Below are 72,089 nucleotides of genomic sequence, written 5' to 3'. Positions count from 1 at the left end.
TTGAAAGAAAAAGAAAAAAGAAAAAAAGATGTTGAAGTTATTGCGGAATGCTTTTTGGTTGAATGTCGAAGTTACGGAAGCCAAAATTCAAGTCAAGTACCTATAGTTGAGGTTCAATGGGTGAAGCCCAAAAGCGTAAGTAATGACCTCTTTACCCTCTAAGTCCTTCCTGAGACAGTTACAAGGGGACAGTCAGGAATTTTGAGAATCATTCCGCTTGTCTTTGTTACACCTGACCTTTAGGATCCGGACATGGAAATTTGAACCCACATCGATTCCCAACCCATTTTGTACTCGGGTTTCATCAAACCTGAGACACCATTTCCAACCACGTTATAAGCCATAGCCCTTGGCCTTAACACCACAAAACGAACCTTCAGAATGATGGTTTACCTTGCGAACCTATTTTCACCAAGCTCCACATCCCAAAGAACTACAACCTTTCGTACCAACCCTAGACACGGGATTTAACGGTACTTTACAGGCTAGAATGGGATATGACATGATACCTTAGTTGAAACCTTCGAGTGTGTACACACAATCAAAATGCCATGTTTATGCACCATGATCGAACTACGTCGGATTTGATTTCGCTCCACGCGAATACGTAGGCAGTCCTTCAGAATAAGGGATTCAATCCACTCCTCAACCAAGTTGTCATCTTGTTGGTTTCTTACGGGTCTTAACCAAGTCCAAATGAAGCCACCTTTGTTTGAGTCGGTCTTAGCACTCGATGTAGGCTAGGATGAGGATATAGGTTTGGATGAATAGTATCGAGTCTCAGAATGAGCTTTATCTAATGGTTTAGTCAAAGATGCTGAGTCACATAGATGTGGGTTTGTGTTGGGAACAGAAAATATGAAAAACCCGCTGAAAAGAAAGAAGGCGTGGAAGAAAAATTAGTAAAAGCCCGCTGAAAAGAAAGAAGGCGGTGGCAAGAAATGATGAAAACTCGCTGAAAAGAAAGGAGGCGAGGAGAAGAGTGACAGAATGTTCCCAACAAGAATGATGTGTGATGTCCATCTGTTCTCATAAAATCAGTCTGTGTTTAGTGTCTAGGCGAAGCTAACGTTGTTGCTCCGAGAGTTTAATCCACCTTGTCAATGCCAAGTGATCTTGATTCCCATGTGCCCTCGGGAGCACGCCCATGACATACGATATCTTCGTCCCAAGTTCAACGACCTTGTGATTCCCATTTGCCATCTTTTGGCGCCAGAATGGCCAATTTACATTTCTACCCCCAACAAGTCAATAATTGAATTAAAACCCGTGCACACTTAGGGTTTTATTTTCCTTTTTGTTTTACGGTAGCGGGCTACGCCCACGTGGTTTACGAGTCATACAGAGTGTCTGAGTCGTATTTCATGCTCACCCATCAAGGTTCGATTTCAAAAAATAATTTCAAGAGTTCAAGATTCCGAAATTTCAAACACTTTTTTTGCAAATTGTGGATAGATGATCCAAGTAGTAGAATCTTTCCGGGTCGATGATCCAATCTTTCAAAATTCAAAAACCTCAAATTCAATTTTTTTGGGTCGATGGCCCAACATACCAAAAATTTTCAAATTCAAAAATTCGGGTCGATGACCCAATCATTCAAAAACTTCAAATTCAATTTTCGGGTCGATGACCCAGTATTTCAAATGATCCAATTTCAAGATCGATGATCCAAATGTGCCTATGTGATGATTATTGCAAGTGCGTTTCTATGTTTCAAATGTTGCAGGATATGCTTCAACTGGGGGCTCTAAAGTCTTCGACTTTAGAGCCATTGCAAACTGGGGGCTCTGAAGCCGTTGGCTTCAGAGACCGTTATCAAGATGAAAAGGATGACATCCACCGAGAATTCAATTCAATACAAGAGTATGAAATGGAAGAATTCCGTAGCTGAAAGCAAATGATGAAAGCGGCGGCAACCTCCTCGGAAAGTCCCGTCCCATTCGGACAAGCGCCAGCAGATGATAAATTTTGGGCCAATGTCAGCAGATGATGAATTTTGGACATATGCCAGCAGATGATAAACTTTGGGCATGTGTCGGCAGTTGCCGAACTACGACGCGGGTTTGATTCCGTCAGAAACGGATACGTAGGCGCCTAAGGATAAGGCTCAATCCACCATATATGCAATTTTAGCTAGAGTCAATCCCCAACGAAGTTTCAGGTATGATCTCTTCTTATGGCTGGCGAGCTTATATACGCAAGTCTAATGGAATATAAACGACCCGAAGAATCCTCAGGTCGAGAGGGACCTGGGGTATACTTTGACTTTCGCCTTGTCCAAGCCTCAGTCAAAGTGGGGGCTCTGTAGATACCCGTATCCGTCGATATTGGAATTTATAGAGAACCCGACAAACACCCGATGATGATAGGACACATGTTTTTCTTTAGTTGTCACTGTCATTTATTTGGGTTCGTTTTACGATGTAGAATGAGCGTTGTCGACGGAGTATTTTAATTTAAATGATATTTAAATTAAAGTTTTTTTTTAGGTGATTTCAATTTATTTTATTTTATTTTGAATTTATTTTCTTAAGTTTATTTTATTGAAAATAAAATAAATATTTGATTTGAAAAATCATTTTATGAATATATTTGATTTGAAAAGTCATTTATTTTAATGGATTAATTGATTTGAAAAATCGATTTTAAAAGCGAAGAAAACTCGTTTCAACCATGTGTTTTTGAGCTCGATTTTAGCTCGGTTTTTGAGCCCGTTTCCTTTACGAATTGGCACGAATCTCGAGTACATTAACCAACCCAAGCCTCTACCCATCCACCCTTGTTCGAACCCCCTAACCACGGCCCAAATTCTCGTCCAAAACAGGCCCCAAACAGCCCGCACTAAACCAATGCAGCCCCCTGTTTTGGCAGCTCAATCTCGAGCCCAAAACCCGCTCCAAACACTACCAAGACCCGTACCCATTAACCCTAACCCATACCCTAGTATCCTACCCATATTATCCTAGCTTAATCACCAAGAAAACCCCCCTCAAACCCTCACAAAAGCTGCTGGACAGCAGCCATACGGGATGAAGCCCGATTGCCCCTCCCTCTCTTTTAACCTACTTTAACTCCTTATAAATACCACCCCTTCACCATACATTCATTCCTCTAAGTTCTTCATACATCCAACCATCACTCACAAGCTTTAAACCTCAGAAACAAACCCTAAACATCCTCCAAAAACCCTAAACAAAACCGACACACAAACTGAAACTGTTTGTGTGTCTCCTTCGAAAACCCTTTCGTTCCTCCATCAAATCACCATAAAAATTCGAGTTTCTTGTTCCTAATTAACCACATAACATCCATCTACACATTAGACAAAGAATTACGAGCCAAATTGCCCTTGAGAGTACACGAAATCCCTCGAAAAACAGAGTGAAATAACACTCTGTTTTCGCGGTTTCTTCTTGTCTGTCCAGTTCTGTTTGTGCTCGTTTTTCGTGCCCAATAACCCAAATCGAGCAGGGGTTGCTTTAAGATCCTTGTTCTACTCTCTTTCTAGTTTCCAAAACATCTTTTAGATCGAATTTTCGTCGTGAAACGAGGGAGATATCACTGTTTTAAAATCGCTGTCCAGAAACTTTCCAAAACGCGTGTTTGCTTTATTCTTCGTCGACGACGGCCTCTCGAGATAAAATCTACCATCGATTACGACCCAAGACGGTGTCAACGATACATGTAGGTTGAGGGTGCATCAAATCCCCTTCTCTTTCCTCTTTTTATTTCGTTTTCTTATGCCTTTTTTTTAGTTTGTTTTTTGGTTTGTTTTCGTTTTGTTTATCGATTGTTTTTAAATTAACTATGAAACTAGTTAGTCCGAGTATGAGTTAAAGTACCACCATGAACACCCGCGTTGACTTGAGATGGGAAAAGAAACCGCTCCTTCTGTCGGTCGTACACCCCCGTCTCATTTACATATCCTCGTGTTCAAGGTAGGGCATAAATAAAACAATTGTCTAACTTCGTTCTTCGCTTTCGACCCCCTTTTGTTTCGGCCAAATCGATATACCCTAGGACCCGTTGTATGTTAGTTTAACCTCTGATTGTTAACCTATGACGTATTTAGATGACTTTAAATTAATTTAATAACCTAATTAGACACATTAGGGTACATCGACATAGCTTTAAAAATCAACTAGCAACTCTGTAAATAATTGAACGCATCTTTCTTATCACTTGATTTCTCGCTAGCATAGGAGTGCGTGATTAGCACCTCCCTATTGACACTCGACGAGTAAGCATTAATCTTATGATATCTGACCTAATTGGACTCCTTAGGCCGTGTAGAATAACACACCCGCGCGTTTCTTCTCAATCGATCAACTTGTTTTCTAACTCGTTTTCTAATCCATTTCGCAATCATTCGATCTAACTAATGAACCTAACTTAGGGACTAGGTTGGCCTTGTCTTGGCCGTGAGGGTGGCCGTTGGTTTGGGCCGTGAGGTGGCCGTTTTCTTTACCTTTCTCGTTTTGTTTTTATACCGTTTGTTTTCTCGTTGTTTCATTGTTTGTAATTTATCGTTTGTTTATCGAGTTGTAATTTTCGAGTTGGTTTTCTTTTATTGAGTCAAAACCTTTTCAAAAAACCTTAGTCTTGTTTGGTTAGACGGTTGTTCCCCAATGCTTGTAGGAGCGTAGTAAACCGCATGTTGTCTAAAGCAACATGGCCCGGTTTATGCTAATGCTTGCTTGGGTGCATAGCCCTATGTCTAATTCGATGAGATTAAGTGAAAGCATGCATTACGAGGAGTGACCCAAGGCCGTGTGTCATGTAGGCCGTGAGTCACCCCCTTTGTGCACGGTTTTCTAGGCCAAGTGGCCGTGTTTTGTGTCGTTTATAGTTACGTATGTAGCAATTGTATTTAGATCGAGTTGTATCTTTAATTTATTGTTGTGTCGGCATGAAATGCCTGGTTTGTAATAGGTAGATCCCAACGGCTCCCCCATTCCCCCTTTAAGCCTTGTTTGCTTTGTATGTTGCTAGATCAATCAACGCACATGCTAAATTACAACTTTGACAAAGTTAGTTTAGTTGCATCTAAAACGACATAGAAATTGTTGTCACATGATAGGGTTAAAACAACGTTTGCATATCATACATCGCAGTAGCTATGACCTTGTTTGAAATCCGACACTTGACTTAGTAGAGGCCGTTATTGACGGGCGGGGTTGGGTGTCCTTATGGGCTTCCCAACACGTACCCTCACCCCTTACTCAAGATCTATGGTTTGTGGATCCGTCTAAATACCATTGGATTACGAGAGTCATTCAAATCGAGTGATATAGGGTACAAGTCTTTATCTTTAATCACTCGTAGTCGATTGGCTTTATGCTTTTCGATGAAAGGTGTAAAGTTGACTTGAACGGTTCCAAGTTCCCAAAAAACTTGGTGGCGACTCTAATTGGTCTTAATTCGATTCGAAAGAACCTCGAGTCGATTATGCTGGGTGTGGATCCCTCGGACGCAGTTCCCGAGGGCCTTGTCCACAGGATCCGACCTTTACTTACCTCTTTACTAATAGTAGAATAGTTTGTGAAGTTATAAATATTGTTTTGGTCTAGGTACTCCTAACGACAAGTAACCGAAAACTATAGTCCGACCAATTGCTTAGTCATGTCTACATGTTATGTCGTGAGCCTTTGTGTTAGTGTAACTAACGTGTGTTGGTTGTGTGTAACTGCCGCCTGCATTAATTGGGGTAGCCTGTGATAAATTATATGATATTTACGGTCATAGGGGAGCAGTTTGAGTACAGATTTGGTTTTGGTATCTAGCGGGAGACAAGACGAGCTACGAATACTTGGAGTCGAGTTGCTTAATTGGTAGATGACATATACTTTAGTTGAGTTGTAAAATGTATAATTCATACTTGTTATTCATTTATTCATTATGTGATTCATTAAACATGTTATTTATATAAACTGTTACTTAATTGTAGTTCCGATTCATTGCCTCGGGAAACCGAGATGGTGACATCTCCCGATTACCTTGGCCGGGTAAGAAGAGGGTGTTACAAAGCGGTATCAGAGCGACAATTTTGGAACCAAACCAATGAACCAAGATTAACATAGGAGTGTCTAATAAAATGAACCCGACTAAAGTTGTAACACCCCCACATACCAAGGTGCCTTACCAAGACAACCTTAGCATAACGAGATGCTGCCATCTCGGTTGCCCGAGGTAAAGTATATCAAATAGACTATCAAAGAACGTTTATTAAAAGATAGAACTGTTTAAACAAGATACAACTGAAGTTAACCAAAACTGTTTACAACCAAAACTATCAAAGGTACTGATGTATAAACTGTCAGCGGAAGACTAAAGACTCAACAACTGATGACTCCATCCCAGCTAGATCCTGCGAGCTATCAACAGAAGTACCTCCTAATCAACTTCTCACCATCCCTGAATAGATCACCATAATTTTGTAAAACAACAACGGGGTCAGTTTACTGAATAATCAAGATAAGCAATGTACAATAAACAACCACGACAACAACTATACAACCATTCTCCAATTCCAATCATGCCTCATATCTGACTACACACTCAAGTGTGTAGTCCTGCCAGATTACTGCCGCGACAGATAATCCACACCGCCAATGCGGGACCGCAGCCTTGTCCACCTAAGCCCCGCTCATCACAACGAGCAACAACCCATGTTCATTAATGTGCATATCCCCCTTGTGACTGGTTCCACAAGGGGCGAATTAAGGGCGTGAAGCCACTCTCGCAAGTGACTTCACTCAGATGAGGACGCACCTCACCAACATAGCCAATCCACCACAACTCCAACAAACAAGAAAGACAAGCCAACAACAATACTGATCATGCCAATACAATCATAATCACCACATCTTAAATTAAGTATACAATCAACTGAGTAGGGAAACCCTATCTTTTCGCAATCCAAGCACACACAAGCAATCAATAGGAATTCTCCATGACACCGTCACCTACACGAATAATCACATACCATCACTATAAACAATTCTCCCAAAATAACCCAAATCAATAATTAGGGCAAAACCCTAAAAGACAACCTATTAACTGATTATAAGGCACTAGAGACTTACTAACGAAATCGGGACAAAAGACGGAAGTGTAGACTTGCGATCGATCAATTAGCCTTGAGAGTGATTAGGGTGATTAGGGGAGTGAAGAACGTAGTTTAGGTTTTGATAGAATAAATAGTAACTGTTAAACGAAGTTTATATATAATCTTTAATCACCTTAATCAAACCGCGGAAATTAACCCCGTCAGACCGGATACTCGGTCGAGTACGTGGAGTACTCGGCCGAGTACCCCTTACTCGGCCGAGTATTACACTACTCGTCCAAGTGTTCCTGGACAGTAGCCTGACCATAAAACATACGACCCTCTACTCGGCCCAGTTAGCCCGATTCGGCCGAGTAACAAGACCCAGAATACCTTGGTATTACATAAGTACAATAGGAGGTCGTCTTTGGATGAGTAGGCGCTCTCATTTCAAATCTTGATCATATTGTCTTTACCGGTGCACATTAGGGTGGCTATATCTATGGGTGAACGCTATGTGAAATCTGAAATGATTACATGTGTGTTTTAACAAGTTCATAAGTTTCTTGCATGATGTCGTCATTTATGATTTGGTGTATCATAACATGTGAAGTCGGATGGAGGGATTGATGCGCATAACATATCTTTGAAAGTGGTTATTACGTGTTAGCGTGTGTGGGACATTGGTCCCGTTCTTTGGCATTTAATACCGTGAAGGAGTATAGAATTCACTAGTGCTATTGTTAAAGTGTGATTAGTAATGGTTGTTAGTAGAGTAGTTACGAGTATAAGAGTAGTATTCCGGGGACGGTAAGTATGTTGACTTGTAAGCTAACTCGGGACGTGTCACCAATAGCCGGTGGACTTCCGAACCTTCCTCTTTTATTGCAGGGACTACGCCTTTCGATCTTAGTCGGAAATTGTAAATAATAGAGAAGCATTGAACCGAGTGTGAGCTAGTACTTGGCCTAGTACCAGACACTTGACCGAGTAGGCCCTGACACGCGACCGAGTGGACTATTTTCCAGAATCAGGTAAACTTCTATAAAATGAGACACTCGACCGAGTGCGAATTCTGGGCAGCTAATTTTGGCGTGAATATGTGTTCTTACCTGCTGACCACTGACCGTAGAGCCGTTGACGACCCCCGGAGCACCGTCTGACCGGCGTTGATGAATGAGCACACGACTTGACCGTGTGTTATAAGTATTGTATGGGATTTATTCTCGGGTAGATTTACATTTAATTAGAATAATTAATAGATTAAATTGTGATTATATATAATTATTGTCTTAATTAGCTGAATGATTTTTGAAGGAGCACTTTTAATTGCCTAACTGCTTAATTAGTTGGAGTATTTGCAAAAAGGTAGGTTAACTACTCAATCTTGCTTAATTGTGATTGTCTGTGGTTCCCGAGGTGCGCTCGAGGTGTGATTGTCTATGGTTCCTGAGGTGCGCTCTCGGCTGAGTGAAGTCACTTGCGGGAGTGGCTTCACGCCCTTGATTCGCCCCTTGTGGTTCCTGTGATAAGGGGGATGTGCATATTAATGGACATGGGTTATTCAATATATGATGTTGAGTGAGGCTTAGGTGGTAAGGCTGCGGTCCCCAATGGCGGTGTGGATTACTGGTTGCGATAAGTAATCCAGCAGGAGTTTATGTAACACCCCCATATCTAGAGGAGCCTTAACTAGGCCTTCCTTAGCATATAAGGGCATTACCATCTCGGTTACCCGAGGTCAGTAATAATCAAATGTCGATAAAAGAACGATTATGTTATATTACAAGTGATTTAAAACCAACTGACGATATAAAAGATACAACTCAAAGACTACTCTCTATTATTATCAAATCTCGTGAAGACTCATCCCTGCCCGAACTCCAGCTGTCAACGACATCAACACCTGCTAAGACAGACTGCTCACCATAAGGGATCACGGCAGACACATAAAACAACAAGACAACCACACAAGATCAGTACTGAGATAAGATACGACAATAACGACCACATCTATCAATACAACACAACACAATCAGTCACACACACAATTACACCCACTCCAATCAATCTCCGTCACCGACTGTCCACTGGACCAGCCCTACCAGTGGGGGACCGCAGCCGTTCCCACCTAAGCCCCGCTCATCATACCGAGCGATAACCCTGTTCCATTAATGTGCACATCCCCTTCCGTGGCGGGTTACACGAAGGGCGAAACTAGGGCGTGAAGCCACTCCCGCAAGTGACTCCACTCAGCCGAGAACGCATCTCGAGAACCAGAGACAAAAAATCACAAATCACTGCAATACAACAACAACCAACAACCGTATACACACTTCCACACAAACACAACCATAATACAACAACAACGACACCACAATCGACACACAAGACTATCCACAGAAACTGAGTAGGCGAACCTACCTTTAAGCAACTGCAACCAATCCATGCCAACATACGACATATCCAGCAATCAAGCAAAGCCTATAACCACAACACAATCATCTATTACTATCAAGCAAACCCTAACTGCAAAGACAAGGATACGGATCATGATGACGACATACCTACAAGGAGAAACCCGGCAAAAGACCGCTACCCGACTCAAGTTACGCTCTCCTAAGGCACAAGAACCTTTAAATGCTTCCATGGAGGTTTTATGGTGAAGGGAAGGGAAAGAGGCGACTAAAGGATTGAAGAAATGAGGCGGAAATGATTTGCGGATTTAACAAAACGCGATTAAAAACCCTCGCTAAAAACCCGATACTCGATCGAGTGTCCCACATACTCGATCGAGTGACCCCCTACTCGTTCGAGTAATCACGCTACTCGATCGAGTAGCCTCTACTCTATCGAGTACCACACATAACTCGCAACCCAAGATGGCTTTAGCACGCAATTCTAAGGACTATTACCGCTCCCCAAGGGCAGTCAACGCTGGTCAAAGGGTCCCTAAAAGGGCGGGTATTACAGTCTTCCCCCCTTAAAAAGAACTTCGTCCCCGAAGTTCAACTCTCCTAACTTAAAGCACAAGACACGGGAACACAACGACATCACTACTCTTTCGACATAGGTCACTATTCCCCTAAAATGCCATTCCCCACGTCATCATCATCACCGTCTAACACTCTATATATAGGTCGACTCTTACAAGGTATCATAAAAACACCAAACTCACAATACGAAACATCACAAACAACGATCACCCATCATATATGAGATTACCCCACTCACTAGCAACAACTATCAACACGAAACATATCTCATATCAACATGCCGCATGGCTATACCACCATGTTACCCAACAACGCGATTCTATTACGACACATGGCACCACAACTATCTCTTTATGACCGTCTTTTAAAACATACTATCAACTTTCACTTCGACGCATGAATTACTCAACGAACTAAAGTAACCAATTACAACTTCATACCAGCAATGTGATCAAAGTAACAGAAAACTTTGTAAATAAACAACAAAACATTTTAAACGAACAACAACATAATCTCAAAGTCAGCCTTTTTATTTTGCGACATTACTCTTCCCCTCTAAAAGGAACTTCGTCCCCGAAGTTCACCACCAAATTACCACACATATTACCTACTACTTGCATCGTAACATAAATTGAAACCATATTATTTATTATGGACATTACTCACTAATCATATACTCATTAAATTAGAAAACATACACAACCCACCCGAATAACTAGCCGCCGTCGAGAAAGCATGTTAAGCATATCATTTGAGTTTGTATATATAGGATTCGGTGAAATATAGCTTGTAGACAAACGGATGTAAAACGAATGCAATAAGAATAATTACAACTCCACTATTTGCTGTAAATACGCCTTTAAAATCAAGCACGACTTCCAACATATGAAATTAACGGTTCACAGGTGTTACGAAGTATCAATAACCATGCTAAACATCAAACATGCAATTATGTAACCTTTAAACAAATTTAATTTTCGAAAAGTTCCTGTAACAGTGCTACTCGATCGAGTATGTAGTGGTACTCGATCGAGTGCCCGCTACTCGATCGAGTGTCTTGGCTACTCGATCGAGTAGCCCTGAGATCAGAATGCCTCAATTCTGTCATACCTGCAGCTACTCGACCGAGTATGGGGTACTCTGTCGAGTACCTACAGGTCAAATATCTTGGAAAACCTGTCATAACCCACATGTATATATACATAATCGTCACATAACTTGAGTCGGGGTGACTTCCCGACTCACAAAATCCTACAATCAAGCCAAGCTAGCAAATCCGGCCTTATGGCCAACCATACAAATCCGAAAATAAAAGTTCTAACTACCAACAACTACTAACATCCAACATCAACGATCATAAACAAGGATAAAGAAATAGGAGTATCACTCCTGCGGCTGCTGCTGCTCCTCCTCCTCCATCACCTTATCACCACCACCATCGCCTCCCGACGTGCCCGCTCCCGATGACCCAACACCCGCAACAACCCCCGCTCCAGCTCCAGGAGTCACGTACCATGGGGTCAAGCCGCCAAAGGCAAAGGACTGAGGCGTCCCCCAAGCTGACTGATCCACCCCGTAAGAGTGGAAAACCCCACTATAGTCCCCAACTCCACTCCACCATACCGGATGCGGTCCCTCTATCCCAATCCCCTCAGTGTACGCCATCTCGTGCATATTCCTGAGTGTCAAAGTAGATGACACTCTCTCTGCCAAGTAACTCGATCGCGTCTCCGCGGTGTCAAGGTAGGGTAGCACGGAAAAGGGTGCTGCTGTGGTAGTGCTACCGGCCGTGGTCTAGTCTCAGCGGTCCTCTCTCTCACTTGACGGGGTCCTCTCCCCAACCTGGGCCTCTCCTCCACTACCGCCGCGTTCTCCCCCTTCTTCGGCTCGGGCATCACCTGGAGAATCGTGTCATTAATGAGGTACGTCCTCAACTGTCGAGGTCCATCATCACCCTCCTCCTCCTCGTCGGAGTCCACAGCTATAACCACCGGGTTTAACGGCTCTGTCGGTGGGAGGTGCTCAGGAGCCGGAATCTTCATCCAGCTCATGCCCCACACCCTCCAAGCAAGGCTGCCATCAGCTAAAGTTCTCAACCATTTCAGGTCGAGGTAGTAGTCACGGTCCATAATAGGCACCGTTGTAGCCAAAGGGACATACTCGGAAGAAGCCTCAAAGGAGGTTAGCTTTTCAGCTAACCGAGTGGCGATAGCGCCACAGCTCAAGTACCGGGAAGTGGCAGTAGCCACCAAAGCAAGGCTAGCGCAGACGATGGCAGGAGCATTAAAAACCACCCTCTCGGTCCGCTCCCGGTTGAGGTAAGACATCAGAAGCAACACCTCATGATTATTCAGTTTACTGATATCCGGTCTATCATAAAGGAGGTTCAAAGAGAACGAAGAAAGATCCTCAAGGTAACATGCTGAACATCATTAATCAGCATGTTGCTTGAGGTGGGAGCTGGCTTCCCCGTAAGACAAGGCATTAGGCGGCAGACACCGCACTCAACATGAATATCAGTGATAGAGTCCTTGGGAGGCTTGGCCAACCCAAGGTGAGAAGCGAAAAGGTCCATGGTAAGCAAGAAACTTGTGTTCATCAACCGAAACTCAACGGTCTGGGCAGCTGGGTCATAACTAAAGGAGCTCATAAACTCCAAAGTAAGGAAAGGGTAGGAATGTTTCCTCAGCCGATACAACCCCGTAAAGCCCAAGGTCTCAAATATGTGACGGACATCCGTCTCTATTCCCAAATCAGTCAGAAGTGTGGTATCCACACACCGAGTTGGCCTCATCTTGCGTTTTTGCAAAACCACAAAACGCTCTCTCTGTTTAAAATCTACAAACACTACCGAAGGGTACTCCGGTACCGCGGGTACCACGGGTCCACTCCCTTCCCTAGTCTCAGGCTGTGAAGCCCTCCCCCTTTTGCTTTGTCGGGTCCCTATGTTCAGTCTCGGCATCTGTTTCAGCATATAACTTAAACCAAACTTGTATAGACATGTAAAGCACATAATTCATACAATTGGACTTTGAATACGAAGCTAGGTACACACATCACCAACAAGTTCCCAATTTTGATATGCAAATTCAGTTTGTAGCAACTCATATCCAATAGTTGTGAAAAGTTTAGCATGGTGAGCACAACTTACCCAACCAATTCTAACATTCTAGCATGATTCAAATGCTACTCTATACACACACCTAATAACATGTGAGGTATTTGTACATGTTCATAGAAAAGTAATTTAAAACATATCATCATTAACCTTCAATAGTAGAAACAAAACAACTCAATTAGACTTGTCAGACGGTCTCTACAACTGTAACTATTTGGACACATTCACCATCAGTTAACATCACCATTATCATATTAAAGCTTGATTCTTGCATATATATTCATATCCAACATTAAATTTCAATTATAGAAAACGAATTTCAATTTGGGGCACTTTTAAGACGGAGTTTTAAGGCAACTTTTAAGACGAAAATCACCAAAATCCAACTTTCAACAAGGTATATACAACATGTAGTACTCAATTTCATCATCCAACATGTAGAAAACAATCAAACAAAATTATGATTTTGTAACCCTAGAAAATTTCGGCTCCCAAATCGGCAATTTCTAGCCTATTTTACAGCAATTAATCACCAACATTCATGAAAGGGAAGCATGTGAATCATATTACAACAATTAAAAGCAATAATTTGCCCATATGAATCAAAATTTCAATCCTACCATTCTAACAAGTTCAAAGTGATAAAAACATGTAAATAGGGAATAAATCATACCTTGATTAACTAGGAAAGTAAAACAATGCAAACAAATAAGAAGAAACAACCCAAAGAATCACGACCAACACAAAATGAGGAAAGGTTTTGAGGGTTATGAGAGAGTAGGGGTTCGAAATAAGAAGGAAGAATGAGAGGAATAAGAGGAAATAAGGGTTTTAAGAAACCCGCAGAATCACTGTACAGTAACCTACTCGATCGAGTGTCTAGGGTACTCGATCGAGTGCCCTCTACTCGATCGAGTAGGCGCTATTTCGTCGAGTATCTGCAGAAAATTTTCCACATCCCGACGTCATAGCTTCCTAACGAGATCGAGTGAGGTCTACTCGGTCTAGTAAGCACTCGCACTCGGTCAAGTAAAGTTAGGTATACGGTCAGGAATACGAAGTAAATTGAAGATTCCTGCAAAAACAATATCGCGTGTCGATTCCAAACTAAGTTCGGATTCGTCACTAGTTATCATGCTCGTTCACGCATTACCATTATTACTCAAGCATACCATATCGTCTCAACAAATAAGGTTTATGTCATATTACGCTACAACAATTTACCCAACTCGGTTTACCTGCTACCGAGTCATTCATACGCATAATCACGTCATCCGACCATACTTAAACTTATCTTACCACATTACTACCAAACTCGTGCTCACATCAACATGAAACATATAATTAACGATAATTCATTCTTTCATATGTCATATAAATGCATACTCTACATAGCAAGTTAAGGCCGATCATGTTCCAAGTTCAATCATAAGCAAATCATTCTACATAAATCGATCGTCACGCAGCGGAAAGTTTCAACCAATAAGCAAGGCATATACGCATTACTATATGCTATGTCTCATATTATAACTCGACACTTCTTTAACTATCATCTTTATAGCTACAGTAGGAATTATAAACTCATATATGATTACTTTTATTAACAACCTGAAGCAAACACTAACATGATCACCTTCACATCACGGCATACACTTCCACATTTTCACGCATTTCTATCAAATAAACTCTTGTCACGTTTCTCATAATCATCGTACAAGCTCACTAATCATGCCAAAACTTCACTATACACCATCCAAACGCAACTACTATACCCATCTCTACGTTAGCAAGGACTCAACCACAAATAACTCCGACACAATTATCATATACATCACATATATACACACGGACTCCACATTCCCATACCCTGTGACTGGCTTAAGTACCATGGGGCCAGGATTTTGAAATGAGGGCGCCTACTCACCTTAAATCTAGCATCAGCGGGGCTCCCATTATACATACACCAGGTTCATTTTATTAGACTCACTACGTTCATTATTTTCATTGGTTTCAGGTTCCAAAATCGTCGCTCTGATACCACTTTGTAACACCCCCATATCCAGAGGAGCCTTAACTAGGCCTTCCTTAGCATATAAGGCCATTACCATCTCGGTTGCCCGAGGTCAGTAATAATCAAATGTCGATAAAAGAACGATTATGTTATATTACAAGTGATTTAAAACCAACTGACGATATAAAAGATACAACTCAAAGACTACTCTCTATTATTATCAAATCTCGTGAAGACTCATCCCTGCCCGGACTCCAGCTGTCAACGACATCAACACATGCTAAGACAGACTGCTCACCATAAGGGATCACGGCAGACACATAAAACAACAAGACAACCACACAAGGTCAGTACTGAGATAAGACACGACAATAACGACCACATCTATCAATACAACACAACACAATCAGTCACACACACAATCACACCCACTCCAATCAATCTCCGTCACCGACTGTCCACTGGACCAGCCCTGCCAGTGGGGGACCGCAGCCGTTCCCACCTAAGCCTCGCTCATCATACCGAGCGATAACCCTGTCCCATTAATGTGCACATCCCCTTCCGTGGCGGGTTCCACGAAGGGCGAAACTAGGGCGTGAAGCCACTCCCGCAAGTGACTCAACTCAGCCGAGAACGCATCTCGAGAACTAGAGACAAACAATCACAAATCACTGTAATAGAATAACAACCAACAACCGTATACACGCTGCCACACAAACACAACCACAATACAACAACAACAACACCACAATCGAGACACTAGACTATCCACAGAAACTGAGTAGGCGAACCTACCTTTAAGCAACTGCAACCAATCCATGCCAACATACGACATATCCAGCAATCAAGCAAAGCCTATAACCACAACACAATCATCTATTACTATCAAGAAAACCCTAACTACAAAGACAAGGATACGGATGATGATGACGACATACCTACAAGGAGAAACCTGGCAAAAGACCGCTACCCGACTCAAGTTACGCTCTACTAAGGCACAAGAACCTTCAAAGGCTTCCATGGAGGTTTTATGGTGAAGGGAAGGGAAAGAGGCGACTAAAGGATTTAAGAAATGAGGCGGAAATGATTTGCGGATTTAACAAAACGCGATTAAAAACCCTCGCTGAAAACCCGATACTCGATCGAGTGTCCCACATACTCGATCGAGTGACCCCCTACTCGATCGAGTAACCACGCTACTTGATCGAGTAGCCTCTACTCTATCGAGTACCACACATAACTCGCAACCCAAGACGGCTTTAGCACGCACTTCTAAGGACTATTACCGCTCCCCAAGGACAGTCAACGCTGGTCAAAGGGTCCCTAAAAGGGCGGGTATTACACTTTACCTTCGGGTTAGTCAGGTGTTTGATGGAGTTGGAGATTAGTGTGTGTGTGTATGTGTATATGTGTGTGTGTGTGTGTGTGTGTGTGTGTGTGTGTGTGTGTGTGTGTGTGTGTGTGTGTGTGTGTGTGTGTGTGTGTGTGTGTGTGTGTGTGTGTGTGTGTGTGTGTGTGTGTGTGTGTGTGTGTGTGTGTGTGTGTGTGCGTGTGTGTTGTACCTGGTGTTGTTTGTGGTTCTTCAGTTACTGACCTTGTGTGGTTTTTTTTGTCTTTCTTTCTTGTTATTTGTCTGCCGTGATCCATTATGGTGAGCAGATAGTCTTAGCAGGTGTTGATATGTGGAGCTTATCCGGGTGTGTTAGAGGGACGAGTCTTTCACCGAGTCTTGGCATGGAGTAGTCTCACCATAGTTGATAGTTGTTTGTTAATCAGTTGTATCTTTCTTTTGTTGGGTTAAAACTTGTAATAAACTTTAAATAGTTCTTTTATTGACATTATGATATACTATTCCTCGGGCGACCGAGATGGTAGTGCCGTATCTGCTAGAGAAGGTCTTGTTACGGCTTCTTGGTATAGGGGGTGTTACAAAGTGGTATCAGAGCGACGATTTTGGAACTTGTAACCAATGAACCTAATGAACGTAGTGAGTCAAATAAAATGAACCTGGTGTATGTGTGTTGGGCGCCCTCATTCCAAAATCCTGGCCCCAATATACTTAAGCCAGCCACTTCGAATGGGGATATTGAGTCGGGAATTGTATGAGCATATGTTTGTAATGTGAAAGATATATGTAGTAAGGTAATGTCATGTGTGTAGATAATAGTACATGTGATGCGTAATTGCTTGTATAGTTATGTATGCGTGAGTATGCGAATGGAGAAGTATGAGGTATTAGAAGCATGTGTATGGATATTGTGACACCCTCATTTATTGCGGAAAAATAAACACGTAATTCTAGAATAAAACTGCATGGATATGTTTGTAATAGGTTCATTATAGTAAAAACCTGTAATTTTTAAAACCTGAACCTGTTATAAAGATATCCAAATGGGAAGGTGTCAAACATGCAAGGTCCAAAATAAATCTCATGAATGAAACATCGCTAAAGTCGCGAAACAAAGTTATACAAACCAAATATGAGAAAGGGAGACATATGTCCCTAAAAAGTATGTGACATAAAAATATTTAAGGGTCACAATATAATAAAGTCAATCTAGGTCCCAAGGTTACTTTGCTCGCTAGCTCGTCCATGTACCCCATATATGCATCACCTACCTGTCAATCGCATTTTATACAAATACGAAAGCCACAGTCAGTGGGGAGTAACTCCGAGTTCTCCCAGCCACGAAATGTCATAATTAATATAACATGTAAACATAAGAATATGAATATGAATAACACATAGCCTTAGCATATAGATGCTGGACAATCGTGCTTATCATGTGAACAACAATATAACAACACATAGTCCTAGCATGTGAATACTAGACCGACTCATACTACACTATCATGTGAATCACATAACATCCAGGAATCCAAACTCTATCAACCATAGCCGACTTGCATCTCACCTTCTATGATTCATAGAATCATCAAACAAGAAAGGGCAATATATCAAAGAAAGGCATAAGTTCTTAGTACGGTCAATAGTCACTCAGAACTCGAGTCTATACCACGAGGTAGGGAAGGTAATCGAACCGGTATCTTGGCTCGAGGTTCTATCAAAACATGGCCAAGACACAACACAACCCTAGCCTAAAATCTGCAGAGACCTAGACATGCGGATACACACCACCGCACCCAAGACCCACAATTTTATAAAACCATGTGAGTACCTTAAGGAGTCCACCAAAGGGTTGGCTAGTACTTAAGCTGACCACTTACTCTCAAAATAAGTAACGAGGTCATGCCCCAACTTGGATATGAACCCACCAAGTCAGGAACACAGAGGCTATTAAGCAGTGAACATACACTCGTCAAAGACTATAATGACCTATCTATGATGAAGGCCGAAATACTCACCTAGGACCTAGTCCCGACTAGTCCCACTTGAATACTTTAGCCCACACCACACAAGACAAGTAGGATACCCAATTCAGCTGACAATCCAACAATATCTCCATTATCAATAATAATCCAAATTCCAGCTAACCGTTAATCTCATAATTCATGAGAACAAGCTAAAATGGCAACAAGGCAAGAAGACTGAAGTATAAGGCAACCAATTCATCCAACAACCAACATGTGAAATGATAGTCACAAATATTAAGGCATCAACGTAAAACATCCAAAAACAACCAATCTCACCTCAAAGACAAACCCTCGACCCGAGTCCCGCGACGGGTCATCGGTCAAATCGAGGCTGACTGGTTTAAACCTAGTTTGACCAAACTCGTTCGGTCAATCTGGCCCAACTCAGAGTCTTGGCCTAATTTGGCCCAAATCACAAATTTTATCGCAATATTATTCTCATGCTATTTCCAATTTCTATCATTTGAAAAACGAAAGTAACAAATTATCAATCACCTAAACACTTAACAAACAACAGACACAACATCAGCTACTAATGTGACATTAATTCGTCGAGTAACTCGGAATAGTTACCTTACGCTAGCAAAGAGACAACTAATAACTTGAGAAAGCTTCTAAAACCCAAAATTACTCTTCATCTTCAACCACATATGAGCCACCTAAAATAATTATGTGAAAGGACGATATTAACGAATTATCTTTATATAAAATATGAGACGAAAATTAATTTAATTATATTTTAAATAAACCAAACTAGCGTCAAAACAATTTATGGACACGGCTCAAAAGTTATTATGACAACCTCAAACTCGGCCTAACCACCAATTACACATGGCCTCAAACTCGTGACTTAGCTAGGCCACGGCCGGGCACACGGCTAGGCTACGACCAGGCATCGCTGCCAGGCCATCGACTCGCCTAAAAGCAAGCCACAAAGAGTCCGACACGACCACCACCCGACTACCCATAGCCACCCTTCACCCTACTTCATAACTCCGACCCAAAAATCAGTCCAAAACAGAACCCAAAAGATGCCTAAGTTCGACCCCAACTCCAGTCCTCAAATGCAAAGTGAAAACCCACGATGACGGCTCTCGTCCCCGCCCAAAAGCAGTACCAATCGTCCCCTTAAGACTCCATTCTCGCACCTAAAAACAGTCCTAGCTGAGCCAACTAAGTCAGCATTTAAAACGGTTTTAGAGCGGAAATCCACAAGTATAAAGCAACTCAAAAACAGTCCCTAAAGACTACAAAAATCGCCCCAACACAGAGTCCAAATTAGTCCAAAACAATCCCTACATGTCAGTATACACCGTCTCAACTATAAAACACACCAATTATCACCCAAAACAATCCATACATGTCAAAGATACACCGTCTTAAATATACCACTTACTAGCTAGCATCCCAAATGATCCCTAGAGGTCAGTATACACCGTCTCAATCATCTCCACATATCAGTATACACCGTCTCAACTATACAACCGACTAATTAACATCCATAAGGATCCCTATATATAATTATACACCGTCTCAATTATAAAACAGACTAACCAGCATTCGAAATAAACATATTTTACAAGTAATATCGAGTAATCCGTTATCGTTACCTTTTTAATCTTCTACCAGACCGTCAATTTTAGTACATACAACCTTCTTATAATAAATAAAGCTGAAAATATAAATGGGTTTGTAAAAAAACATGACGAAAATGAATTTTACTTACAACGGATTGACGAGAACGACGAAAGGAGTGCTATGGAACAAAAATAGTTGAAAACGGATGACAAACGGAGCATCAGTATCAATTTTGAAGATCAAAATTAAAACGAAGGAAAAGAAGAACAAAGAAGGGAAGAAGAAGACGTGAAGGGATGAAGAAATGAGGCAGCAGCCTGTCAGCCTGCTATTTATTATACGTACGTTTCTTCGTCGTTAAGAAACTTCTATCGTTATTAAAAGCGTTTCGAGTTAAATTTAACCGATTTAAGTAAAAGTTTCAGTAATAAAACGGAATCAATAATAAATAAATTTAATGAGTGAAAATAAAATAAACTCAGCTAGTTAACGTAAATAATACAATATCAGCTTGAATCGGAATTATTAGCGATTTTTTTACAAAACTAACGGATATTAATAAAAATTGCTAATTTAGTGAAATAAGCTCAAAATAGCTAATTGGACGGTTTTGTTCCCAAAATCCATCTCGGGTTTACTTAAAACAACTTTCATAAGGACTCGTAAAGAAACGGAAATTATTAAATAAATAAACTCGAACTAATTTCAATAAACTCGAACTAACTTTAAATAAACTTATTAATGATTATTAAAATTAACGTATCGAATTATGATGAAATTAATTAATTAGCTAAGCATAAATATATAAATTGTTAAATGATGTAATTAAATTCAAAATAGCAATTAAAAGAATTTTATCCAACTTAATAAAATACGGGGTGTTACAATCACCCCATCTTTTAAAAAGTTTCGTCCTCGAAACTTGAAAGTATAAATGAAAGGTTATAAAAAAATAAAACTGAAATTGGAATCGGTAACCAAAACATTTAAAAGGTCACTTATCGTAAGAATCAAAATTCTTTCAAAAGTTTCAAATAAATTTTTCCGACATAACCAGATTCTCATCAGAGGAACGGAAGTGTTCTCGTTGCGCATTCAAGAACATCACATTCCAAATCAAAGATAAGGTCAAAAAGCAAATTATTTGTATAAATCGAAAATCAAAATACTTTCAGAAACATTAATGAAAAGTTTTCAAAAGTATAAGTCTCATTCATGGAACGAAATTGCTCTTGTTGTGCACACAAGAACGCTAACCTTCCAAGTTAAAGACAAATTTAAAACCGAAAATCACTCGTCGACAAGAGTAGAACAAGTTATTAAACGTTTCTAATAACGAGTTCTAACATCCGATCAACGTTAAAATAAAAAAAAAAGGTAATTTACCCAAATTTTCTTTTGCAAAAGTGAAAATAGAAATAGAGCTTTCACTTTTAAACTTAAAAAGGAGTCAAGTTCCTGAAAGATATGATATCAAACTTTGTCAAAGAAATCATAGATAGGTCAAAGTTAACAGAAATTGGGTAAAACTTAAAGAAATATCAGGTTTAGCAATTAAAATCATGATAAATGAGTTTATACTCAAGGAGTGAATAGGGAACTAAGTCAAATTTTCATTTTCAAATCTTTAAAAATAGGTTAGGTTTGCAGAAGTGACATAAACTTTTAAGAATGAATCGAAACTGGTAGCTTGAAAGTTTAGAAGTTGTACATAAAGGAAAGTAACTTAGATAGCATAGAAACAAAGTATGTTAAGAGAGCTCAAACTTAAGCAACAAGAGAGCTATAATGAATTTCATAGGGTAGAAATTGAAGTCAAAATTACAAGGATGTCAAAGATAGAGTTTCACAAGATACGAGTGTCAAACTTAAAGGAGGAGCAAGATGAAGCGAGGAAATGAGGTATGAACGGTAACGCTTATGATCAAGGAGAAAGGAAAATTAGACAACAAGGAAACTTAAGCAACATGTCAAGATGTGAGACTAAAAGAGTCGAATCATAAAGATAACTAGTTAACAACCAGTAAGAGATATTAGAATTAGGGAGGTATTCAAGACAAGGAAATAACGAGTAAAGTTTTATACTTAAGAATCAAATCCAACCAAGGTATGAACGAAAGGGAGGAAAACGATTAAAGGTATGAAAGAGGATTTTAAGGCTTAAACCATACGCTTCCTAAAACTTAAGGTTCTCTCTAACAAGGTCACGCCTATTAGGGTATTGTACCTTCATGACAAAACGACCAAATCCCAAACAAGGGTCAAGGTAAAATAAACGCTCGCTTAAGGGGTGATAAATCGGTTAGATACTTCTTCCACCTATCTTATCACATATTAGGATTTCCCTAAAGCAAATCTACCACTCAAGTATAAAAGCATCTCTTTATCTCAAGCACTCGACACAACCTCAATGTTTTAAAAACCAAAGAATCAATTGACAAAGACTTCTCAACAAAGTTCTCAAGAAACAACTAATATCAAATCACATCCCCAATCTATACGGGATTGTTGACATCTAAAAATGGGTTTTCTTCCAAATTCATATTCTAAACTTATCTCATGTTTACTCCTAAGGTGACGACGCTCAACCTACTAAGCTTTCAAATCCCAAACATAAACAACAAAGCCAAGTTCTATAACTTTAATCACATAGGCAACTCATTCCTAACACAAAGAATCCACCAATCGATTATACTTACTTTGTCAAGGAACTAGGTATAAGAATCACTAAGTATGTCTCATCACATTACCTAAGTCTTTCTAACATCACATCCTCTCAAAACCAGGATTAAGGGTCAGACACAAACAATCTCCTCAAAAGTCGAATTTTCCAACCCAGGTCAACATTCCTCACAAGAAGGGGTACTATCAAATGGCGTTAAGGGAGGATAAGCAAAGAACAAAGGACAAGTTAGGAGTAAAAGCGTAGCTTTTAAAGTAAAACAGAAGGAAGTTTAGAAGGAGGATAAGCACCAAGAGATTAAGAATAAGGCGAGATACAAAAAGAACGAGAAACATCTTCAAGGAAGTAGAAGCATTCTTCAAAGGTTGAACAAATCTTCAATCCTCAGCAGTAGGCACTAAATCTTGATCTTCTTAAAATATAAGTGTCCTTTCAATGGAACGGAGATACTCTTGGCGATCACTCAAGAATATCAATATTCCAATTCAAAGACATAAAAATACATTTTTACACCAACAAATGATAAAACTAATTATCAGACGTCTCCAATAACAAGCTTTAACACTAATTGACGTTAAAACCAGTGAAAAACATTAAAATATTTTCAAAACCTTTAGTTCAAAAATTTCTTTATAATAAGGGTAATAACTCCATTAGCTATAGATAAGCTCACGGTCATTGATCCAAGAACGCAACAATTATTAAATGACAATCAACAAACAGGTTAGTACCTAACAAAGAGCAAACACAAAGAGACTACAACATAAGGTCCTAAGTCTACCCATCTTACGCATCTCTCAAGTTTATTATTTTAAGGTCAAGTTATTTATATTGGGGTGCACAAACGTGCGTCGGGAGCAAATATGCTCTGATACCAACTGTGACACCCTCATTTATTGCGGAAAAATAAACACGTAATTCTAGAATAAAACTGCATGGATATGTTTGTAATAGGTTCATTATAGTAAAAACCTGTAATTTTTAAAACCTGAACCTGTTATAAAGATATCCAAATGGGAAGGTGTCAAACATGCAAGGTCCAAAATAAATCTCATGAATGAAACATCGCTAAAGTCGCGAAACAAAGTTATACAAACCAAATATGAGAAAGGGAGACATATGTCCCTAAAAAGTATGTGACATAAAAATATTTAAGGGTCACAATATAATAAAGTCAATCTAGGTCCCAAGGTTACTTTGCTCGCTAGCTCGTCCATGTACCCCATATATGCATCACCTACCTGTCAATCGCATTTTATACAAATACGAAAGCCACAGTCAGTGGGGAGTAACTCCGAGTTCTCCCAGCCTAGAAATGTCATAATTAATATAACATGTAAACATAAGAATATGAGTATGAATAACACATAGCCTTAGCATATAGATGCTAGACAATCGTGCTTATCATGTGAACAACAATATAACAACACATAGTCCTAACATGTGAATACTAGACCGACTCATACTACACTATCATGTGAATCACATAACATCCAGGAATCCAAACTCTATCAACCATAGCCGGCTTACATCTCACCTTCTATGATTCATAGAATCATCAAACAAGAAAGGGCAATATATCAAAGACAGGCATAAGTTCTTAGTACGGTCAATAGTTACTCTGTAACTCGAGTCTATACCACGAGGTAGGGAAGGTAATCGAACCGGTATCTTGGCTTAGAGGTTCTATCAAAACATGGCCAAGACACAACACAACCCGAGCCTAAAATCTGTGCAGACCTAGACATGCGGATACACACCACCACACCCAAGACCCACAATTGTATAAAACCATGTGAGTACCCTAAGGAGTCCACCAAAGGGTTGGCTAGTACTTAAGCTGACCACTTACTCTCAAAATAAGTAACGAGGTCATGCCCCAACTTGGATATAAACCCACCAAGTCAGGAACACAGAGGCTATTAAGCAGTGAACATACACTCGTCAAAGACTATAATGACCTATCTATGATGAAGGCCGAAATACTCACCTAGGACCTAGTCCCACTAGTCCCACTTGAATACTTTAGCCCACACCACACAAGACAAGTAGGATACCCAATTCAGCTGACAATCCAACAATATCTCCATTATCAATAATAATCCAAATTCCAGCTAACCGTTAATCTCATAATTCATGAGAACAAGCTAAAATGGTAACAAGGCAAGAAGACTGAAGTATAAGGCAACCAATTCATCCAACAACCAACATGTGAAATGATAGTCACAAATATTAAGGCATCAACGTAAAACATCCAAAAACAACCAATCTCACCTCAAAGACAAACCCTCGACCCGAGTCCCGTGACAGGTCATCGGTCAAATCGAGGCTGACTGGTTTAAACCTAGTTTGACCAAACTCGTTCGGTCAATCTGGCCCAGCTCAGAGTCTTGGCCTAATTTGGCCCATATCACAAATTTTATCGCAATATTATTCTCATGCTATTTCAAATTTCTATCATGTGAAAAACGAAAGTAACACATTATCAATCACCTAAACACTTAACAAACAACAGACATAACATCAGCTACTAATGTGATATTAATTCGTCGAGTAACTCGGAATAGTTACCTTACGCTAGCAAAGAGACAAGTAATAACTTGAGAAAGCTTCTAAAACCCAAAATTACTCTTCATCTTCAACCACATATGAGCCACCTAAAATAATTATGTGAAAGGACGATATTAACGAATTATCTTTATATAAAATATGAGACGGAAATTAATTTAATTATATTTTAAATAAACCAAACTAGCGTCAAAACAATTTATGGACACGGCTCAAAAGTTATTATGACAACCTCAAACTCGGCCTAACCACCAATTACACATGGCCTCAAACTCGTGACTTAGCTAGGCCACGGCCAGGCCACAGCTAGGCTACAGCCAGGCCACTGCCAGGCCATCAGACTCGCCTAAAAGCAAGCCACAAAGAGTCCGACACGACCACCACCCGACTACCCATAGCCACCCTTCACCCTACTTCATAACCTGGCCCAAAAATCAGTCCAAAACAGAACCCAAAAGATGCCTAAGTTCGACCCCAACTCCAGTCCTCAAATGCAAAGTGAAAACCCACGATGACAGCTCTCGTCCCTGCCCAAAACAGAGTACCAATCGTCCCCTTAAGACTCCATTCTCGCGCTTAAAAACAGTCCTAGCTGAGCCAACTAAGTCACCATTTAAAACGGTTTTAGAGCGGAAATCCACAAGTATAAAGCAACTCAAAAACAGTCCCTAAAGACTACAAAAATCGCCCCAACACAGAGTCCAAATTAGTCCAAAACAATCCCTACATGTCAGTATACACCGTCTCAACTATAAAACACACCAATTATCACCCAAAACAATCCATACATGTCAGTATACACCGTCTTAAATATACCACTCACTAGCTAGCATCCCAAATGATCCCTAGAGGTCAGTATACACCGTCTCAATCATCTCCACATATCAGTATACACCGTCTCAACTATACAACTGACTAATTAACATCCATAAGGATCCCTATATATAATTATACACCGTCTCAATTATAAAACAGACTAACCAGCATTCGAAATAAACATATTTTACAAGTAATATCGAGTAATCCGTTATCGTTACCTTTTTAATCTTCTACCAGACCGTCTATTTTAGTACATACAACCGTCTTATAATAAATAAAGCTGAAAATATAAATGGGTTTGTAAAAATACATGACGAAAATGAATTTTACTTACAACGGATTGACGAGAACGACGAAAGGAGCGCTATGGAACAAAAATAGTTGAAAACGGATGACAAGCGGAACATCGTATCAATTTTGAAGATCAAAATTAAAACGAAGGAAAAGAAAAACAAAGAAGGGAAGAAGAAGACGTGAAGGGATGAAGAAATGAGGCAGCAGCCTGCCAGCCTGCTATTTATTATACGTACGTTTCTTCGTCGTTAAGAAACTTCGATCGTTATTAAAACCGTTTCGAGTTAAATTTAACCGATTTAAGTAAAAGTTTCAGTAATAAAACGGAATCAATAATAAATAAATTTAATGAGTGAAAATAAAATAAACTCAGCTAGTTAACGTAAATAATACAATATCAGCTTGAATCGGAATTATTAGCGATTTTTTTACAAAACTAACGGATATTAATAAAAATTGCTAATTTAGTGAAATAAGCTCAAAATAGCTAATTGGACGGTTTTGTTCCCAAAATCCATCTCGGGTTTACTTAAAACAACTTTCATAAGGACTCGTAAAGAAACGGAAATTATTAAATAAATAAACTCGAACTAATTTCAATAAACTCGAACTAACTTTAAATAAACTTATTAATGATTATTAAAATTAACGTATCGAATTATGATGAAATTAATTAATTAGCTAAGCATAAATATATAAATCGTTAAATGATGTAATTAAATTCAAAATAGCAATTAAAAGAATTTTATTCAACTTAATAAAATACGGGGTGTTACAGACATGGGGTGGCATGTATGTGATAATTTGGTTGAACGTTTGCTATATTTGATAAATGATATGAGGATATGGGGTGACATGTAAGTTTGGTAACTGGTTTACATGTTTGCTATACTTAATAGGTTGTATGAACATGTTGTGTTGTGTTGAAGAATTTAATATACAGATGAACAAGGTAGAATATCGTTACTGTTATGAGTGAATATGTGGATTAAAGTACGTAATGGTAGAGTCGTATGTTGTATGGAATATAAAAGAGTAGAGTTATAATATTTTAATTGCGGTATTTGTGCTATATATAAAGTAATGATAATCGATAGTATTAGTATAGAGATAATTAGTGACGAGTTCTAAGTATGCCTTAGACTCCGAACGATTTGTTGTTTTGCAGGAACGACCAAACAATTCGTAATCTCTCGTGGTTATTTTGACTTACTCGACCGAGTACGAGGGAGTACTCGACCAAGCAGGCCTTACTCGACCGAGTAGGTGGGTCACTCGATCGAGTTTGCTAGAAAATAGAATCAATGTTAATTCTGCCAACGTCAAAAATCGATCGAGCAACCCTAACTCGATCGAGTAGAGGCTACTCGATCGAGTGCCGCGGATACTCGATCGAGCACAACTGCTACAGAACACGGGTTTTTATGACTTTTTGGGACTTATATCCCTAATTCTTCTTATTCTTTTCTCAAATATTTCATCCTTCTAAAACCCAAAACTCTAATAAAACTTCTTCTTCTACAAAGCTTTTGTGTAATTTGTGCTTGATTTCTTCCCAATCATCCTAAGTTCATCCATCAAATTCGTTTGCAAACTAATTCAAGGTAGCTTTTTACTCCTTTGATTTGATACAAATAGAAACATATAGTAGTGTTGGAAAATTTTGAAAATTCAATTTTATGGCTTAAGATTGTGTTGTAATTTCTAGATTTTGATAGAAACTACCTTGAATCCTTGTTATTGATGTTAGGAACTACAAATTAAACCCAATTTTTGACAATATTCAACCCCTATTTTTCTAGGGGTTGCCCCAAATTTTCAATTTTGTTCATCTTATTCATCTTTAAAGGTTGAAAAAGGGTAGGAGATGTTGATAATATCGTATTTGGTGCTTGATTCTAGCTATTTTCATCGAAAATTCCGTCTTAAAGCTCCATCTTTTGAGTATACAATTTTGAAATTTTGTCCCAAATTTGCTATAAAAGTTGTATTGTTGAGCTTAATTAAGGTATAAATCAACCCGGAATTCTTCTATAACTTGCTTAAACTCTGTATTTTGAGATTTCAAACCGTCTTTTATGTATTGCAAAGGGTAAGAGGAGTTGGTGAAACCATGTTTTGCTCTCAAATTTTACATGTTTGGCAAGGAAAAACCATCTTAAGCATTGCCTCTTTCTGTATAAAGCATTTGAAAGTTTCCACTTTGAATTTGTAAAACCCGATGTTTGGCTAAACTATGTTAAAATAGATGTCGAGGACTACTGCCACACGACAGACCAAGAGGACCCAAGCTAACACTGCCGCCGCGGAGGAGGTAAGTGAAGGGAGCCAAGGACCCGTTGTTCCGCTGGTACCCCAGTAACCGACGGTAATCTTTGCTGATTTCAAACAAAGGGATTCCTTTGTTAGTTTTCTAGACCACACCTTGAGGCCCACAAGGTGCATAGATGTGGAGTTGTTGAAGATAAAGGTGGATGTTCGTCACATATTTGAGGTGTTGGGTGTGGAGGTGTTTTATCGGTTGAGGAAGCATTCGTATGCCTTTCTGACCCTTGAGTTTATGAGTTCCTTTACCTATGATGTGGCTGGGTAGATGTTGGGTTTTCAGTTGATAAACAAGGGCTTTTATCTAACCCTTGACCAATTTGCTGATCACTTGAGGCTTACCCGGGCCAAGAAGGGATATCTTAGTGATGTCCTGACTGAGTGTGGTGCTAGTAACTATCTACCGTTGTTCACCGGTAGACCTGCCCTGACCTCGAGTGTTATACTGATCAATGATGTTCAGTACATGACCTTAAAGATCTTTCTCCGATCCTTGACTTGTGATACCTGTCGAAGTGAGTACCAAAAATAATATTTATAAATTCCGAACTACTACTAGCAAGCGGTAGTAAGGGTCGATCCGCAGGGAGGTAGGGAGATAATAGTTGTTATTAATTCTAGTCTAAGGGTAACAGTTGTGGGAGTTTTGATGTGAATAAATTCTAAAACTAATAACATAAATTAAATAAATAAATAAAAGTTGCAAAAGATGTAAACTATGATAAAAGAAATGCTAAGACGATCGGTTCACTATAGCTGCGATGGCACATAATCCTAGGTAACTTCGAAATACGGTCGCGAAGGATGGGGAAAACAAGTCCTCTCGGTCCATGTTAAATAGTAGCTAACTCTCGGCCTATGCTACTATTCCCTAAGTCTCATTAATACTAACTCTCGTTCTTGATTAATGATTCCTAATGCAAACTAAATCACGTTATCTCTCGATCTTAGCAATTTAGTCATTTTAATTCGTTAATTATTGTCCATTCCTATCTCTTGATCTATGGGATGGTCAAGTTTAAGCATCTATCAAGTCTCCTTTCGGTCTCATTGAAATATAAAGCACTTAACGAAACAAACAACGCAAAACCAGACGCGTAACCAGTCGATCGACCATGGGTACCGGTCGATCGACCATACCGTGAATCGAAATAGCCTATAATTTATGCCATCTACGCTATAGCTCCCCTACATCCTAGCAATGGTGATTTAGCTACTCATATTCATGCAAATAACAACAATGAAATTGGTAATTAAAACAATAAATGAAAGCATAATTGAACTAATTAAATTGATAAAGCACATAAAACTATACTAGGGTTCAAGGGATCTAAACTAGTAATTTCTAAACTAATAAAATAGTAAGAACAAACTGAAATAAAGGAACAAGGATTACCGAAATTGGAACAAGCGAAGAATAGATCCGAAAGCAATGAGAACTTTATTGATAAATTGAATGTGAATGAAAACCTCAAGTAAAGTAATCTGAAAACTAGATGCCTGATACAAGAGAGTTGTGTTACGTTATATAGAAGAAGTAACGTAACCTAATTTCCTAAACTTAAGTACAATGGGCTTCTCGTCTTTTAATTCACGCATCAGCTCATGGGGTGGTCGATCGACCACTTGTACCAGTCGATCGACCAAGAGTGCTGTACAGAATTGCATTCTGACGATTCCTGCAGCGCGCACCGATCTTAAAACAGCTGTCATTTCTTCGTTACTTGGTCAAATCAGGCTTTCTACGCGGAGTTGGAAAGCTAAGAGAATAAGCTTTCGCCTCCAATTGGAATCACTCGATTATCAGCTCTAGAACTTGAGATATTTCCATCTGAAGCAGGCTACAAAATCGTGAAGTGCTCCTTTGCTTGTTAAACTCGTACACACCTATGCTTTTGCTATCTTTAAGCCTTGAAATGCGCACCAAGCTCATTCCTCGAGTCAATATTTCATGTCAAATCCTATGGTAAACACTCCGGGGTAGATTTGGTCCATTTTCCGCCATATTCTTCACATTCCTACAAAATCACACGAAAAGGAAGAAATACACGAAACAAGGGAAATAGTAGCATAAACTACTTAATTGAGCTTTGAAATGCGTGTGAAATGAGGTGCAAAACATCATATATTAGACACGTATCAACTTGTTTGCTATACAGGAGGAAGGATGTAAGTAAGCTTAACTCACATGAGGTGGTGTTGTTGATATCTTACCTTAACCCCACCCGGGAGAAGCGGTTTGCTTACAGTGCCCCGTCGATAGTGTGTGCTAGACTAGCCTTGATGGCTAAGTCTTCGACCCGACACCATCAGTTGCGACGCTATCACCACCCGCCTAGCTGAGAGGTTGACCAACTTTGAGGCTTCATCGGCTCTCAAACCCATGTGTCCCATTGTTCCGACCTTGGATAAGGCCTACTTCATTCATCAAAAATCGCCATTTGATAAAGACTTTGAAATATGCGATTTTGATTTTTTTCTTTTCTTTTCTTTTCTTCCTTCTTTTCATTTTTTTCTTTTTTCTTTTTTTTTCAATTCTATTTTCTCTTCCTTTCTTTCCTCCTTTCAACATTCCACCAACCTTCTCATACAGAGCAATATAACCAAGATGCAATAAACACATTCCCACAACTACCAATACTAGCTCGGATAGGGTAGGCTAAATAATGGTATGTAGCTTATGGGACGAAAAGGCAAATTTGGCTATGTGAGTGAGGCTTATGGGTAAAACGAGAAAAGGGGACCTCTACCACATGTGTCAACAAACCACAAACCGAATGCATACGGGTATTATGTAGATTAAGTTCATATTTATGCATATTGATGTAACATGTGTTATAAGGAGTAACTACTCACATCCTAAAAAAAACTGGTCATAAATGTCACCAGTTATAAGCTCTAAATCTCAGAATATAATATAGTTTGCCAAAAATCTAAGTCAAGTCTCAAGTTCAGCAAGAAATTTAATGAAAACTCGTAGACTATGCATATATGATTCTACTAATAACATGTCAATTAGCAAGGCTTAGGCATAAACAACTGCAAATGCAATGTCATCATTGAAATACTACCGTTCCGACTCGACCTATATGCTAAAATAAACGTGATTTTTTTTTTGAAATGTTTTAAATTTTTCAATCAATTTTTTTTTTGAATTTTGATATATATATATATGAAATGAAATAACAAATGCAAACTGAAATGCAATAAACGTGAAACAGAAATGCAATGGAACATGTGAATGCAACGCAAAACCCTTCCCCAAACCAAATCACACAATATCCCCATTGTGCAAAATCATATAAGAAAATAAGCAAAGGAAATGGGAGTTGCGGAATTATAATTAAAATTGACATAAAAGAAGGACTCGGAAACTCACAAGACTTTAAGCGCAACAAAAAGGAAACCTCCCCAAACCAGCGTGAGCTAGGAGGTTTCAGTAGCCAGCAGTGCTACCAACAAGTACCTGAAAAGACAAACAAAAGTACCGCGCATAATTTCCGAGAAAGCAATTTATGAAACGCAAAATTATGTGCACAATAAGGAAATGGAAGAAAACAGAAATAAATAGGAGAATAAAGTGGAGAAAAGACTCCCTCAACTCCGCAAATCGACCAAACACAGCAGGGGAATGATCGAAAAACAGTACAAAGAATGACGGACGGTCGATCGACCACCTTACCCGGTCGATCGACCAAGATGACGGAAACGAAGCTCCACAGGAATCTGTAGCGCTCGGTCGATCGACTAAGATGGCGATCGATCGATGAAATAGTCGCTATAACTTCCTCGATTTCTTGAATTAGCTCAATAAATTGAGCTAACAAGGTCTATAAACCTGCAAATACACATAATAATGCGCCCAAAATTGCGCAAAACCCAAAGTAACAGTCTAAAGTTTATAAAAATCCTAAGCAAACCAAACTAAGCGAAGTTTCGCGCACACGAAAACGATAAATAGTCTAAAAGCAATAAATCGTCTTAAAAAGGTCTAAGAAACGAACCAACGGAAACTGCGGAAAATCTCCGACCAAGGCTTCTGTCTACATGAAGTAGCTTCCGTAGTGCTCATCTCGGAAAATTTGGACTCCACTCTACTCCTTTGGAATACTCAACGGATCATCTCTAGCATCTTCCCAAGCATTGTCATCATCTTCTAGCTCCTCACACTCAAGATCCGACTCGAAATTTTGACGGCTCCTTCTTCTTGGGCTCCTCATCGGCTCCTCGTCGTTGCATAGCTCGAGACATCCCAAACCGCCTCTACGAACAATGGGCTCCTTCACACTGTTTGGAGCGATTAGCGGTTCTTTCTTCCCCAAACCGGTTCCTGCAACATCCAAAACAGAAGATTTATCCTCCAATTTGCTCCCATTCTGGGGCGGAGGTGTCATAACAGGAATAGGCACAGGTAATGAAGGAGGAGTGTCAGTAATTACAACATAAGACTTACGCGTAGAAATCGCATTACAAGTCACAGGACACATAGCATCTTTCTTCCTATAAGTCTGGGCAAAACTAATGGACTGCTTCCCCACCTTAAAGGTCAGTGTCCCTGAACCAACATCAATAACTGCACCAGCAGTGTGCAGAAAGGGTCTACCCAAAATGATAGGGATATGGGCATCCTCGGGCATGTCTAATACAATAAAGTCAACTGGGAAGAAGAATTTTCCTATTTACACAGGAATATCTTCTAGGACTCCTATGGGCTGGACCACAGAATGATCAGCCATTTGCACTGTCATATTAGTGACCGCAAATCTAGTCAATCCTAATCTCCTAGCAAGACTCAAAGGCATGACACTAATACTAGCCCCTAAATCACATAATGCCTTCTCAATTGAGAAGGTAACAATATTACAAGGGACTGAAAAGCTACCCGGGTCAGCTAACTTGTGTGGAGCAGTGTGAGTCAAATAAGAGCTAGATTCTTGATTAAATTAACAGACTCGACCCTATCAAGTTTCCGCTTCTTATTTAAAAGCTGCTTCATGAATTTCATATAAGCGGGAACTTGATTAACCAACTCAAGAAAAGGTACTTGCACATTGAGACTATGAATGACATTTTTAAATTTTTCAAAGTATACCTCATCCTTCGTTGGTACCGGACCTCTCTGGATATGGGGTGTCGAAGTAGCTTAGCCCTCTCCTCTAGGTCTCTCATACCAAGCATCGGTGGACTTAGGCTGAAAATCCACTACTTTATCCTTGTTATAGCTCGAACCTTCTTGATCCGTCTCGGGAATGAACCATTGACCGTTGTAGGGTCATACTTTGGAATCGAAACGGACCCATCAACATCCGGATCTTGCCCGATAGTTTCGGAGTTTGTCGTACCGAAACAAGAAGTCCCTCAAATTGTCCGGCATTGGAGGATGGAATGGTTCGTCATGTTTGCTTCCTCGGTCGATCGACCATGTTGGATGATAGATCGACTGGTTTCAACTGATACCGAAGCTATGTCATTTCGCGGATGGTCGATCGATAGGTGATGTGGTCGATCGACCGTGATTACTGCTGATCATCTTTTTCTCGCCCTTTTTCTTCTTCCCTTTTTCAGCAGCTTTCTCGGGTCCATCGGGAGCAGACCCGCTCCTCAGCGTCATTGCATGTACGGTCTCAATACGCTGATTCAGAGAGTGAAATTGACTCGGTATCTCAGCTGCATTCTTGTCTAATGTAGCAATTTGAGATTTCAGCTCCATGATTGAGACCTCATTTGCCGCATTACTTTTTCGTACCTCTACCATAAGCAGCTGCACTAGACTTATCAACTCTGCAACTTCATTATTTGACTCTTGCTGTGACGGAGTGGATGGTGGTGGGGCTTCATAAGGAGGTACATATGGTTGATGCGGTGAAGTAGGAACGTAATTATACGAATTGTCAAGCTGAAGTTGATGAAAAGCAAACATCTTCTCCTTAGGGTTCCTGCATGCCTCAGATGTGTGTCCCGCTCCGCCGCATCTCCCGCAAAACGGCACCTGCTGCTCCTGAGAATGGAACATGGGTGCGCCCTTATGAAGTACTGTAGATAGGACCTGTAGGACCTAACAAAACAACACTAGAGGAAATGGTAAGAACTGCCTCAAGGTACTCAGTCTTCCCTTGAGGCGAAACACAGACTAAAATAAAAAACAACTAAAACTAGCGCTGCCTCCCCGGCAACGGCGCCAAAATTTGATACCTGTCGAAGTGAGTACCAAAAATAATATTTATAAATTCCGAACTACTACTAGCAAGCGGTAGTAAGGGTTGATCCGCAGGGAGGTAGGGAGATAATAGTTGTTATTAATTCTAGTCTAAGGGTAACAGTTGTGGGGTTTTGATGTGAATAAATTCTAAAACTAATAACATAAATTAAATAAATAAATAAAAGTTGCAAAAGATGTAAACTATGATAAAAGAAATGCTAAGACGATCGGTTCACTATAGCTGCGATGGCACATAATCCTAGGTAACTTCGAAATACGGTCGCGAAGGATGGGGAAAACAAGTCCTCTCGGTCCATGTTAAATAGTAGCTACCTCTCGGCCTATGCTACCATTCCCTAAGTCTCATTAATACTAACTCTCGTTCTTGATTAATGATTCCTAATGCAAACTAAATCACGTTATCTCTCGATCTTAGCAATTTAGTCGTTTTAATTCGTTAATTATTGTCCATTCCTATCTCTTGATCTATGGGATGGTCAAGTTTAAGCATCTATCAAGTCTCCTTTTGGTCTCATTGAAATATATAGCACTTAACGAAACAAGCAAAGCAAAACCAGACGCGTAACCAGTCGATCAACCATGGGTACCGGTCGATCGACCATACCGTGAATCGAAATCGCCTATAATTTATGCCATCTACGCTATAGCTCCCCTACATCCTAGCAATGGTGATTTAGCTACTCATATTCATGCAAATAACAACAATGAAATTGGTAATTAAAACAATAAATGAAAGCATAATTGAACTAATTAAATTGATAAAGCACATAAAACTATACTAGGGTTCAAGGGATCTAAACTAGCAATTTCTAAATTAATAAAATAGTAAGAACAAACTGAAATAAAGGAACAAGGATTACCAAAATTGGAACAAGCGAAGAATAGATCCGAAAGCAATGAGAACTTTATTGATAAATTGAATGTGAATGAAAACCTCAAGTAAAGTAATCTGAAAACTAGATGCCTGATACAAGAGAGTTGTGTTACGTTATATAGAAGAAGTAACGTAACCTAATTTCCTAAACTTAAGTACAATGGGCTTCTCATCTTTTAATTCACGCATCAGCTCGTGGGGTGGTCGATCGACCACTTGTACCAGTCGATCGACCAAGAGTGCTGTACAGAATTGCATTCTGACGATTCCTGCAGCGCGCACCGATCTTAAAACAGCTGCCATTTCTTCGTTACTTGGTCAAATCAGGCGTTCTACACAGCGTTGGAAAGCTAAGAGGATAAGCTTTCAACTCCAATTAGAATCACTCGATTATCGGCTTTAGAACTCGAGATATTGCCATCTGAAGGAGGCTGCAAAATCGTGAAGTGCTCCTTTGCTTGTTAAACTCGTACGCACCCATGCTTTTGCTATCTTTAAGCCTTGAAACGCGCACCAAGCTCATTCCTCGAGTCAATACTTCATGTCAAATCCTATGCTAAACACTCCGGGGCATATTTGGTCCATTTTCCGCCATATTCTTCACATTGCTACAAAATCACACGAAAAGGAAGAAATACACGAAACAAGGGAAATAGTAGCATAAACTACTTAATTGAGCTCTGAAATGCGTGTGAAATGAGGTGCAAAACATCATATATTAGACACGCATCAACTTGTTTGCTTTACGGGAGGAAGGATGTAAGTAAGCTTAACTCACATGAGGTGGTGTTGTTGATATCTTACCTTAACCCCACCCGGGAGAAGCGGTTTGCTTACAGTGCCCCGTCGATAGTGTGTGCTAGACTAGCCTTGATGGCTAAGTCTTCGACCCGACACCATCAGTTGTGACGCTATCACCACCCGCCTAGCTGAGAGGTTGACCAACTTTGAGGCTTCATCGGCTCTCAAACCCATGTGTCCCATTGTTCCGACCTTGGATAAGGCCTACTTCATTCATCAGAAGTGGCTGCGGGTATTGGAAGATGGGGGTTTAGCTTGGAGAGTACGGAGTAGGAGTTGGGTGAGAGTGCATGACCCATACCACCTTCCTGTGACTGAGCCATTGACTGAGGCTGCCCCTGGGAGTGCGGAGGCTAGCCTTCCTGATCAGACGTGTAACACCCCAATACACCAAGGTGCCTTACCAATACCACCTAATGCATGAGAGTGCTACCATCTTGGTTACCCGAGGCAATGAATATCAAATAGACCACAAAAGAACATACTTTAAATAATAGTTTAGGTGAATACATCAAAACTCAAAAACTGAAAAGTGTGATACAACTGTTCGAAAACCAAAAACCAACTAAAGTAAATATAAAGTTCGATAACACAGCGGAAGACTTCTAACTGACTCGTGATGACTCAAGCCCAGCTATCCCTCACACATCCATATTATACCTGCTCAATAACTGCTCACCATCCCCGAATGGATCACCATAGTTTTTAAAACAATTAAACGAGGTCAGTTACAGATTACACAATATAATATAAGGCAATAACAATAATACAATACCATCACATCACCAATCACCTGACTAGCCTGAAGGTCAAGTCCTGCCAGATTACGGCCGTAACCAGTAATCCACACCGCCAGTGGAGGACCGCAGCAGTTCCCACCTAAGCCCCGCTCATCTATTCCGAGCGCAAACCCATGTTCCTTAATGTGCACATCCCCTCTTGTGGCGGGTTCCATAAGGGGCGAATCAAGGGCGTGAAGCCACTCCCGCAAGTGACTCCACTCAGCCGAGGGCGCATCTCGTGAACCACAGACAAACAACCACAACCAGTTACAACATCAACAATTACCAATTCAATGCGATATAGATAAATGACATCAACCAACCATCAACAACCAATCAACCATATAATATACATGTAACCAATAAATGAGTATGAAATCCTACCTGAAAATGCAATCACCAATATCGTCACAACAGCGAATCAGAAACGTTCCGCTACGAAATCACCTCCTATCAATCACACAATCATACAATCACCATCTAATATCAAAAGACTCCTAAAACCCCTAAATTACCCAATTAATATTTCAACCAAAATAAAAAAGACAATATAAAAACTATACTAGGATCTTACCCACAACGCGACGGTCTCAACGGCATAAAGAACTCTGGATTCCGAAGACACAAGCCTTAGGATTCGATAGCAATGCGAAAAAGAGAAGCAACGTAACTTTGTTTTATCTTTGTGAAGTTTAGAATAGGGTAAAAGTGAAAAGAAACTGACGAAAGGTGTTTATATATCCTTCTCGCGTTGCTATCAAAACCCGGCAAATAACCCGTAAAAACCAACTTACTCGATCGAGTAAGTGAGTTACTCGATCGAGTGGCCCCTACTCGATCGAGTTGCCCCTACTCGATCGAGTAACCAATAGACAGAATACTATCCAGAATGCCAACACACACTTACTCGATAGAGTACCCAACAGCACATAAAACCATAGTATTACAGTCTTCCCTCCTTAAAAACGAACTTCGTCCCCGAAGTTCAAACCCAATCTATAAAACATGAACTCTTCACACTAACTCCACCAACTATGCCTACCTCTACAACATGGCTCACGATATCGTATCAACTACATGATATCCTCTCTACACTAACTCCATACACTACTGAATACCATCCACAAACGGCGCCAACTCCGTCTCACTAACATATTATCCACTAGCAAATTCAATATCAAGACAATCCACCAAGCGAGATCAACCACCAAACGAAATGTTATATTCTACCACCCTTAAAATAAACTTCGTCCTCGAAGTTTACTCATACTCGTAAATATCATCACCCCAACTGTTAACACTATCAAAGTTTACTCACACTCATAATCGACATACTACTAAAAGCACAACCATTACCTTTAATAAAATCAACCACAACACAGATCCATCCTTTATTCTACATCAACACTCAAACTTCCAAATATATTGCATCCTACTCCTCTTAAGATAAATGTTACGTCCTCATAACTCACTAATACTAGATCCCTAGCTATATCTTCTCATTATCCTTATCACCACCGCATGTCAATGATAACCGCCTATAACCTCAACACCTACAACCATTCCTATATCCAAGGCTCTCTTCCTCTAATAGTTCTCATACCTCAATTCATTAGGCACACCACCTAACCTATACCACAAAATCCTTAGCATAACCAATACTCCAATTCTTCCACATTACCGCTAAAACGACATACTCCTCTATACATGCACTTATCTCCATAATCATAACTCACGATCCACAATTGTTACACACACCCACACTAGATCCTCAAGTTCTTTTCTTTTATTACCGCCAAAATCATCCATAACTTAACATTATACTAATTCCCAACACCCTATACTCACTGTCCCAATAAATATTACGAACCACTTGCCGCTTCCAGCTCAGCGCACACGTTCTACAAATCTCTTGCCACAACTATGTCAACCCATGCCCTATCTAAAACAAGATCAAAAGTACTCTAACAACCTCTTACAACTGTGTCCTATTAACAACATATCACTATACCATAACAACAACGACCACATGCGCAACTCTCTTCCATATCAGACTCTACCCTCACTCCCAAGCCGAAACTGTTAAGAAACATCAATAAACAAAACAACCTTCTATATGTCCAAACCAAAACTCACGGGAAACAGCAGTAAACATAACAACAATCTATATAACTGGTATAAACTTCCAAAAACTCGTCTCGTAAGCATCCCGCCTACTCCGCCACAACCGATGACGACCGATACCTGTCGAAGTGAGTACCAAAAATAATATTTATAAATTCCAAACTACAACTAGCAAGCGGTAGTAAGGGTCGATCCGCAGGGAGGTAGAGAGTTCTAAGTGTCTTATTTCAGTCTATGAATTTTCTGGGGGGGTTTTGATTATTTCAACTGAACTAGAGAGACTAAGGAAAAAGAGATAAAAATATAAGAAATTAACAATAGAGGGAAGGAACTAGGACTTCGGGTCATCAATAAACGTCAGTCAATTGCAGCTAAGGTCACAAATCAGTCGATGTGTCGGTCTAAGGGGCAACAAATATCTCCTTTCGGTCTCAATTCGCCCTAAAATGCTATTAGCTTAACTTTCGCCCTCACTAAAGCATCCTATTGTTCACTGCGGGTCTCCCCTATTCCAACCTTTCGGTCTAGATCAAGGGTTACCAATATTAAAAGGCTAATTGTGTCGACTCAACTAGCAGGATACAGTTAAAGCAGCGATTAACAACATAGACTACTACAACAACGACAGATCTAATAACCTAATTAGCAACTAACATCAGTCTAATGAATCACCTAATCCTAGCAGAGGTATTTAGCTAGACATGAATAAGAGAGTAAGAACAAGGGAAGGGGGAATAATAAACATTAAATAATTAAGGAGAAAAAGGGAGAGAAAGAAGTTACAGTAGAAATAGATCCGGAAATAAGAGAGAATAGCAGTAACAGTGTATTAGAAATAATAAGAGAGGAGAAGCAACGTCTGAGGTCCAAAGACGAGTTACAAATGACATCCTCACTTCCTATTTATAAGAAAAAAGGATTATTAACTAACCTAATGACAGAAATAAGCTAAAAAGCCCAAGCCCATAGCGAATCCACTCGATCGAGTGATTTAAAACCACTCGATCGAGTAACTAAAGCTTAAACCACTCGATCGAGTAGAAAATATACTCGATCGAGTAAACCATAAATTGAATCTACTCGATCGAGTAGAAAAAGGACTCGATCGAACATAAATCTACTCGATCGAGTACTTTCCAGCAACGATTTCCTGCTTTGCGCACTGAACTTTAAACGGCTGCCATTTCTTCGTTACTTGGGCAAACAGGGCGATTCCGGTGGCGTTGGAAAGCTAAGAGGACAAGCTGTCATCTCCAATTCGAATCACCTGAATATCTGTTGTAGAACTCGAGATATAGCTCTCTAAATTAGGCACTAGCAATTTGAAGTTCTTCCTTTGCTCGCCTAGCTATCTTTCTTCTTTGCGCATCTCAAAATAGCTACATTCCCGCTCCAAATTCACTCTTCCTCCAAATGCATGCTAAAAGGATGGTAAAAGGCTCAATTTCACTACTTTCTGGTTCATTCCTGCAAATAAGACAAAACAAACCAAAGTAGCATATTCGGGGCATTTCATAGCATAAAGCTACGATAAAAGCGTAGAAATACGTGCATAAATAGGCTAAAAAGACTATATAAAATGCACGTATCAAATCTCCCCAAACCAAACCTTTACTCGTCCTCGAGTAAACTAAATGCAAACTAATGGAACGGAAAAGATAACTCAGAGCTAGCTACAAATGCCCACTTAAACCAATTTAATGCAAGCAAACTAACACTTATAACAAACAGTCAAATGCAAACGAGTTGTAAGATGTTTATAAACAAAGCTGAACCGTCGACCTTGCAAGTCCTTTAATAATAGACTCTCACGGGTCACTCTTCTCTCATGAAGCGAAGGGTGAACATATATATGTAAGAGAGAAAGAAAAATAGTCGCTCACCTAAACTACGACCCACATTAACATGCATGCAACTAATATGATAGACAATTCTAGCTACCGCACATACATTCCAACCAAACAAGGTCCTGTCACAGCCGAGGGCTTACAAAAATATGGTAAAGTGAGGCAATGGGTAATAAAAGGCAAAACATTTATGGGAATGTGGAGGTATAGGTGATCAAGCTAGTACCTAAACAAAACCATATGAAACATATCCATTTCCAACTCAATTATGAATTGCGCACATGCTCTTCATTTGGCATAAGATCTCACCAAACCAAACCAAACATACTCCTCAAATAATGTAAGATAGATCATAGGAGCAGAAACCGTCAACCAAACAACATTTTTTTTCGAATTTTTTTTTCTTTTCTTTCTTTATTTTTGTTTTTCGGTTTCTTCTTCTTTTTCTTCGAATTTTTTCTTTTTTTTTCGAATTCCTTTTTTTCAACTTCTCTTTTTTTCTTCTTTTTCACGTCTTTTTTCATCATCCTCCTTTCCTTCATAAATTACCAACTCCAAGTCAACAGATACAAGCCAAAATTTGATACAATGAAATATATACCGCAAAACATACACTAAACTAGCTTGACAAGGCAGGCTAAATTTGGAATGTAGCTAAATGTCAACTGGCAAATTTGGCTAATGTGGAGTTTATGGGTAAAAACGAAAGAAAAGGGAAATGTAAGCACCTCCCTACATGTGACACCAACCACTAACCCGAATGTATGACGGCAAAAAGCAATCGAATTTCATATACGTGCAAATTAATGATACATGATATGCAAGGAGTAACTACTCACAATCCTACATGAAACTGGTCACAAATGACACCAGTTTATAAGGCTCTAAATCTTAGAAATTATAAGTAGGTTGCCAAAATTTCAGGTCAAGTCTATATGTTCAGCTAAATTAAACATTAACTCGTAGATTATGCAAAAGACAAAGCTAAAAGATAACAGTTTAATTCAAGCCTTAAGCAAAAAGACAGTTGCAGTGCAATTTCATCATTGAAATCTACCGTTCCGACTCAACCTATATGCTAAATTAAACGTGAAATTTTTTGAATTTTTATCAATTTTCTGATTTTTATTGAATTTTTTTGAATTTTAACGAAAATAAACAACAATGCAAACATAAATTAAATGTGATAACTGAAATGCAATAAAAACAATATGCAGACACAAATATGGATGCATAACCTCCCCAAACCAACCCGTACAATGCCCCCATTGTACCAAAACATGGAAAGGAAATGCAAACTGAAAGAGAAAGAGAGTAAATGCGGAAAACTCACAAGATAGCGCGAATAAAGGGACCTCCCCAAACCGACCATGAACATGGGAGGTTGCTAAAGGCCCGAAAAACCGTCTCAGGAAGCTAATCCAAGTCAAACGAGTGAATGGGCATCCAAAACTGCTCGATCGAAGGGAAAAACAGTCGATCGAGTGGTTCTCTATTTGCAGGTGGTCGATAGAGTAAAAATTTTACTCGATCGAGTGAGTCCATCAGCAAAAGTACTCGATCGAGTAGAAAAACTACTCGATCGAGTGATCCTCGATGTAATTCCTGCAAAACGCAAATAAAACAGCCGCAAACTAACAAGACAAGCATACTGAGATAGTTTATGGTATAAAAACCATTTATTACAACTGAAATAAAATAAAAATGCAAAATAAAATCTCCGGGTTGCCTCCCGGGTAGCGCTAGCTTCAGACAGGTCCCAGCTCGACCTCTTTTTCTTCAGCAGCTTACTCTAATGGAGCCCAGTCAAAACAACTCAAGGCTCGCAACAACCTGTCAAATAGCTGCGCATGTGCTACACAAAACTGTAAGTAGCACCATAAGATAGAAATAACATAGGAAATCAAAATATAAAAACATTTAAGCTTAACAAATTTCCTATGGCAGCTCCTAAAATTGTTCACAAAATAAATCTGCCCTCCAGCTAAGAGCGGAATATAAAAGCTCAAGTTAACCACAGGTGGAGAATTAACGAACTCAGGTGCATTCGACTCAAAATTAACGCGAGTAGAATTAAAATACTCTGACGGGTATGGAATGTGAGGTGGAGGAGTCTGGTCAACTAAGGGAGAAGGTGGATAATCGTCCCAAATGCATGGGATAGCAAAGTCAAATGGGTCAATGGGGTCTCCTAAAATAGGCTCATCATCGATATCATCATAAGTATCCCATTTAGCCTCTAGACTATCACTCTCCTCATCGCTAGACTCGTCAAGATGGAGGTTCTCAAAGAGAGCCTCCAAATCGTCCTCACTAACATTGCAAGAATCATAAAGGGGTTCTAGACTATCCTCATAAAAAGGATTGTCAACCACGCTAATGGTCTCCTCTATGTCTCCGTCAACATTTCCTAGATTGGTTTCTAAGGTCTCACCCACCCCCTCATCTGAGTCAACATGAAGAGGAAAAATAGGTTTAAGAGATTCAGTAGCAAACCAATTAAAGAATTCTAATACCTCAATTACGGGGATTCCTTCGAAATCCCACTTACCTATGGACTCGAGGTATCTCGCGTAGGGTCATTCATATGCCGGACAATAGTGCAGCATATTTGGAGATCAGTAAAGGCATCCCGTCTGGGCTCAATAAACTCCCAAAGTCTGGCTAAATAAGCACCAAAGATTTCATCCTCTTCCTGTGGAAAACTTAGAACATGAAACATGAGAACGGTCTCAAGGAACCGAAGTTCCCTGAAACTAAAGAAAGAAAGACTAAAATTAAAGACAACTAAAACTAGCGCTGCCTCCCCGGCAACGACGCCAAAATTTTGATACCTGTCGAAGTGAGTACCAAAAATAATATTTACAAATTCCAAACTACAACTAGCAAGCGGTAGTAAAGGTCGATCCGCAGGGAGGTAGGGAGTTCTAAGTGTCTTATTTCAGTCTATGAATTTTCTGGGGGGGTTTTGATTATTTCAACTGAACTAGAGAGACTAAGGGAAAAGAGATAAAAATAGAAGAAATTAACAATAGAGGAAAGGAACTAGGACTTCGGGTCATCAATAAACGTCAGTCAATTGCAGCTAAGGTCACAAATCAGTCGATGTGTCGGTCTAAGGGGCAATAAATATCTCTTTTCGGTCTCAATTCGCCCTAAAATGCTATTAGCTTAACTTTCGCCCTCACTAAAGCATCCTATTGTTCACTGCGGGTCTCCCCTATTCCAACCTTTCGGTCCAGGTCAAAGGTTACCAATATTAAAAGGCTAATTGTGTCGACTCAACTAGCAGGATACAGTTAAAGCAGCGATTAACAACATAGACTACAACAACAACGACAGATCTAATAACCTAATTAGCAACTAACATCAGTCTAATGAATCACCTAATCCTAGCAGAGGTATTTAGCTAGACATGAATAAGAGAGTAAGAACAAGGGAAGGGGGAATAATAAACATTAAATAATTAAGGAGAAAAAGGGAGAGAAAGAAGTTACAGTAGAAATAGATCCGGAAATAAGAGAGAATAGCAGTAACAGTGTATTAGAAATAATAAGAGAAGAGAAGCAACGTCTAAGGTCCAAAGACGAGTTACAAATGACATCCTCACTTCCTATTTATAAGAAAAAAGGATTATTAACTAACCTAATGACGGAAATAAGCTAAAAAGCCCAAGCCCATAGCGAATCCACTCGATCGAGTGATTTAAAACCACTCGATCGAGTAACTAAAGCTTAAACCACTCGATCGAGTAGAAAATATACTCGATCGAGTAAACCATAAATTGAATCTACTCGATCGAGTAGAAAAAGGACTCGATCGAACATAAATCTACTCGATCGAGTACTTTCCAGCAACGATTTCCTGCTTTGCGCACTGAACTTCAAACGGCTGCCATTTCTTCGTTACTTGGGCAAACAGGGCGATTCTGGTGGCGTTGGAAAGATAAGAGGACAAGATTTCATCTGCAATTAGAATCACGTGAATATCTGTTGTAGAACTCGAGATATAGCTCTCCAAAGTAGGCACCAGTAATTTGAAGTTCTTCCTTTGCTCGCCTAGCTATCTTTCTTCTTTGCGCATCTCAAAATAGCTACATTCCCGCTCCAAATTCACTCTTCCTCCAAATGCATGCTAAAAGGATGGTAAAAGGCTCAATTTCACTACTTTCTGGTTCATTCCTGCAAATAAGACAAAACAAACAAAAGTAGCATATTCGGGGCATTTCGTAGCATAAAGCTACGATAAAAGTGTAGAAATACGTGCATAAATAGGCTAAAAAGACTATATAAAATGCACGTATCAAATCTCCCGAAACCAAACATTTACTCGTCCTCGATTAAACTAAATGCAAACTAATGGAACGGAAAAGATAACTCAGAGCTAGCTACAAATGCCCACTTAAACCAATTTAATGCAAGCAAACTAACACTTATAACAAACAGTCAAATGCAAACGAGTTGTAAGATGTTTATAAACAAAGCTGAACCGTCGACCTTGCAAGTCCTTTAATAATAGACTCTCACGGGTCACTCTTCTCTCATGAAGCGAAGGGTGAACATATATATGTAAGAGAGAAAGAAAAATAGTCGCTCACCTAAACTACGACCCACATTAACATGCATGCAACTAATATGATAGACAATTCTAGCTACCGCACATACATTCCAACCAAACAAGGTCCTGTCACAGCCGAGGGCTTACAAAAATATGGTAAAGTGAGGCAATGGGTAAGAAAAGGCAAAACATTTATGGGAATGTGGAGGTATAGGTGATCAAGCTAGTACCTAAAAAAAACCATATGAAACATATCCATTTCCAACTCAATTATGAATTGCGCACATGCTCTTCATTTGGCATAAGATCTCACCAAACCAAACCAAACATACTCCTCAAATAATGTAAGATAGATCATAGGAGCAGAAACCGTCAACCAAACAACATTTTTTTTCAAATTTTTTTTTCTTTTCTTTCTTTTTTTTTGTTTTTCGGTTTCTTCTTCTTTTTCTTCGAATTTTTTCTTTTTTTTTTCGAATTCCTTTTTTTCAACTTCTCTTTTTTTCTTCTTTTTCACGTCTTTTTTCATCATCCTCCTTTCCTTCATAAATTACCAACTCCAAGTCAACAGATACAAGCCAAAATTTGATACAATGAAATATATACCGCAAAACATACACTAAACTAGCTTGACAAGGCAGGCTAAATTTGGAATGTAGCTAAATGTCAACTGGCAAATTTGGCTAATGTGGAGTTTATGGGTAAAAACGAAAGAAAAGGGAAATGTAAGCACCTCCCTACATGTGACACCAACCACTAACCCGAATGTATGATGGCAAAAAGCAATTGAATTTCATATACGTGCAAATTAATGATACATGATATGCAAGGAGTAACTACTCACAATCCTACATGAAACTGGTCACAAATGACACCAGTTTATAAGGCTCTAAATCTTAGAAATTATAAGTAGGTTGCCAAAATTTCAGGTCAAGTCTATATGTTCAGCTAAATTAAACATTAACTCGTAGATTATGCAAAAGACAAAGCAAAAAGATAACAGTTTAATGCAAGCCTTAAGCAAAAAGATAACAGTTTAATGCAAGCCCAAGCCCATAGCGAATCCACTCGATCGAGTGATTTAAAACCACTCGATCAAGTAACTAAAGCTTAAACCACTCGATCGAGTAGAAAATCTACTCGATCGAGTAAACCATAAATTGAATCTACTCGATCGAGTAGAAAAAGGACTCGATCGAACATAAATCTACTCGATCGAGTACTTTCCAGCAACGATTTCCTGCTTTGCGCACTGAACTTCAAACGGCTGCCATTTCTTCGTTACTTGGGCAAACAGGGCGATTCCAGTGGCGTTGGAAAGCTAAGAGGACAAGCTTTCATCTACAATTGGAATAACCTGAATATCTATTGTAGAACTCGAGATATAGCTCTCCAAAGTAGGCACTAGCAATTTAAAGTTCATCCTTTGCTCGCCTAGCTATCTTTCTTCTTTGCGCATCTCAAAATAGCTACATTCCCGCTCCAAATTCACTCTTCCTCCAAATGCATGCTAAAAGGATGGTAAAAGGCTCAATTTCACTACTTTCTAGTTCATTCCTGCAAATAAGACAAAACAAACCAAAGTAGCATATTCGGGGCATTTCGTAGCATAAAGCTACGATAAAAGCGTAGAAATACGTGCATAAATAGGCTAAAAAGACTATATAAAATGCACGTATCAACGACATCGCAACACCGCCACCAACAACCATACCGCAGCGCGAAAATGCCTGCATCACAACACGAAGTACCGTGCCCGGATCACCAGCCGAGTCACAACAACCACATCGATAGTCATCGCAACTTATACAATCCCATAAACACTGACTCAGTACAACTTCTTTGACAAGAAAACTTCCTTAAAACCGCTCTACTAGATCACAACGCAACAAATCATAGGGAATAAACAAATAATAACTTTATGAATATCATCCATACTGTTACTCATGAGGTTGGAACCGAACACTATCACTTACAGATATCATACATATACATACAGGTATAACTAGCCATTCCAGATCACCTAAATTACCACTTTTTGAATATCATCCTATTATTTTACCGTACACAACATATGACGCGAATCACTCAGGTAACGCCTTTATAACTATCACACCATACCACTACTCGTGAGGTGAGAACCTCACACAAACATTTACACACATCATAGACCCGTAATCACACCTAACTAGTCAATCCTGATCACGTAAGTTACCCCCTGATAACGGTTACCTCTCGTCCGAGTTTAACTCATATGCCCCTCATAACACATTCTCCCATTCGCGTAACCATCACCTCTTGACAAATATAACTATACAATTAATACCCAACTACTAGCAACCGCCTCCTATAACCACATCTTATACTCCCTCATAACCATACATATTAATTTGACCTTTACAAAATCAACCTCTTTAGAATGACTATCTTTCCTATTTATCATCACCCTTAACTACTAGTGACAATACCACAACACCACCACTGTTCGAATATCAAACCTCTTACACTCACCTCTAAATATAATGATTCCTTTTGTGGACATGGCCACCTGCGACGCCCAACCGATCTATGGGACGCGCAGCGGTCTCTTGAAAGCCACGCTCGGCGGTGTAAAAAGATGCTTTCGAACGGATCATTTTAGATAGGTCGATTTCGTCTCGGCAAGGGTCTCGAAACGATGCAAGAGATGTTCGGAATCGCCACCAAGCATTTGTGGGATGCTTGGAACCCGTTCGAATCCACTTTATAACTAGGTCAACCAAGGCAAAAAGCGGTGTTTGACATAGGTACTAAAGATAAGGAGTCGTCCCTCTTTAGCGTCTTATCTCTAGAATGACTCTCGTTCGCCCTGGATAAGGTCGTCCACTATCCAAAGTTTCTGAGTAAGAGGTGAAGGTACGTATTGTGAAGTCCTTTAATCGGACACCCAATCCCACCCGCGGTAGCAGCCTCTACTGATCGATCTTGGTTGGTTAAATGCAAAAGTTGATAAAACGGGTAAATGCATGAATGGGCATCCACAAGTTTGAACCTAACATGTGAGCTTTCTATGTCGATTGTTTATGCAAATATCAAGTAATTGATGTCAAGTTGGATTTAATGTTGATTTGCAAGCAAGACGGAAATTAAACATCCATTTACCGAGTTAGGTTTATGGTGCATAATGTGATCCATTTGTCTTAGTAAGGCGTTTTTCGAATACAATGTAAAAGGGGCAGATTTGTTATCTGATCCGTCCTGTATTCGGGTTAGCCGAAGTCGGGATCGTCCTAGACAAGCGCTGGAACAAAAGCAGGGTATGCGTCAGGCAGCCTATTGATGCACGAGCCGTCAGGCGATGCAAGCAGGCTTGTCCTGTTTAGGCGCGAGTCAGCATACTGTCCAAGGGACGTCTTCTAACTGTTAAAATGTTTGTAAAATGGTTTGAAAAGAGGGTGTTTGAACCCATCTTGGTTTGAAAAGGTCGTGTAGATCGCTTTTGTGTCAATATAAGGAACGAGACTTGAATAATCATCATTATATTGACAATATTCGACGTCGGGTTTGGTTTTGCAAGCTTGACATGAATAGTTTTGAAAATGATTATGAACTAATTGTTTTAAGTTCATTTGTTTGTAATTAGTCAATGTTTATCATCATACTCGGGTTAAAAACCGACATAGTATGTGGAACGAAGGATGATTTTGTATTTATGACTAATATGTTTGTTTTGAAATGTGAAGAAATGAAATAAAAGGTTTAAAATACCTTTTAAAATGTAATTAACCAAATATTATCACCGAAACGAGGATTTAACCGTCATGGTATGAGGAACCAAGGGTGAAAATGTTTCATGGTTAAAAGTTTATCATAAAAATGATTTGAAATGTTTGAAATGGTAAAAACCGATTACAAATGAGAAATGAAATAAAGAGGGAAGATGAGATCAAACACGGCTGGATTAAGGTGAGAGAGGGCATTGAGGCGCGAGCCTCTCTGCTATACAAGCAACCCATGTCTCCGGCCAAAATCCGGTTTTGGCTCATCTAACCCATATTTAAATCATGTTATGCATGTTTTAGCATGTTATAGTCATAAAACAGATGAAAAACATGAAAGAAGTGGATTTTTACACCCTCATACTTACATGCTAGGCTTGAGACGAGAAATCGACGAAAGTGTATCAACTTGTTTGGTCGGAAAACTCGGCTAAAAACTGTTTTAGCAATGTAAAATAGTGTTTTGTTTAATTTGTTGATGGTGTAGTTGGTCGAGATGGTCGGTCAAGTGATTTAATGCACGATGACGGTACCAAACAATGTGTATGGCTTATATTTTCGATCGGTAGGTGTGGACATGGGCCACAGGCCGGTCTACGGGCGCGATGCCGCCTACCGGTCCGTAGTCACGGGCCACCTACACGCCAAGCCAATCTGTGGACATGCAGCGGTCTTTTGAAAGCCACGCTCGGCGGAGTAAAAATGCTTTCGCCCGGATCGCTTTAGATCTGTCGGTTTCGTCTCGGTAAAGGTCTCGAAATGATGCAGAGATGTTCGGAGTCGCCACCAAGCATTTGTGGGATGCTTGGAACCCGTTCGAAATCCACTTTATACCTAGGTCAATCAAGGCAAAAAGCGGTGTTTGACATAGGTACTAAAGATAAGGACTCGTCCCCCTTTTAGCATTCTTTGCCTAAAATGACTCTTGTACGCCCTGGATAAGGCCATCCACTATCCAAAGGTTCTGAGTAAGGGGTGAGGGTACGTATTGGGAAGCCCTTTAATTGGACACCCAATCCCGCCCGCGTTAGCGGCCTCTACTGATCGATCGTGGTTGTTTAAGTGCAAGAGTTGATAAAACGGTTTAAATGCATGAATGCGCATCCAAAAGTCTTAACCTAACATATGAATATTTCCTAAGTCGGTTTTTTATGCATGTACCAAAAAATTGGTGTCAAAGTTGGATTTATATTGATTTGCATGTGAAAACAGAAATTAAACATCCATTTACCAAATTCGGATTATGATGCTTAACACGATCTATTTATTTGAAAAAGTGTGTTTAAAAGATAAAGTATAAAAATGTAAACTTGTCAATCTGATCCGTCATGTATTCCGATTAACCGTAATCAGGATCGTCCTAGACAAGTACCAAAATGGGACAGAACCGTGCCATGCAGCCTCATTGGGGCGCAAGCCTATTGGCGAGGGAAGAGGCTCTGCCCTGGTTTTAAAATATGAAAACAGACGGCCTCTTGGGGCGCGAGCCATGAGTCGACCCAAGGAGCGTCTTCTGGTTGTTTAAAATGTTGTTTAAAACCATTTTTTGTGATTAATGATTTGCAAGTATGGAAAGCATATTAAAATGTGTAAAAGGAAAATGTTTGATTTGAACTAATTATGTTAAGTTCAATTATTTGTAATTAGTTAAGTTTATCATCGTACTCGGATTAAACCGACATGGTATAAAGAACCAAGGATGATTATGAATTATGACTAATATATTTGCAAATGTAAATAAATGAGAAAAATGGTAAATAAAATAAAAGGGGGTTAAAATACCCTTTAATTTGTAATTAACCAATAATATCATAGAGTCACGGAATAAACCGTCATGGTATAAAGAACCAAGGATGATATTTGTAATGGTCAAAATATGTTTATCATAAAAATGAACCAAAATGGTAAATAAAAGAAAAGGATTTCCTTTAAAACGTAATTAACCAATTAATATCACCGGGTCACGGATTAAACCGTCATGGTATATGGAACCAAGGGTGATTATAATTTATGGCTAAAAGGTATGTCATAAAAATGATTTAAAATGGTAAAAACCATAAAAGGAAAGAAGTAAAAATAAAAGAAAGGGTTGAAGGAAAGACGAACTCAAACACATTTGAGTCTGACCCGAGATGCCACAAGAGGCGCGAGCTTCTTTACATAGCAAAGGGCTTCTGTCTCAGGCCAAAACTCAGTTTTGGCGCGTCTAACCTATGTTTGAATCGTGTTATGCATTGTTCATACTCATAAAAACAGTAGAGACATGAAGTAAATGAGTTGTTTATACCGTCAAACTTACGTGTATTGATGTTTGCGACGTAGACGACTTTAGAGACGGTTTTCTCGTAGCGACTACTCACGATCAAAGAAGTTTAAAAGAGTGCCTTAAAAAAGGATTTTGTTTTGAAAATATGTTAATTAAAACATGTTGATTGATGAATTGAGTTGGTCAAATGGGTCGGTCGAATGCATGGCGACGGTACCAAACAAAATGTGTAAGGCTTGTGTTTACGATCGGTAGGTCGTAAACACGTGTCGATTTTGTGACTTAGGAAGTCGGGTCTAGAAGTTTGAGGGAGAAGGAGGGGGCAGACTCTCACGTAAAAATTGTGTTGTGTGAAGGGTGGTATTTATAGAGAAATGTGGGGAGGTAGGTCGGTTGAGTTTGCTTAGAGGCTAAGCAGACACCTGCTTTAGGCGCGAGCTACCTTGTGATACAAATGGGTGTATTGTCCTTTTCAATTTGGACGTTGCCTTTGCTCAATCTATTATTTGGTTGCTTTGATTTGTGGTAACCAATTGAGATGTCGTGTAACAATATGGGCATCTAATAAGATGATTTTGGGTGTTACTTGAGGTAGGTGTTTTGTGATCTTCACTCGGGTTTGACCCGTGTGAGTCGGGATTTGAATTTGGAGTCGGTTTTTGGCCCGGTGCCGGTTTTGACTCTAATTAGGGTCATTTTAATGGAAATGACATGATAAAGACATTCATGGCATTATTTTTGACATCCGAGATTTGGGTTGACTCAGGTTGACTCGATTTGCGGGTTTCTGAGTCGATTTTGGGTCCGAGGACGGTTTTGACTCTAATTAGGGTCATTTTAATGGAAATGACATGATAAAGACATTCATGGCATTATGTTTGACATTCAAGATTTGTGTTGACTCGGGTTGACTCGGGTTGACTCAGGTTGACTCGAGTTGCGGGTTTCTGAGTCGGTTTTAGGTCCGAAGACGGTTTTAACTCTAAATAGTGTTATTTTAATGCAAATGAAGTTAGAAAACTTTTGAAATCATTTTTCATATCCGAGTAGTGCATTAAACCGTCTAATGTATAGCGAATCCACGCACGCATATCAAAAACACGTTATAGTCCGATCATCATCGGGTGGTTTTTGGGAGGTGCGAATCGGGTATCTCTGAGCCCCCACTTTGACTGAGGCTTGGACAGGGCGAAAGTCAAAGTATGATCTCCAGGTCAGTCGAAGATTATAACCTAAAGACCATTGCGACGTCGAGGCGACTCAAAAAGGTTTGAGCCAAGGACCTATCGTCGGGAAGGGCGACGTCGAGGCGACTCGGGGATTCGAGTCATGGACCTGCCGTCGGAAACAGTTTAGAGTCTGTCGACTTCCGATTCGGGTCATTTAATGTCCATTAGACTACGTATAAAGGCTCGCCAGCCATAAGAAGGAGTCATACTTCAGGCATCTTCGGGATACGTCCTTGAATCTTTTGCGTGCAAAGGCTCGTCAGCCGGTGTTGAAGGTGGTGCGTTTTGAGGCTCGCCAGCCATATGAAGGAGTCATACCTGAGGCATCTTCGGGATATGTTCTTCAATGGCTTCTTGTGTGCGTGCAAAGGCTCTCCAACTTTGTTGAAGTTCCGTTCTGAGGCTCGCCAGCCATGTTGATGGTGCGTTTAGAGGCTCGCCAGCCATCGATGGTCGAAAAATCAACTCTGGGAATTAGCCTGGAATATTGATCTTATTTCAAGATATTGTCTGGTAATGTCTTCCAACCAAGTTGACGTTGATAGGTTCGGCTAGGGAGCAACGAACTCCAACTTATTGGGTGCCCTAAACGAGCTCCGAGGGGATGAATCATGTAAGCAAGGCTCTTTGGAAAACCATTTAGGGATAGCACAGCATCGAGATCATGAATAATGTTGCGAGGATCTTTGAAAGACCTGTGGGACTTCCATTCGAAAATTGGCACTTGCTGGGGAGTTAGAAACTTCTCAGGACTCGCCGAGGATTTGAGTTGCTTCTCTTTGGGAGGTAGCGTATGCCATGTGATCGATGCAGTTAAAGCTCTTGGATTTGATGGGTTGCCGTTTGTTGGGAAGAGCCTGGTACTCAGTTGGAGTGCCTTTTTCTTCTCAAGATTATCTGCATGGTTAGTGACTACACAAATACGCAGTCGCATAGACAATCACGTAGGGTGCAAGCATATAAGCACGTAAGCACATAAGCATGTGAGCAATTAGCATATAACCAACTAGCATGTAAGTATATAAGCACGTAAGCACATAAGCATGTGAGCAGTTAGCATATAAGCAACTCAAGGCCTATGTCAAGGAAAATAGACTAATTTCCTTGTTTGTCCAACAAAGCTCAAATAAAGGTATCTACAGGGCTATCACAGTCAGGTGCGGTAGGAGTAGACTTTTGGGTAGTAAGAAGCCCCTTTGGCAAAAGATCTTCTTGTTGCTCTGCCCTGCTCTTTCCAAGCGTGAACCATAAACTCACCCTGCCAAATCCCGACCTTTCCAACATCAACCTCATCTGGAAAGAGACCGGCTTCAATCTCCGTTTGGACTTCATTCCACCGCTAAAGGACTAAAGGGCTCGTTCCCTTTAATCTGGCACTTCGACTGAAGCAACTGTACCCCGCCCCCGGGTGCAGAAAGAAAAGAAAGAACTCTAGCTCAATGCTCCTTAAATTCAATCAGATTTTCTAATAATTCTTCGAAACATCTAATCGAAAAAATTTTAACTTGTTGGCAGAGTTAAGTATCTGGCTTTGGGCTTGGGCCTGGAAAGGCTTTATCGGGAAAATCCCAGCTTCTCAAGCAAGGAGCATGTAATATCTCACGCGAAGGGATATAGAAGCTTTGAAAGTTGTGAAGCTTAAAAGCTGTTAAGAGTTGGAATTTGTTTCTCGTGGATTAGTGATTTGATAGATTAGAGACACGTGACCGTTATGAAATTGACGCATACAGACGCATACTGACAGACTGACAAACAGATGGTCATGAACGTGATATAAATTTGGTATCGACACGACACGGGGGTGACTCTGAGAGGCTTTGTTTATGTAAGTGCAACTCCTTGCCACAAAGGGGTGACAACGCGTATCAGATACCTGAGGTACAAGGTCCGCTCGGCTGGGGAACACAAATTGATTATCTTCTCCAGACATCTTTGCCTCCGTTCGCTTGTTTGATATCCCTTCTCGAGGTATGATGATTCGGATAGCGGAACCAAGACCTCGTCATCGTCCGAACCGAGCACTAGACTATGGGCAGTTTTAATTTGGACTGTAGTTGAGACTCAAAAGACGTTTAAGGATAAAGGACGGGAAGCGTCTCGAAAGAGAAGCCCCCAGAGTGAGAAGGTGAGATTTTGGCAAAAGAAGGAATGGGCGACATCTTAAGGAAGAAGCCCCCAGTAAAGAGGTATAAGATTAATTTTTACAGCTGGGTGGGCTGCTTTTGAGGATTGATAATGATGGTTGAGATTGAAAGGGTATGCGGTTGTGCCCTTGTAATAGGACTGCCTAAGTATTCGCGTGTTTGCGAAATTAAACCAGATCGTAGTTCTACGTGTGTGTGCAACGGGTTGCAAATTGAAGGTGTGAAACTTGAATGTTTGTGGGGGTGGTGGTTGCGCCCTTGTAATAGGACTGCCTACGTATTCGCGTGTTTGCGAAATGAAACCAGATCGTAGGTCTGCATGTGTTTGTGTGCCTAAGCTAACTATTAGGACCTTGAAGTGATTTTGAGGTGTATGGTTGTATCCTTGAAGGACTGCCTACGTATTCACGTGAAGTAAAATCAAACCAGATCGTAGTTCTGAATGTGTGACTAAACGAGCTGTTAGGACCTTAAAGTGTGTGGGTCACGACGATAAATTCCGTTTGGTGACTCGTCTGAATGTGTGCCTAAGCGAGTTGTTAGGACCTTAAAGTGTGAGGGTCATGACGGTAAACTCCGTTTGGTGACTCGAGAAATTGATTTGAGATAATTCCTCCTTGATCATGAATCGAAGAGGTGTAATTTGTGAAAATGGTCCTTATCATGTGAGCACACTAAAAACTGGACCCTAAGGGTAGATTGGGTATGTCCCGTTCTCGGTAGCAAAGAATTCGAGGACTCCGTATCTGGGTCAGGGTGAAAATGGCTTCGACATTATGGAATGTGGAGCTTGGTAATAATGGGTTTGTTTGACAGATAAAAATCTGGAGTTGAGGGTCACGACGGTGAATTCCGTTTGGTGACTCGAAAGTTGATTGGAGTGAAATACCTCTTGATCATGAATCGAAGAGGCATAGCTTGGAAAAATGTTTTTTTTGTTGTGTGAGCACACTAAAAAGTGGACCCTAAGAAAGCAATGTCTGGACCTTAAAGGTGGCTTGATGTGGCTTGAGCACGAAATGGTTGGTAAATAATATGGGATCAGATTCCCATGTCCGGACCTTAAAGGTTAAGTTGTGATATTACGAGCTTGAGGGGGAATCCTCAGAAGCCTGGATAGTTCTCCCTATAACAGTCTCTCGAAGGACTTAAGGGCGAAGCGATGTTGGTTATGATCTTGAGGGGAATTCCTAGGATCATAGATAGGTCTCCCTGTAACAGTCTCTTAGAAGGACTTAGGGGTGAAGCAATTTTGGTTGAGGTTTTAGTGTTTGGTGTTTTGGACTTGTCGGTCCGGGATTTAGTGTGTTGCACTTGTTGGTCCTGGGGTTTGGACTTGTTGGTCCTGGATTTGGTATTTTGGACTCACTTGTCCAGGATTTTGTGTGTTGGATTCTTTCTTTGGATTTTGGCCATTTTGAGAAAAGGGTTTCAATCTTGTTTTGTTTTGATTTTGGCTTGGGTCTTGGCCTTGATGTTGGGTGAGTAGCCCTTGGCTTTGGCTTTTGCTTTGAGTGAATTGACCTTGGTTTTTGCTTTTACCTTGACTTTGGCTTTGGCCTTGAGTGAATTGGCGATTGGCTTGGGCCTTTGATTTTGGCCTTTTGCTTTGGCTTCGGGTGAAAGGCTATTGGCTTAGGCCTTTTGTTTTGGCCTTTTGCTTTGGTCCTGGGTAAATGGCTTTTGGACTTTGTTTTTTGTTTTGGATTTAGCCTTGGCTTTCGCATTGGCTTTGGGTGAATGGATATTGGCTTGTGCCTTTGATTTTGGCCTTTCGCTTTGGTTTTGCTTTGGATATATTGGTTTTTTGCCGTCCTTCGTTTGAGGAAGGTAGAGGTGCAGACGGGGATGTACCCGTTGGTGAGAGGTTGATATTTGGTGATGGGATGTTTTTGTGGGGAATGGGCTTGCCTTCCGTCATTGATCATGAACAAGGAGATGTTATGGTTTGTTATCTAGGTTCATCGTAGAATCCCTTTGGTAGAAGCTCGTTCTAAATTGGGTGCTAATGAAAGGTTTCTATTTCCAGACATGGAATAGGTAAAGAAAATGGACACGGAGTTTCGAGTCCTCTGCTTACTCGGCACGAAACGTCACTCGAGTGTACTCACATTGAATTGGAACATGTTTGTTTTAAATCAATTGTCAAATCAATTCTCGTTGTCAATGGGAAATGGTTAAGTGGAGAATATATGATAGTTGAAAATTGTGCTTTTATTTAGATAAATAAGATTTTAGCACAAACTCGATGAATACATGTGACTCATGGGGACAGCCCCCAGTTTGTCACTCAGGAATAAAAGGACAGACACTAGGATAGATATGAGAAAGCCTAATACTCGGACTCGGACTCAGACTCAATCGTAGATACGGACTCCTAATCATCACTTTCCTCCTCGAAGGTCTCCTTCGCGGCATCCGGCGGCTTGAATGTCTGGTCTTGAGCATTGACCCACTTGAGCACTTCACTCTTGTTGTTGGGAATGATATGAGGACAATAGTCGATGAGGCTTTCATCTCCTTGCAGAAAGAGATGTTCATTAGGGTTGTCTTCATTACTTTGTTGGCCTTGGGATGAAGTTGTCAGTTCATGGTTATCGATCATATTTTGAATAGCATGTTTCAGTTTGAAGCACGTTTCAGTGCCATGACCTTTTCCTTGATGATATTGGCAATAGGCACTGCCGTCCGAGAAACGGGTTTTCCTGCTTTCAGACGGGTCCGGAGTGGGCCCGATTGATTTCAGCTTCCCTTCACTCACAAGCTTTTGGAGAGCTGCGGCTTAGGCTGTGTTGAGTTTGGTGAATGCCCTTTGAGAACGCTCAACCTTGCTGTTTGACTTGAGACATTCAGAAGGATTGTCTTAACTGAGAGGTGCAATTATGATTTTGCCAGCCTCGATCATATCTTGAATGGCATGATTGAGTTTTAAACAGGTTTCGGTGTCATGGCCCTTGCCTTGATGGTATTGGCAATATGCATTACCATCCCAGAATCAGGGTCTTCTGTTTTCTGGTGGGTCCGGAGTCGGACCAATAGGTTGCAACATTCCTTCTGAAGCAAGTATCCCCAAAGCGGCGCCATATGTTATTCCCAGATCTGTGAATACCCTTTGATGTTTTCCCGTGGTTCCCACATTGGTGTTTTTTGGGATGTTTTTGTGAGTTTTGTTTTTGTTCTTGTCAATCCTGGGCGGAAGTAGGATTTGGTCGTTATCGATGGGAAGTTGCTTGGTATTTTGAAGGGGTATTTGATGAGGGAATTTCATGTTCATTGTTGATGGGTTCATGGGTGTCCGAACCATTAGATGACTCCTCATTTTCAACAGCTGTGGGTTGGTGAACGGAGGGTTGGTTTTCTCCTTCATGGTTAGGTTCATTTTCAGTATTACCCAACTTTTTATCCAAATTAGCTACACGAGTGTTCAAATCATCGATAGCCACTTGCAACTTTGAGAATATGTTGTTGATGGAGACGGAGAGCATCATTATAGCACTTTGTATGCCATATTCGTCAATTGCATGAATTTTCTCATCGTCAGGAGAGACGAGGTGAGAGCAGTCTAGGGAAGATTCATGACTGTGTCCAATAGGGTTTTCTGGAAGGTTGTTCTTGTTGTTTGTTGAGGGAGGTAATGGTAACTCGCCCTTTTTGATCATATCAAGGATGACACCTTTTAGAGGGAGACACATCTCAGTATCGTGTCCGCGACCTTAGTGATATTGACAAAACAGTTTTTCATCCCATCTACGTCCTCGCTTGTTTGGTACAGGGTCTAGAGTTGGACCAATTGGTTGGAGTTTTCCTTGGGAGATTAGCCTTTCCGAGGCTCTGGCATAAGGCATACCCAAATCAGGGAAGGACCTATGAGGTCGCCTGATTTTGGTTGGTGGAGCACCTAAGGAATTGGCTTCAGTGATTTTGGTAGCCTCCCAACTAGGGTTGGTTTTGTCGTTGGTAAGTAGACGACTTTCAAGGAGCTTAACCCTTTGCTCAATATCAGAAGAGGGAACATTCCCGGTCATTATTTTGTCCTCAACTTGGGAGAGACTAGTGCTCAAGTTTTCCACGTTAGATAGGAGTCGAAGGACCATGTTGTTGGTTTCGGCAGAAGTCATGGCGGATGCAGATTGATCGGCTTCTTTAGTTTCTTGTTGACGATCGATGGCACCCAAGGGATTCTTATTTGACATAACGATGGGCGTTATAACTTGTCTTGGCAAGGTATTGCACAAATAAAGGCAAGTGCGACACATATGTACAAAAGGCAGTTTTGTTGTGGAGACACGACGGTGTGACTAGATCTTGAGTTGATTAAAGATCATGAATGACCTCTTGTTTCGAACTCAGGGTGCAAGACGTTGAATTTAGACTCGAGTGTTAACTTTGGCATAGTGATGCCTAGACAGACGACTTCTGACTCAGTTTGGATGTGTGTTGATGGCGTGGCGCCATTGGACAAGACATGTACACAAACTTGACCTTTGACCCGTAATGTAGGGAAAAGACGAGTTTAATACCCGAGAGGTTTTGACTCTGCTAACGCCATTGAAGATGTCTAGATAATTAGACGACACGACCTAGACTAGAAGGTAGGTACTAACTTCGGCGGAAACTCAACGTTATCTAGACGACTTGACTTGAAATCGACTGGACTCTAATCGACTCGAGGCTGAATCGGAAAGGTGGACTGAAATTTTCGAAAATATAAATTTTCAAAAAGATTCATTTGTCGTTCTATGGATGGCTCCCGAAGAATAGGGATCTTCAGAAGTCGGCCAGTTGAAAGGGTTGTCTTAGGTTTGTTTTCAAAAGACGATTTAAGTTGAGATTACGGCGGCTCTGAAAACAATGTGTTGTTTCCGGAGACGATTTTGAAATTCCGAATCACGGATTTGAAAATCGAGAATTGAAGAATTTGGAATCGTCATCACAATGGCCATGAAAACGGTTAAATTTGTTTTCAAAGGATTTTGAAATTGGGTTAAAAATTTGAAAACGTTTAAATTTGTTTTCAAATGATTTTAAATCTGAAAACGGTTAAATTGGTTTCGAAGATTTGATTTTGAATTGAAATTTGAAAACGGTTAAATTTGCTTTCAAATGGTTTGATTTTGAATTAAAATTTAAAAACGGTTAGATTTGTTTTCAAAGATTTGAGAATTCGATTTAAGATTTGAAAACGGTTAAATTTATTTTCAAAGATTTGATTTTTGATTGGAACTTGAAAGCGGTTAAATTGGCTTTCAAATGATTTGATTTTTGAATTGAAATTTGAAAACGGTTAGATTTGTTTTCAAAGAAATTAAAGTTGAATTGAAATCTGAAAACTGTTAAATTTGTTTTCCGAGATTTGAATTTGAATTTGAAATTTGAAAACGGTTAAATTTGTTTTCAAATGGTTTGAAATTGGATTTGAAATTTGAAAACGGTTAAATTTGTTTTCAAAGATTTGATTCTGAATTGAAATTTGAAAACGACTAAATTGGCTTTCAAATGATTTGATTTTTGATTGGAATTTGAAAGCGGTTAAATTGGCTTTCAAATGATTTTATTTGAATTGGAATTTGAAAACGGTTCAATTCGTTTTCAAATAATTTGATTTTGAATGAAATTTGAAAACGGTTAAATTCGTTTTCAAGATATGAAATTGGAAATCGTGAGGATTGAATTCGTCATTACGACGGGTTAGAAAACCGTTTAACCTTTGAAAGACGGTATGCAAATCGAAAAGTGTGAGAATTGAAATCGTCACTACGACGGCTTAGAAAAGCCAAATTTGATTTCGAAAACGAGATTTAAATTTGGAAAGTTGCACGGGTTGAAATCGTCATTTTGACGGTTTGAAAAGCGTTTTTGTTTAAAAACTGATTTCGAATTTTGAAAATTCGAGGGTAGAATTCGTCATTACGACGGCGTAAAAAGGCGCTTTGAGAATGCAACGGTCGGCGAGGGACCGGGGTTTAAAACGGCCATTATGACGACATATAAGGGTATTTTGAAATGTTATGTGCCACCAAGGTTTGAAATCGTCATTACAACGACATGAAAAGGTGCATTTAAAACGGTTGTAAAAACCGGGTTTTGAAATGGCCATTATAACGGCACGATAAGGTGTATTGAAACGGTTGTAAAAACTGAGTTTGAAAATCGTCATTACGACGGCATAAAAAGGTTTCCAGCGGTCGGCGAAAGACCGAAGTTTGAAATGGCCATTATAACGGCGCAAAATGTGTTTTTGAAACGGTTGTGAAAACCGGTTTTGAAAGTCGCCATTACGACGGCATAAAAGGGGATGCAACGGTCGGCGAAAGACCGAGGTTTAAAATGGCCATTATAACGGCGCCAAAAGGTGTTTTTGAAAGTTTGAAAATGACACGGAAGGACTTATGATCACATAACACATAAGCACTCGCAGTTTCATTATATTATGCATAATGCTGACACGGGTTTTGGCTTAAAAGGGTGGGTTACACACCAAGCAATCAAACCCCGATTTGCGAGAGGGATACCAATCCAAACAAAATTTGTAAGGAGGGTGCCCTAGGCTCGTGCTCGAAGGTGATTAAAGCTCTTTGACAAAACAGAAATGTGTAACGTCAACGGTATGTTTGACTCAATCGGAATTCGAATCGCGGGGATGAGAAAACACACGCCGACGAGACGAGCCAATTGGTCGAGAAGGGTTAGGTTATGGGCCCGGACAAAGAACCCGACCGTGACCGTAATATCAAATAATGCGTTCCAACCACGACCTCATTTGAGTTTCACCTCTAAGGATCATAAAGTCACAAGTGTCCTAATTTTCCCCAGCGGAGTCGCCAATCTGTGGACGTGGGCCACAAGGCGGTCTGCGGGCGAGAGCCGCCTACCGGTCCGTAGTCACGGGCCACCTACACGCCAAGCCAATCTGTAAACATGCAGCGGTCATTTGAAAGCCACGCTCGGCGGCGTAAAAATGCTTTCGACCGGATCGCTTTAGATCGGTCGGTTTCGTCTCGGTAAAGGTCTCGAAACGATGCAGAGATGTTCGGCGTAAAAATTCCGTCGTTGAAATTTGGACGTGGCCTTTGCTCCATCTATTATTTGGTTGGTTTGATTTGTGGTAACCAAATGAGATGTCGTGTAACAATATGGGCATCTAATAAGATGATTTTGGGTGTCACTTCAGGTAGGTGTTTTGTGTGCTTGACTCGGGTTTGACCCGTGTGAGTCGGGATTTGAATTTAGAGTCGGTTTTTGGCCCGATGTCGGTTTTAACTCTAATTAGGGTCATTTTAATGGAAATGACATGATAAAGACATTCATGGCATTATTTTTGACATCCGAGATTTGGGTTGACTCGGGTTGACTCAGGTTGACTCGAGTTGCGGGTTTCTGAGTCGGTTTTGGGTCCGAGGACGGTTTTGACTCTAATTAGGGTCATTTTAATGGAAATGACATGATAAAGACATTCATGGCATTATTTTTGACATTCGAGATTTGGGTTGACTCGGGTTGACTCAGGTTAACTCGAGTTGCGGGTTTCTGAGTCGGTTTTGGGTCCGAAGACGGTTTTAACTCTAAATAGTGTTATTTTAATGCAAATGAAGTTAGAAAACTTTTGAAATCATTTTTCATATACGAGTAGTGCATTAAGCCGTCTCATGTATAGCCAATCCATGCACGCATATAAAAAACACGTTATAGTCCGATCATCATCGGGTGGTTTTTGGAAGGTGCAGATACTGGGTATCTACAGATGGGTATCTACAGTAGGTCGAAAATACGTGTCGGTTTGTGACATAAGAAGTCGAGTCGAGAATTTTAAGGGAGAAATGAGGGGGCGGACACTCGCGTACCTTCAAATGGTGGCATTTGAGCGGTATTTATTGAAAAATGGGTGGTTGTGTGCGTTTTGAGCGACGTGGCCGAAAGGGCTACTCGAAGAGGCGCAAGCCATTTTGCAGGTCTTCGAGCTATATTGTCACTATCACGCAATTAAAATCTTGATTTGTTATATCCTAGGTTTTGGATGACGTGATTTGTACTTGACCATCAAGCATTACGGGAATACTTAACTTGGAAGTTTTGAGAAATTTGTTTTTTTGTGTTTGACTCGGTTTGACTCGTTGTTAGAGTCGGGATTTCAATTTTAAGTCGATTTTTGGTCCGGTGTCGGTTTTGACTCTAGTTAGTGTCATTGTGACCCCGTCGTTGTGCATTAAACACTCCAGGTACTTTTGAAAAGTTTTGTTTTCGAAATCGTTTTAAGTTTTCCGACGTATAGTTGTACAAAACTGTCGATTAAACGCTGCGATTCCTAAGCATGTTGTAAACGGATAATCATAGGGTGTTTGTTGGAGACTCGACAGATACTGGGTATTTACAGAGCCCCCACTTTGACTGAGGCTTGGACAGGGAAAAAGTCAAAGTATATCCCCCAGGCCAATCGTAGATCACAACCTGGAGACCGAAGCGACGTAGAGGCGGCTCGAATGGGTTCAGGCCAAGGACTTTCCGTCGGGGAGGGTGACGCCAAGGCGACTCGAGGATACGAGTCAAGGACCTGTTTTCGAGAACAGTTTAGAGTCTTTCGACTGTCCGTGCGGGTCGTTTAAAGTCCGGTAGACTACGTACAAAGGCTCGCCAGCCATAAGAAGGAGTCATACCCGAGGCATTTTCGGGATATGTCCTTGAGTTGTTTCTTGTTTGCGGGCAAAGGCTCACCAGCCGTGCTGCGGATATGATGGGGATCGCCAGCCATGTTGAAGGTGTGTTTTGAGGCTCGCCAGCCATGTTGAAGATGGTGATGCGTTTTGAGGCTCGCCAACCATGTTGAATGTGGTGCATTTTGAGCCTCGCCAGCCGTTTTGGAGTTGGTGATGCGTTTTGAGGCTCGCCAGCCATGTTGAAGATGGCGCGTTTTGAGGCTCGCCATCCGTGCTGTAGGTAGTGCGATCGACGGTGGGGAATAGCCATATTGGACGGGCCTATTTCAAGAGGTCATTGAGTGAGTGGCTTCGTGGGGAGGTCTCCGATATTCTGTTGGGAAATCTCGGTGTTCATATTGGATGTTCGTGGTGCCGGAAAGAGATAGGCTTTTGAGTCTGGCTCCTGTGGGCGGCGGTGATTTTGAATCTCGAAGAGAGGTGACGATTTTTATTGCCGTTTGTTAGAAGTTGTAAAAAGGGGCAGATGTGTATTCTGCCACTTGATGTGTGTCTGGGGTAACGGTTTCGATTCCGTCTTCCCGTGATTTGAGATTTGTGAGGGGTAGTGAATTTCACTATCCTGTTTGAAGGTGTGACGGTTTTTAATGTCGTTTGTTTGAGATTTCGTGAAAATAGCAAATTTGAATTTCACTATTTCGTTTTTGTGTTTGAGAAATAACGGTTTTTAATTCCGTCGTTGAAAATTGTGAAAATAGCGAATTTGAAGTTTGCTATTTCGTTTTCATATTTGAGAAATGACGGTTTTTAATTCCGTCATTGAAATTTTGCGAAAATAATGAATTTGAATTTCACTATTTTGTGTTTCTATTTGAGAAATGACGGTTTTTAATTCTGTCGTTGAAAGTTTTTAATTCCGTCGTTGAAATTTTGTGAAAATAGTGAATTTGAGTTTTACTATTTTGTGTTTGTATTTGAAAAATGACGGTTTTTAATTCCGTCGTTGAAATTTTGTGAAAATAGTGAATTTGAATTTCACTATTTTGTGTTTGTATTTGAAAAATGACGGTTTTTTATTCCGTCGTTGAAATTTTGTGAAAATAGTGAATTTTAATTTCACTCTTTTGTGTTTATATTTGAGAAATGACGGTTTTTAATTCTGTCGTGGAAATTTTGTGAAAATAGTGAATTTGAATTTCACTATTGTGTGTTTGTATTTGAAAAATGACGGTTTTTAATCCCGTCGTTGAAATTTTGTGAAAATAGTGAATTTGAATTTCACTATTTTGTGTTTGTATTTGAAAAATGACGGTTTTTAATTCCGTCGTTAAAATTTTGTGAAAATAGTGAATTTGAATTTCACTATTTTGTGTTTGTATTTGATAAATGACGGTTTTTAATCCCGTCGTTGAAATCTTGTGAAAATAGTGAATTTGAATTTCACTATTTTGGTTTTGTATTTTGAGAGATGACGGTTTTTAATTCCGGCGTTTGAAAACTTGTGAAAATAGCGAATTTGAATTTCACTATTTTGTTTTTGGATTTGAAAAATGACGGTTTTTATTTTCGTCGTTGAAAATTGCGAAAATAGTGTGGGAATTGGGCGAAAGCCCAAAGTTCCGCTGATTAAGTAGGCAACACCTCATTGAGGCGCGAGCCTTCCTGCGAGGGAACGAGGCTTCCCTTTTTTCTGTAAAAAGACGCGAGAAGCCTAAGCTTCTCATAGTCTTCGTCTTCCTCGACACAAAACCACGAAAAACCACGAAAATCACCATTTTTCGACTTTGCCACTAGCTTGATTTCGCGCCATTGTCCTTATGTCATCCCAAGGTATGTAAATCTTCTTGAATCCATTTGAATTTGTTTGTCTTTTTTGTTAATTGAATTAGGGCAAAACTCTAACCCTTCGAAAAATCGACTTGGGCGTTTTTGTTTAGCCCATTTTTGAGTGAAATTGATGATTGCATTAGGTTAGAAACCAGTTTAGGAGTATAGGGGTGCTTTTAGTTTGCATTTTGGTCCCCGTTCTCGCTCCCTAGGCTCGAAAAATTTGAATGAGACGGGAAACCGTCTTATTTCACAATGCCATGTTTGTTTGCTTGAGTTGTGTGCCCCACCAGGTTGCATTGTAGTCGGGGAAGACCATCTTTTCCCCATTGAACCTTCGTTGGGCGTTGTGGGGGAAATTTTTGCCTTTTTAAGACGGTCCTATGCTGACGAAATAAGCGTCTGTTTGGGCTCAAATTGAGCCGATTTGCCTTGAGATGGACCTTTACGGTAGTTTAGGTCACTTTGAGATGTGATTAAATCACGTTGCTTTTTTTTTGTGGTCGTATTTTGAATTTGTTTTTGACCTGGTTGTGCCCGAATTAGCGTAAAATTGCCTTTTTGAGCTGTCAAAAATACCCAGTTGTGTCGGGAATTTTTGTTGTTTATTTTGCGGGCCTCGTGTGGGCTTTGTGGTGTTGGGTGGTTTTTGTAATTTTTGTTGTTGTTTTGACTCGTCTTTTTCTTGAAAAGAAGGGCGAGTCATTTTTTTTTGTGCGATTTTTGTGAAGTGTTTTGCTGGGTGATTTCGGGCGGGTTTTCCCTTGTTTTGTTTTGTATTTGCAAGTGGTTTGTTTTTTTTGGATTTGTCCATTTTGTGCCGTCGTAATGCCGAAATTTCGGCTGACGTTTTTGTTTTGTCTTGATTGCAGGTGAGTGTTCTGGGCCCACTGGGTCCGTTGCTGAGGTTTTCGAGACTTTTTTTGGGACTGGGCTGCTTAGTACTTCGGCGAGTGTGCCCGAGGTGGTGGTAGAGGACGCTTCCGAGGAGGAGCCCACTAAGGAGGCTGTTAGAGTCGAGAGAGCTACAGAGGTTCGTCAGGAGGCCGTTGTTGGGGCCATTGGTGCTGAGGGAGCCACGGGGGTTCGGGAGGAGCCCGTCGTTGAGGTCGTTGGTGGTGGGAGGGCTCAAACGGGGTCTGAGGCCGGAACCTCCGAGAGGAGGGTTAGCACTAGGGGGAAGGGCCCTCGGATTCCTAGACGAAGGCTTCAGAATGTTGCGAGGGTCATTGAGAGGCTTCCTCCTCGTCCCGTGGAGTCTCGCGGGGCAAAGAGACGAAGAGTGGAGACGGAGGCGGATGACGTCTTCGTCGAGAACTGGAAGGCTAGAAGGGTTACAGCCCCTCCGGGGGTGAACCTGCGGGCGGTGCCTGCTTGGGCCGAGGGCTTTGATGGTAGCCAGTTTTTGTTGCGGCTAGACACTCACATCTCTTACCGTGCACACGAGGGCTTTTTGAGGCTGCTGCCTTGTTGTTTTATTTTTTGCTGTTTTTGTTTTTTTTTTCAGACCTGAATAGGTATTCTGATGCTGTTTGCTTCCCAATTTTAGGAGATTGCTACCATGAGGACTTTCTCACGCTTCTCGACTTTCATGGGTGTCTACGACGTTCTCCGGGCCGGTACGAGGGCGTTGATAGAGAGGTCGGCTATGGGGTCGTTGGTGGTTGCTTGGCGCGAGATTCACAGGGCTTCTGTCTCAGGTTAAAACTCAGTTTTGGCTCGTCTAACCTATGTTTGAATCGTGTTATGCATTGTTCATACTCATAAAAACAGTAGAGACATGAAGTAAATGAGTTGTTTACACCCTCAAACTTACGTGTATTGATGTTTGCGACGTAGACGACTTTAGAGACGGTTTTCTCGTAGCGACTACTCACGATCAAAGAAGTTAAAAAGAGTGCCTTAAAAAAGGATATTGTTTTGAAAATATGTTAATTAAAACATGTTGATTGATGAATAGAGTTGGTCAAATGGGTCGGTCGAATGCACGGCGACGGTACCAAACAAAATGTGTAAGGCTTGTGTTTACGATCGGTAGGTCGTAAACACGTGTCGATTTTGTGACTTAGGAAGTCGGGTCTAGAAGTTTAAGGGAGAAGGAGGAGGCGGACTCTCGCGTAAAAATTGTGTTGTGTGAAGGGTGGTATTTATAGAGAAATGTGGGGAGGTAGGTCGGTTGAGTTTGCTTAGAGGCTAAGCAGACACCTGCTTTAGGCGCGAGCTACCTTGTGATACAAATGGGTGTATTGTCCTTTTCAATTTGGACGTGGCCTTTGCTCCATCTATTATTTGGTTGGTTTGATTTGTGGTAACCAATTGAGATGTCGTGTAACAATATGGGCATCTAATAAGATGATTTTGGGTGTTACTTGAGGTAGGTGTTTTGTGTGCTTGACTCGGGTTTGACCCGTGTGAGTCGGGATTTGAATTTGGAGTCGGTTTTTGGCCCGGTGTCGGTTTTGGCTCTAATTAGGGTCATTTTAATGGAAATGACATGATAAATACATTCATGGCATTATTTTTGACATCCGAGATTTGGGTTGACACGGGTTGACTCAGGTTGACTCGAGTTGCGGGTTTTTGAGTCGGTTTTGGGTCCGAGGATGGTTTTGACCCTAATTAGGGCCATTTCAATGGAAATGACATGATAAAGACATTCATGGCATTATTTTTGACATTCGAGATTTGGGTTGACTCAGGTTGACTCGAGTTGCGGGTTTCTGAGTTGGTTTTGGGTCCGAAGACGGTTTTAACTCTAAATAGTGTTATTTTTGATGCAAATGAAGTTAGAAACCTTTTGAAATCATTTTTCATATCGGAGTAGTGCATTAAACCGTCTCATGTATAGCCAATCCACTCACCCATATCAAAAACACGTTATAGTCCGATCATCATCGGGTGGTTTTTGGAAGGTGCAGATACTGGGTATCTACATATGGGTATCTACAATAGGTCAAAAATATGTGTCGGTTTGTGACTTAAGAAGTCGAGTCGAGAATTTTAAGGGAGAAATGAGGGGGCGGACACTAGCATACCTTTAAATGGTGGCATTTGAGCGGTATTTATAGAAAAATGGGTGGTTGTGTGCATTTTGAGCGACTTGGCCGAAAGGGCTACTCGAAGAGGCGCGAGCCATTTCGCGGGTCTTCGAGCTATCTTATCACTATCACGCAATTAAAATCATGATTTGTTATATCCTAGGTTTTGGATGACGTGATTTGTACTTGACCATCAAGCATTACGGGAATACTTAACTTGGAAGTTTTGTGAAATTTGTTTTTTTTTGTGTTTGACTCGGTTTGACTCGTTGTTAGATTCGGGATTTCAATTTTGAGTCAATTTTTGGTCCGGTGTCGGTTTTGACTCTAGTTAGTGTCATTGTGACCCCGTCGTTGTGCATTAAACACTCCAGGAACTTTTGAAAAGTTTTGTTTTCGAAATCGTTTTAAGTTTTCCGACGTATAGCTGTACAAAACTGTCGATTAAACGTTGCGATTCCTAAGCATGTTGTAGTCGGATAATCATCGGGTGTTTGTTGGAGACTCGAGAGATACTGGGTATTTACAGAGCCCCCACTTTGACTGAGGCTTGGACAGGGCTAAAGTCAAAGTATATCCCCCAGGCCAATCGTAGATCACAACCTGGAGACCGAAGCGACGTCGAGGCGGCTCGAAAGGGTTCAGGCCAAGGATCTGCCGTCGAGGCGGCTCGAAAGGGTTCAGGCCAAGGACCTGACTGGTACTAAGAAGACTAGACTCATGCTTATGCAAATTGATGTTACATGCCTTACAAAGAGTACTACTCACATCCTAAATAAAACCGGTCATGAATGTCACCAGTTTATAGAGCTCTAACCTCAGAATGTAATGTAGCTTGCCAATATATGAATCAAGTCTATTCGTTCAGATAAGAGAGGAACAAAAACTCGTAGATTATGCACATTATCCTGCCAAAAATATGTTAAGAATATGCAAAGCTAAGGTAAGGATTCAAAGTAGCGTCAAAGTTCAAACGTTCCGACCCAAAATAAACAATAAACGTGAAAATTTTTGAGTTTATGAAATTTTCTAATTTTTTTGAATTTTATGTGATTTTTGAAATAAAAACAACGATGCATGCTAAAATGAGTAAACGTGCAAACAGAAATGCAAGAAAACATGCAGACACAGATATGGATGCATACCTCCCCAAACCAAACCGTACAATGCCCTCATTGTACCAAAAATAGGGAAAGAAATGCAAAAGAAGGAGAAAAAGAGAACTGGGGTCGGAATACTTACAAAACGTCATGAAGAGGGACCTCCCCAAACCGACCATGAACTTGGGAGGTCAAAGGAAGTCAAGCAGTAGCTCAACAGACGAAGAGGAACCGCTGGAAGACGAAACTGCTCGATCGAGTGGCTTGGAATTGCTCGATCGAGTAAGTTGGTGTTAGGAATGCTCGATCGAGTGAAATTCTTACTCGATCGAGTGAACGTGGATTTGCAGCTTGTCGATCGAGTATATATGTTACTCGATCGAGTGATTCTCAACTCAAAACTGATCGATCGAGTGGAAAAACTACTCGATCGAGTGAATACACCTGCAAAACACGAGTTAAGAGCAAGGAAAATATAGAAAAAGAAGAGTTTTATCGTCTAAAGTCCAAAAAAATAGCTAAATGAAAGTAAATAAATTCAACAAAAATACAACAAAACAGTCCGGGTTGCCTCCCGGAAAGCGCAGGTTTAAGAGGTCCCGCACGACCTTTGTGGCATCAATTAACTGGCGCGTCAAGCTCGTCGAAGTACAGGACTTCAACACGATTGTCTGCTTCATTTGCTTCGTAATAATGCTTCACATATTGCCCATTCACCTTGAACCGATTTTCATCGGGGCCTTCTAGCTCAACGGATCCAAATTTAGTGACAGCTGTCACCGTATAAGGACCACTCCACCTGGACTTCAGCTTGCCAGGAAACAATCGCAGTCGAGCATTAAACAGCAACACTTTCTGCCCGACATAAAATTCCCGAGGTAAAATTCTTTTGTCATGCCATCTCTTCATCTTTTCCTTGTAAATGCGCGAGCTATCATAGGCATTAAGCCTAAACTCTTCTAATTCATCTAGCTGCAAAAGACGGTTCTGACCACACAACTTAGGATCAAAGTTAAGCTCACGAATTGCCCACCAAGCCTTACATTCCAACTCAACAGGTAAATGACATGATTTCCCATAAACTAACCGATAAGGTGACGCACCAATCGGCGTCTTAAAGGCAGTTCTGTAGGCCCATAATGTGTCTTCTAATTTAAGACTCCAGTCCTTCCGTGATTTAGAAACTACCTTAGACAAGATCTCTTTAATCTCGCGATTAGAGACCTCAACCTGACCACTAGTTTGGGGATGATACCCCAAACCACGCCGGTGTTGAACACCAACCTTAGACAGAATGGAAGTTAGTTTCTTTTCTTTAAAGTGCATTCCCCCATCACTAATGACGACCCTAGGGACACCAAATCGGGGAAATATGACCTTTTTGAACATTTTAATCACGGTCTTGGCATCACAATGAGGTGAGGCAATTGCCTCAACCCACTTCGACACATAATCAACAGCTACTAAAATGTACCTGTTACCTTTACTAGATGGGAACGGTCCTTGGAAATCAATGCCCCAGACAACGAAAACCTCAACCTCTAAGATACCATTCTGTGGCATCTCATGTCTCTTTGAAATATTCCCTGATCGTTGGCAGGCATCACAAGCTGAAACAAAAGACTTAGCATCAGCAAACAAAGAAGGCCAGTAAAAACAAGACTGAAGTACCTTAGCCACGCTGCGCGAAGGACCGTGGTGACCACCATAGGGAGATGAGTGACAGCCTTCCATGACTACTTTGGCCTCCCACTACGGAATACGGCGTCTGTAGAGACCGTCTGCATATTCCTTAAATAAATAAGGATCATCCCAGAAGTACTGTTTAGCGTTATACAGAAAACGCTTCGTCTGCTGATGAGAAAGGTCAGGCGACAGCTTGCCAGTGACAACGTAATTTGCTATATCTGCATACCAAGGTTCTTGGTTAACAATAGAATATAATACGGCAAATAAAGAATCATCAGGAAAAGAATCATCAATAGGTAAAGAATCTTCTCCCTCTTGCCGTGACAGTCGCGACAGATGATCAGCTACAACGTTCTCAGCTCCTTTC

Source organism: Silene latifolia, chromosome 1, assembly GCF_048544455.1.
Source record: "Silene latifolia isolate original U9 population chromosome 1, ASM4854445v1, whole genome shotgun sequence".
NCBI lineage: Eukaryota > Viridiplantae > Streptophyta > Magnoliopsida > Caryophyllales > Caryophyllaceae > Silene > Silene latifolia.
The sequence above is the reverse complement of the archived record's forward strand: the minus strand, read 5'-3'. Positions refer to the sequence as shown.